The sequence below is a fragment of the Trachypithecus francoisi genome, unplaced genomic scaffold, assembly GCF_009764315.1.
Source record: "Trachypithecus francoisi isolate TF-2019V2 unplaced genomic scaffold, Tfra_2.0 Lachesis_group13, whole genome shotgun sequence".
Lineage (NCBI taxonomy): Eukaryota > Metazoa > Chordata > Mammalia > Primates > Cercopithecidae > Trachypithecus > Trachypithecus francoisi.
Window position 1 is genome coordinate 89,423,282 of NW_022681458.1, and position 72,089 is coordinate 89,495,370.

The 72,089-nt window shown below is 37.4% G+C and overlaps 1 protein-coding gene, 1 non-coding gene and 1 pseudogene across 2 annotated transcripts; all 3 read left to right on the forward strand.

The window, feature by feature from the left end:
* Positions 1-3,331: 3,331 nt before the first annotated feature.
* On the forward strand, positions 3,332-5,885 carry RPRM (reprimo, TP53 dependent G2 arrest mediator homolog). The gene has a single exon (XM_033231451.1). It carries the CDS (start codon positions 4,662-4,664, stop codon positions 4,989-4,991), a length of 330 nt encoding a protein of 109 aa, XP_033087342.1. The 5' UTR covers positions 3,332-4,661; the 3' UTR covers positions 4,992-5,885.
* Positions 5,166-54,647, forward strand: LOC117094212 (annotated as a pseudogene).
* LOC117095503 lies at positions 36,768-36,838 on the forward strand. Its single transcript, XR_004442038.1, has one exon. It is a non-coding gene; the product is annotated as a small nucleolar RNA SNORD56 (small nucleolar RNA).
* Positions 54,648-72,089: the final 17,442 nt, after the last annotated feature.

The following is a 72,089-nucleotide window of genomic DNA, read 5'->3' on the forward strand; positions in this document are numbered from 1 at the left end:
GGGGTATATACCTAGAAGTGGAATTGCTGGATTATGTGGTAATTTTGTTTAATTTTTTGAGGAACCACCATAATGTTTTTCATCATGGCCGTACCATTTTACATGCCCACTAGCAATGCACAAGGGTTCCAGTTTCTCCCTATCCTTAGCATTTTTTACTCACCAAGGTAAACCATTTTATACGGAAATCTTTCCAAAATGTTTCACTCACTTTCCAGTTTCTTAGAAGATTTAATGTCTTTTTTCATTTAATGACTTATGTATATCAATGTCCACCTCAGGAACTATTGCAATATATCTTTATTTGAGATCTTGCTATGTGTTAGGTACTGTTTTCCAGTTGTTTCCATAGACTAGATCAATCCTTTCAAAATTCTGTAAAGTATTATCCCCATTTAACAGATAAGTAAATGAGGTACATAGAGGTTTAAAAAACAAAACAAAACAAAAAGTTGGGCGCGGTGGCTACGCCTGTAATCCTAGCACTTTGGGAGGCCAAGGCAGGCTGATCACCTGAAGTTAGGGTTTTGAGACAGCCTGGCCAACATGGTGAAACCCTTCTCTACTAAAAATACAAAAAATTCCTCAGGTGTGGTGGTGTCAGCCTGTAAGCCCGGCTCCTCAGGAGGCTGAGGCAGGAGAATCGCTTGAACCTGGGAGGCGGAGGTTGCAATGAGCCGTGATCGCACCACTACACACCAGCCTGGGCAACAGAGCGAGACTCCATCTCAAAAAAACAAAAACAAAATCAAAAATCTTGCCCAAGATTACATGGTTGTAAGTAAAGACAACAGGATTGAAAGCCATGCCTTTATGTAGTCTACTTGCCATTTAGACTGCTTGTCTCTATATTAAATGTCTCCAAACTGTTACTTAATGCTCTTAGAAAATCTGTGTATGCTGTTCAACATTCTGTTTTTTCCTTCTGTTGTTACTCTTTGTGGTTGTAAAAGCACCTACCCCTAGCCATTTCCTCCTTTTCAGCCCACATGTTGATACTGATACCCTGTCATTAAGAAAAACAAAGGAGTTAAAACTGCGAAAAATGAAAGTGCGTAGGTTCTGAGAAAGAATATGGGGAGGGATAATCTAAGGGTGAAATATATGAGCTTAGGTATTTAGCTTTTATGACATTTATTTTGGTGGTTCAATTACCTATTTTGCTTAGTTCTGGCTTTTTTCTTATGTTTTGGCTATGGAATCTACTATTATGAATGGCTTCTGAATATGAGTTCTTACTCTTACTCCTACTTACATTGTGTAATGTAATGTAATTTATTTTTTAAAAAGCTTACCCCAAAGCAATAAATAACCTTTCAACATTTGATATTTCCTTTTTTAAAATATCTGCTTAATATTTTCATAATGTACAAAAAGAGAAAATAAAAAATATTTTGGCATTGAGTGTCTGGTCCTACTTCAAGGCTATTCAAACTATAAATTACAGCAACCATCCATATCAGCCTGGAATACCCTTACCGAATGCATTATAGGCCAAAGATATATTTTCCAGAAAGAGTAGGCAGTGTTTCTCTCCTTGTGTAACATGTATGTTATAAAATACTGAGTCTTTAACTTTCATAAAATCACACCTACCTATTTCCGATGAAGTAGAAGAAGACCCTAGTTAAATAAATACAGCAGTTAGTCTTTCTTAGTATCAAAAACTTCTGCTTTAAAGTGAATTACCAGTATGCTCCCTGCATACCATATGTCCATCCATTTTTCTGGAAATTAAGTTTTTCATTGTCAACATTTCTTCAAGATTTCTTTTTTCACACTTGTAAGATTCTCCTAAGAAACACGTGAATAAAAGGAGAAAAACTGAGAGGAAACTGTTCACTGAAAATACAAAAGGAAAAGATAAATAAAAGGGATTCTGTAAAAGATAAATAAAGGTTTCTCCAGCAACACAGATTAAGTCAATTAACGAATGAATAATAAATATGATTTTTGTATGACTAAGTTTATAATTAATTTCCATCTAAATGTGCTAAGTAATTTTATTAAACCAAATCAGAGTGGAGGGAAAATAAGCGAAACAATCCCAAGATTGTCTTGAACAAAACCAGAGAGCTGAACTAGCTGATGGGGGAAATACCTATTACCTTGTCAACAATTTTGTGACTGATTAGTCCTTAAACCTGAGAGAAAAGAAATGAAGTCATAGCGTTACTTTATGTCTTTTAGTAGTGTGCTTTCCCACCCAAAGATTTGATTAAATATAAAACCTCTCCTGGACTCCAAGGTTTGATCATTTTAACACTGACCTGACTAAAACAGCAATACTCTTAATAGCAATAAATATACTCAAATTCTGATAATGATTCAACTAACATTTTTAGCATCCTGCCATATTGGACCTTACAAATGTACTATAAACTAACTCTTGGTTTTTGTCACATAAAGAAGGGGCTAGTCCCTCTCCATTTGCTTATGCCTAACTTCAGTTGCACACACAATTCTGTACAACTTGATCCCTGGAGGTGGGCCTCTATTCTCTGACCTTTTACTTTTCTAAATTTCTATTACTTTTCTCTACCATTCATTTCAGGATTACGTTATATTGCCTTACGTTTGTTGTAATATTTTCCATGTATACATTATGTTTTATTATTCTTAAGGACTTCCCACATTAACTAAGATAGACTGATTGTATGATGAGATTTAAGTAAATTCTTACTGATCAATTATTAATAAATTTGTTCAAAGAAGAAATTGTTGAGAGTGAGGCAGTCTTCACTTCTAATTAAATTATGGGAAACTAGAACAATAAGCCAGTGAATTGTGGTAGAAGCCCAAGCCTGAGTTTTCAGCTGTTAAACACCCCCCTCAAAATAATAATAGCTATTCTAAACAATCAAACTTATTGCAGCTGATATACAATAAACATCAAAAAATTGAGAACTCAACCAGAAGGCATTTCATTCTATTTTATTATAGTCATGAAGCAGTGCAAAAACATTTAAGGAACACTGAAGATGGAATAAATAACGTTTTAAGAAACAGGAATAAGAGGATTTACCAAGCAAACAGAATGAAATTTAGAGTTGAAAATGGTAAGACAGCTACTTTTCAGTTTTATTTTATTTTTAATTGACAGACAATTGTACATATTTATGAGGTACAAAGATTGCGGAATGATCAAATCAGAGTAATTAGCGTACCCATTATCTCAAATTTTTATCAGTTCTTTGTGGTGAGAACATTTAATAGGAAGTAAATGTATTCTATTGAAAGCTCAAGTTACTGGTTTCCAGCTGTTACAGCTGAAAGAAAGAGGGAGGAAGGCAGGGAGTAATGGGGAAAAGGAGGGAGGGAAAAGAAAATAGAAAAGGGGGCGCGGGAACATGCAGTATTCTTTCAGAGTTAAGAAACTTAATCTACAGGTTTATAAAATTTCGTTGGAACCTACAGCAAAATCACAATGGCTGAAGCGTCAATCAGGCCCATACAAACATCTGTGTTTAGTTTAAATGACTAAGGGTGAAATGCATCAGCTTATGATAAATGGGGAGGGCTCCCAGCATTTGGCCAGCGTTCTAGGTGATGGATGTTGATGAGCAATTCCCTTAAACAACTGATTTACTGCCAATGGACAAAATGCTGGAAGCACATCCAAAAATTCATCTGCAATTAAAATTACAAGCAAGTGGTCACTCTGTTCACCTCCTTTACCAGAGAGGTGACCCTGCTCCCGGCAACCACCTCCAACCAAGGGCCACAGAAGAACTCCTCCTTCCTCTAACCCCCTTTCCTTGGCCTCAGACCTCATGATAAAACCTGCCTTGCTCTGTCTCCCAATCGCTTTTGTAAAGGAAGTTGGGTGTAGAGCTCTTTTTTCTCCCTCCCTTCCTTTTTTCTTTCTTTCCTTCCTTCCTTCCTTCTTCCATGCCTTTCTGTCTTTCCAAATTAATTACTTTGTAAGAAACATTCTCAGATCACCTCCACTCCACCAGAATCCAACGCAGGCGAGACGGAGTGAAGCACAGGGGGCGGGCGGGTGGCCTCAGCCGGCACCATCTGGCACCTGGGATTCATCGCCACTTTCCATCAGCCCAGAGGTCAGGGGGGCAGCCGGGAAAGGACACGCAGAGCTGGTGTGTCCCAGTTCCTCTGAAACTTTCAGCTGACCACACCGTCCCCCGACAAACTCTTTAATCATCCATCAAACTAGAAGAGTACGGTGACCTCTGCCTGGCCTTCGGAGTCTGCAAAAGAAGAAAGCAATGAAAAGCAAGACCAGGTTCGCCCCTTTGCTTCCTCCACCGCCCAAGAGTAGCGCGCAGAGCGGCGGTGCGGCCGGAAGGGGCCGCTGTTTGCTCAGTGCAGGCGCCCCGTCGCTGCAGCCGCGGCTGCCCGCACCTCCCACGGCCGGGCTGGTCCAGCCCCGCCAAGTTCCAACAGCCCCCAGTCGAGCGAGCGCCGGGAACGAGCACCGCCCGGGCTGGAGCGGACGGCTTTAGAAGAGCATAGCTGCTGCGCGCGTCGGAGAGGCTCCTGGGAAACTCCCACGGCCCAGGGACTTTCGAAAGCAGAGCGAGGAGCCCTCGCAAGCGCTAGACTGCGAGTGAGCGCTCAGCTCGGCACCTGTTCCTCCAGCGCCGCCGCCTTCCTACCCCTCTGACCCGCGCCGCTCGCGGCGCCCGCCCGCTCCTGCGATGAATCCGGCCCTGGGCAACCAGACCGACGTGGCGGGCCTGTTCCTGGCTAACAGCAGCGAGGCGCTGGAGCGAGCCGTGCGCTGCTGCACCCAGGCGTCCGTGGTGACCGACGACGGCTTCGCGGAGGGAGGCCCGGACGAGCGCAGCCTGTACATAATGCGCGTGGTGCAGATCGCGGTTATGTGCGTGCTCTCACTCACCGTGGTCTTCGGCATCTTCTTCCTCGGCTGCAATCTGCTCATCAAGTCCGAGGGCATGATCAACTTCCTCGTGAAGGACCGGAGACCGTCTAAGGAGGTGGAGGCGGTGGTCGTGGGGCCCTACTGACCCGCCCTCCGCCCCCGCGGCAACCGCTCCCACGCCTGCCCACTTTGCCAGCCCGGCTGTGCCCCTCACTGTCAGAGACTGGGCGAAGCAAACCTGTCGGAGTCAATTATTTCTCTCGACTTCGGCCTTTCGGAAAGGAGCGACCGGTTTCTCCCTCGCCCTCTAAAAGTCCTCATGCCTGGCAGTCGGAGGAGAGCGCCCAGACTTCTGGACTCAGCAGAAAGTGGCAAGAAGGCGGCGATTAGGGCGCAGAACTTTGGAAGCTGCTACTTACTTGGAATGCGGGGAGAACGACAGGGCGAAGGCCCTTCTCCACCCGCAGGTGGGCCAAGCTCTGGGGGCAAGTGGAGAGGGAGGGCAGGGGAGAGACCCAGCGGCACTGATCGCCTTGTGACCGGAAAAGTGACCTGTTAAAAGCCACGCAGCAGACATCATGGGGTCTCACAAATCCGTGTCCGGGTGCGCTCCCACTCTTCTCCTGCTCCCCACCAGCCCTGGAGGGGAGAGGCGATAAATACCTTTGACTGTAACGTGCCGTTTTAAGAGGTTTTGTGTTTGTTTGCAAATATTTGATAAGTCTTTTTCTGCCCCAGTGGCCTGTTTGCCTGCCTGAGGGGTTAAAGTTTTGTCATTTTGGGAGAAGGGGTGGGGGGAGGGGGAGCCTGCGAATTTGAGGGGGGTGAGTTGTTTCTTTTAGTGCATTTCCCACTGGGTCTTTTGGGAGGTGTCTAGCGTTCCTGCTGGCCCTGAGACAAAGACCCAGAATAGAACTCGTAGCTCGTGTCTGCACGGTTTACGCCACAAAAGTGCTCTTGACATCCGTGACACCGTTTTGACTTTTTGTTTTTTTTTCTTATTTAACATTTCCTTAATAAATGCAACATTTAAGCGTTTTGTTCCTGGCCTCCTGGTGGTCATTCTGCGCTCCCCAGCAGGGGGGGAACGGGGCGGCGGTGCGGAGTCTGGCACCCGGCCAGGGCAATTCACCCTGAAGAGCTGCGATTCAACTCGTGGATCCCCTGGAGGGGCGAGGGTGGGGCCAGACGTAGAGGCCCTGGGATGATTGAGACAGAGCCCAGCCTCAGGCACAGTAGCCGTCCTGGAGGCAGCATCCTTTGTTTCCTCTTATCGTGAATATTTTATATTTCATTTAGTCTCAGCTCTCAGGTAGGCGAGACTACAGGAAGGCCCCCGCGGGAAGATTACACTTCCGTGCCAGGCTCCGGCGGGAACACAGGATTACACCGCTAATGAAAGTAGAGAAGGCTTGGACACTCTTTAGGGAGAGCGTCTCTACCCTAACCAACGTCAGCGAGGCGGCTTTGCGATGCTGCCCATGGGCGGGGCCGGGGCGTGGGGAAGGGGAATTATAAAATGCAAGGAAAAGTAGCAGCTAAGGTACACAGTGACGTTAATGCTCCCTGGGGTAAACCATTGTTACTAAAACATGAGATGCATTACTGTCGTTGCTATATTACTTTTTCTGGCAAAAAAGACCAGGTTAAAATAAAGGTTCAGCCTGTTCTTTGTAATTTAGTCTGCCACAGACCAGGCAAAGGGTTGAGAGGAGTTAGCCGAGGTCCTGAATGTGGGAGATGAGTATTACAACCCCAACTGGGAAGGATATTTGGAGTAGAGCTACAGATGGTCATTGACATATTTAAGGCTCAGAAATTCAACAGTGTTAGAAAGAAATGCCTAAAAACCGTGCCTCTGAAAATAACCCAAAGGATACAATAGCTTCGAGCATAAACTTGACAAAAGGTTTTGAGCAGTTTATTTTTATGCCTGGGACGGGATCCTAAATATTTTCAAGACTATAAAGAATCCACTAAGATGCTATAGAGCAATTAAAATTTCAAAAACTTCACAATGGCAGCTATAAGAGTAACTAAAATCAAATAACAATAAAGTGTTCCATTTACTCAGAAAGCACAACTGGTGTAAACAATGTTAATGACTCAAAGATTGGGATCAAAAGTTTTGAGTGCCTTTAATGTCATATCCACTATTAAGTGTCCTTTTCACTCTCAAGTAAACCTTGTCAGAAATTACAACCTAGGATGGTTTTTTGAATTCTAGTGGATATCAGGATTGAGAAAAGAGGATTTTGAAGTTTTGCTTGTTGTTCCTGTCTTTTAAACAGGTAAGGGTTTGTTTGCTTGTTTGTTGTTTTGGTATCTGAGTGGGGCCGGGGTCAAGAGATAGTCAATAGGTAGTCAGCAGGAGTCTTGGAAGTCAATGTACTTTTACTAACCCACAGAACAAGAAATGGCAATGTTCTGTTTTGTAGACAGTTTCTGTGGCACTGAGTTAATCTGCTGCCTACATGTTTCAAAGGGAGAGACAAAGCAGAGCAATGGATTCTCTGGGACAAACCAGACACTTAAAATTTAACTCAGGCTCTTCTCAGGTCCCTTCCTCTGGAAGATTTGTTAGCTTACCTGTGAATTCAGTAGTCTGGTAGAACTCGATTTGGGATAAAAAACAAATCAGCTAGAGTGTAGGAATCTTGCATTGTACTCTGCTGCGTACCGGCGCATGCTTTGAGTTTCAAACACGCGGAGGCTGAAGGAGGGATCAAACCTACAGGTCAATTTTAAATTGTATAGAACACAGGTTTTCATTTTAAACCAAAGTCCTGAAAGTTGAGAGAGAGCCTTCCCAAGGCTGAAGACCTTTATCTTCTCTATCTTGTTCCTCTTAATATTTCTTCACACCTCTTTCCTCTTCCTTGCATCTCAAAAGCAAAATCTGCAGTTTTTCTTTATCTCAACTATCCATATTTATTCTCTCACCCCCAGAAATTGTGATCATGAAACAAACTAAAACCTGCAAAATGTAGTCCTTAGGTATAAAAGGCATGTGAACACAGCTTTGTAATCTGTGATCTATGCACTATAGGGAAATGCACAGTCTGCAATGCATATAGCCCTGGAGACTATTTCCTGCCAACAACACTTCTCTCCAGCCCTTAGATCCATTTGTTACTTAGAGAGATGCCAAGTAGTTCTGGGTTTTATAGATGAGGCAATGTGTGCAAGAAGCTTTTTACACTCTCTATTCCCCGACGGCCACAGAGCAACCACTTTCTGGGGCCACACCACTCCCTCTTTCACTCTGCCTTTGACTCTCTTTGTCCCTCATTCTAACAACTGCTTTAAATGAAACATTTCAATCCTGCTCAGAATTTATGGAGTGTCGGTCCTTTCCCAGAGACATTCTCTAAAAAAAAAAAAAAGGTTTTGAAAGCCACTCTCTGTTTCACCTAAGAAAACAATGTCAGCCTTAAGAGACCAGAAGTTTAGATAAATAAATAATCAAACAGGCAGGTTCTACCATGCTGCACTGAAGTCCACCATTTGGTCAGTAATTACTGGGAGGCCCTGAGAGAGAGAGACGGATTCCTGTAAAAGCTTGCTTGATCTGGCATGACCCAGGGGGACTTATCTGATATTTCCTGAAGCCCTTCTGGAAATACAGCAAATGCAGGGAGAAGTTTTCATGAGACACAGCTGGTGGATTAGTGGGATCTCAGGCTAGGCAGACAGCTAGTGATACCTCTTAGCTTAATTGGGTGGCCTTTGTATAACTAGCTTAACCCATTGTTGATAAGTGTTCTTTTTCTTAAGATTGTTGATACGAATCTCCCCACTCTCTCTGAAAATGTAGCAAGAGCGTGAGTGCTGGACAGCTTGAGGGAAGAGAAAGCAGAGGTCACACTGCTCTGTCAAGTCTGACATCACACTAGTTCCTGGTAGATGGTCCATGATTTCTGATTTCTGAGTCATGCTGGCTTCTCACTGGATCCAAGTCAATCCTGCTACTGTGTCTTCCTATACTAACTCTGAATTAGGAAAGGAAAGACACACTGGGCTGAGATTTTAGAAATTTTGGTTCTGGTCACTAAAAGCAGCTGAATGGCCTGATCCCTGAAATAAGGCAGATGGGTTCTAAAGAAACTTCCAATTCTATGATTCCATTGAATTAATTGGTTTAACATTTTCTCTCACTTAAGATGTTTCATAGATCTCTTAATTATGTGTCTTAAAAATATATTTTATCTTTCCAGTCTTGATCTTTTGTGTAGATGTTTTTCTCACAAAAGTCAAGTGCTCCTCTACTGGAGATAACTTATTTACAATAATCAAAGCAAAATTTCAAACATCTAGCCAGGCCAGAGTAGATGATAGTATTTAACCTGATAGATTATGCATGATCTCATCAGTGCCTTAAATTTCTAGATCTCTGCGCTCTCAAAGGATGAAGCCATGAAAGTAAAGCCCGTTGTACTGGGGAGTAAGCAATTCTTCTAAGTACACATTCAGACTAATAAGCACTGTTGTTTATAGAACTACTAGGGTATTTGAAGACTCATTAACATCTAGTTTTTCTCCCTAAAGCATTTTTGCTTTTGAGTTTCTGTAACAGCACACAGCACCTGTTCCACATGCAGTTTAGAGCCTTCCTTAACCCTGGCTTATCTTACTTGTCACTTTGGGGGGTTACAATGACAGGAAAGGATTCCAGGGTTCAGTTTGTTCTGTAAGACTGAAACCTAGTTTGACAAAAGCCTGTTGAAGCAGCAAGTCTGCAGTAATCCTCCAAACAGGAATCAATAAATATTTTTTCTACCTGTCAAATCCCATGTAGACCTGTGCACAATAGCTTAAATGGGATATGTTTTAAAAGCAGCTGCCTCAGTAGTAATTGTTTCCTAATGTCTGAATTTAAATGCTCAATAGTAAGTTGTTTCCATGGCCAATCTCACTTTGTTCTCTTTTCCTGATATTTTTGTGTTGTTTCAAATGTTTAAAAGACTTGAAAGTCCAGGATTAACTTTCAGAAAAATTAATTATATAATATTATTATCAATCATATATCATTTATGGTGATCATAGTAACATACTTTGAATTTATATGTATACATCTTATATTTTATTATTATATTTGAGAAGCTTAAAATATTCCAGAAAGAGCTCCTATAAGGACTGTTGTAAAGATAACTACATGTATTTTTTCTTTTTTAAATTATTTTATACTTTAAGTTTTGGGGTACATGTGCAGAACATGCATGTTTGTTACATTGGTATACACGTGCCATGGTGGTTTGCTGCAACCATCAATCCGTCATCGACATTAGGTATTTCTCCTAATGCTATCCCTCCCCTAGCCCCCCACCTCCCGACAAGCCCTGGTATGTGATGTTCCCCTCCCTGTGTCCATATGTTCTCATTGTTCAACTCCCACTTATGAGTGAGAACATGTGCTGTTTGGTTTTCTGTTCCTGTGTTAGTTTGCTGAGAATGACGGTTTCCAGCTTCATCCATGTCCTTGCATGTATTTTTAAATATTCCTCAGTCACATTGCAAACAGTGGCTTGCATCTGACCTAGATAACAATATACACTAAATGAGAATAAACAAAGCTTATTTTCATTTATTTAACTATGTATATTTTGAAGGGATAATAGATAGTTTTATTTTCTAAATATATTTAAGGGCATGCTTGCTGAAGTATTCTTGAGTAGGTAAATGCAGGTATAGAATGATCAATACTAAAAAGGTCAAGTGATCTGCAATAATGCTGGAACAAATGCTGCCCTGCCTAACCCCATTTTAAAACTGGTTTCCATTAGATAGTAATATTTTATAACCTCATAATTCAAAGAGTTACATAGTGTTTCTCAAGCACTCATGTATAGATGGTACATTACTACTTATTACTGAAAAGTATGAGATTATTCCTTTCCATTTGAACCATAAAACACTGGCACAGACAAACATATGTAAGGGAAGGTATATAATCTACCCACAAGAGTAAGAAATTGTTCCTATAATTTCTAGAATTCATAGTAATATAAATATACACATATAATTATGCCATAGCCTACATGTTGGCATATTTTATTACAGGGAGAGAAGGTTATAGTTTTTCTTATTTTTTAAATATTTGCTTTCTACCCTCACCAATTCCTCTTTCATTATGCACTCCTTCCCACACCCACATCTAAAGATATACTGCCCTGAAAGAGTCATTGATTTTTATCAGACCAAGACTCCAGATGTCTGATTGCTTTGGAAAAAGAATCCCTCTGGGATCCAGAGTGTCTCTTTTGCTTTATTTATTTTCCTATAAATTGAGCAGGATCATGTAGTTCATATACTAAGTAGTATTGATTAAGGCAGGTGCATGCGCACATATTCTCATACTCAGTGTTTCCTTTACTGTATACCCATGAAACATGTTTATTGTACTACAGACTAGAAATGAGCATCACACATTCCACATTCCCCAATTCTTTGTTTTACATTATTTATTTGCTTACAGTAAAACAATGCATAGGAAACATTGCAAGTAAATTGTCTCAAAATGTTCAGTAAAGAAGATTTATTTGAAGTGTCTGGAGTCTTACAATACATCTGTATCTCAAGATATATGCTTTAATCTTCATCTAAGAATTGTAAAGGAAAGACGCTGAAACCCTAAGAGACAGAAAAGTCAAAGATTATATATTGCATAGGCTTGAAAATCTTTAAAAGCTAAGTTAAGAGAAATGAGCTGGGACCCTAAATTTGAAGAAGGTCAATGAAAACAAAAAGAACCTATCAAGTAAAGTCTCTAGAAATTTACAGGCAGATTCTAAATTCTCAAAACGATGGTTAGAAACTTGTACAGTTAGAGGGCTTAATAAAAGGATCGAAGACTGCTGAGAGGAAGGACTAAACATTGTGAGAATGTGGAAAGTTGTAAATTCCTTCTCTATTTCTCTTTTCTTCTCTGTGGAGTCTTGGAATATTGCAAACATCCTGTCCGCTGGCTCAATTTTCTTATATCCAAAGGAGAAAGAGGCCTTGCCAGGCCTTCTTATCTTTATCATCAATAAATATTTATTATTTAGTATCTATTATAGTCATGACTCTGCACTAGGTACTAACTTAGACCTTGGAAGTTTGGTGCAAAGAATAATGGAATTTAAAGGGGCCTTCTGTGCTAATATCCTATCTTCTGCTTAATCTGTTTGCACATGTCCTTCGGGATCTATCTGTGTGAGCCACACACTATCCTGGCTTCTCCCCTTGAAAATGAAGTACTCTCTACCCTTCTCTATAATTAGCATGGGGCCTGAAATACTCAAACAATTTAATTTGACTTTTCCCCATGTCTTCAGGCAGCATACACAAAGCTGGCTCATCTTTACATATTCAAACTCAAGATGAACATGAATATGGAAGGCCTGAAGAAAGTGCTCCAAATGAATATCTCAAAGCTACTTATAATTTTCTACAAATTCAGCTCAGGAACAAGGGTTTTATTCATTTTCCCCACTGTGAATTTTCAAGGACTGAATAATTAAGAAGATCAAGTGTAAAACTTCCTCCCCTACATTCCATAGATGAGCTTTCTAAGAAAATGATACATTCTTCAAGTAACATTAATGTCTCCTAATATCATCAAAGTTCAAGCTAGAATGGACTTTATTAATTAAAAATCTTTGGGTTACAATCAACAAAAATCTAACTTAAGCTAATTTTAAATTAAGAACAATTTATTGATTCATGTGACTTGTAAGTTCCAGGATACAGGTGCATCACGCATGAAAGAAGCTGATGTCTGATGTCACTCAGACTCTTTCTCCATCTCTCAGAAAATCTCTCTCCACATGGTAAGAAAAGAAAAAACATGGATGACCCTGGGCCCACACTCATATCTCATCAGCTTAATAACCCCAGCAGAAAGCTACTTTTTTCTTGGGAGAACTCTGGCCCAGTTGGCATCTTGTATCAATTGCTGAACAAACCACTGTGACTGGGTGGCTGCAGGAAGAAGGGTGTACTCAATCAATGGCCAGTGACACCCTTCTGGTGAAAGGAGAGAGAACATGGGGGAGGAGAGTTGGTTCTATTAAAACCAATCTCCTGTAGCTCCTGTGAGGATACAAGGCCATGCAACCTCATAGAAGAAGGAATTCTAGTATCAAAAGAAGCGAGAGGCCTGCTGGAGGACCTATAACAACGGTCACCTAGCTCAGTGGATCCAAAGCCTAGAGAGGGAATGTCATTTCCCACGGTTCCACACAGCTAGTCCATGGTGGAGCTGGTAATGGGATCTATGTCTTCTGACTCTTAATATTTCTTTTAAAGCTATTTATTCTATCAACTGTATTTCGGCAAGGATGAAAAAAGAAAAAAAGACTTTTATAATTTCTTTCACGGTTCTCTTTGTTGAGTTGATGTGGCTCTAAGTGCCCTGGACAATGGCTCTGAATTTCTGGGGCAGGTATTGCCACCACCTTGCACCTGGTCATTTGGATCAGTCATTTGACATCTCTCTTTGCTCATGAGAATAACTCATCTGCCCTCCCTCCACCTAGTTAAGTATAAAAATCGATTTTATATGAAATGGTAAATTTTATGTTAAAAAGTTAAGCTCTGTGACACTCCATGAGATGGATAAAATACTAAGCATTACCCAAACTGATTTAACAAACTTATTTTGATGGAGCCTCTCTCATGACCCATCTTGCTTGGAAATGCTGCCCTGTAAGCACATGAAATACTTTTATTACTTTTCTTGGAAACATATTTAATTCTGTTTCTAAATTGCTCCTCATATGAACTCATCCTAACCTAGAGAGTTGGCTTAGCTTTCTCATGCACGTGGAAATTGAACCATCATTGTTCATTTCTTTGGGTTTCCAGCTGCTTTGCCTGTTCCACACTTCTGATGAGGAAAATTATCTTCCTAACTGTGACTGTCTGCTTTGCAAGTATCATCTCCCCCTCTGAGACTTGCATTAGTGGGCTTCTTGATTCTTATTAACAGGTGAGGGGACGGGGTTGCTGATGGTGTGGCTGGAAGACAAAATTTCTCAACCATAAAGACTGGTGTTTAGAGGTTGTTTTTCATACAGCTCATCACCACAGGTAAACTCATCTCCTCTACAAATTTCCAGCTGTGAGACCTGAATCTGAGGCTGGAAACACAGTGTTCTCAGTAAAGCATCTCTGTGTTTGCAACATACTTAATGGCCTCTAAGGCACACTTGTACACATATAAAAGAGCACTCTCATTTTTAGACAATATATCCTCTTTTCTTGGCATGATGGTCCTCCTATATTTGGATAATTTCTTTTTCAGGAATAACTTTACAAAAACAAATAACTTTCAATTGTTAATAACATAAGCCATTCTCCTCTAGACATGATTTACTTTGTGAGTAATTCTTGATTGCTTTATACCCAATAGCTAATTATCCAGTTATTACTCAGTGATAGTTTTTCTATACTACTAACTTCCTCAGTCAGTGTTTGGTAGTCTCAAGATTGGACCACTGTGGCAAAATTCATTTCACAGTGATTTATAACATTGTGTTCTTACTATGACACAGTAAACCGTGTGATACACTAGTCTATTTGAGGAGAAGTCTCCAAGCCTGCTTGGATTTTCTTTTTAAAAATTAAGTATTTAAGATTTTTGATATTTTCTCAATGAATAATGATTTATTTCAAAATGTTCTTTAAAATTCTCTAATATTTAGAATGTTTATAAATAGAAAAATTTAGAGATGCCAAAGCAAAAACTCTGGTAAATATCAGATGCATCATTTAAACAATAACAATACATAAAGAACCAAATTATAATACTTAAAACTTGAAAATTGATCATTGAAAAGTATTCTCCATTTCAAAGGAGAATGTGATGGAAGATTTCCTTAGATTTTCTGTAAACATTTGCTTCCAAATTAAATTCATATCTGTATTTTATATGAGATTGTATACCTCAATAATGTTGTACAGAAACTAAATTTGACTGAATTCTTTGCATTTGGTCAATGTACTTTAATTCTCCAAATTCATACTTCCATTCTACAAAGCAAACAAAGACTTCACTGACTATTGAGATAAAAAGCCATTCAAAGAATGAACCTTGGCAATTTAATGTTGCGTTCCATTTCATGCTTAATGTTCTGTGTAGAGAAAGAAAAAAAATGTTAACAGTGTTCCATGATTCAATGATTTTTGAGATAAGAGTATTTTCAATTTATGATTCCATGGTTCAGAAAGAGTGCTTAGATACTGAAAGAGTGCAGTGAGACACATTTCATGACCACCAAGGGCACTGTCTTCTTAGAGTCTGGGTTACCTGGCATGTGGCAGTCATTTAATAAAGATTGAGTAAAGTTACAGAGTTTTAATACTCCTGCGTTTCATTGAAATTATATGCTGGAATATTAGACTATTCTATAAACTCTTCTGACTTTCTTCTATCCTATGTTTTCAATTAATAAATGAAAAGTTTTTAAGATCTTACTTCCACACTGATTCCAAAGCACATAATCACCATATGATGTGGTCTTATTTTCTGATTCTCCTTTCACTGTTTTCTTCTAATTGGATTGTACTGTTGACATGGATAATTTTCAAATTCTATAGATGGAAACTTGGTCAGCATCAAATAAATTCTTGTTGATACGTATCATCATCCATTTAGATAAGTGATTAATTGCAGTTACTGCTAGTATAAATCATATTTGGTATTGTATGGGTGTTAGTTCAAAGTTTTCAGAGTGACGTAACTATAGAAGTTACATCATCCCACTCCCATGAAAGAGAAAATGGAGGGAATGAGGGGCTAGTAATTTTTCCAAGGTCATATAGGTAAAATGTTCTTATGCTAATCTAGATTAAAGATATAAATCTAGATCTGAGAATATTACAAACAAAAGCATTTTCCTCTCTGCCATTCTGCTAATTCTTTTGGTGGAGGATGGACAGTAAAGACAGTTTCAACTTTCTCACACACATGGTGCTTTGTCATTAACAACTTGGATCCACCAGTACAGCTTTGGGTAATGATTTCACATAGAGGAGATGCAGAGCAATTCATCATTTTGATAGATCTAGAGTTTGCTAGTAGCAAATGGTTCTAGGAGGTGGGGATGTCGATTTTAGGGGCAATTCAAAATGAGCTTCAACTTGTCCAATTATATAGCCCCTTACTTGGAAATGTATACAGGTTAAAACATATATATTTTCTTTTTGGACTCTAATTATAAAGGTTTCTAATGTTCACATATATCATGTTGCTTAAATCATTTTCATTAAACTTCACCAATAGTATGATTTTGACTAAAATATTTTATTCTAATATGTTGGAGCTTATTTCATGATATAAATGAATATGCCTCATAGTTAAAAGACTTTTTTTGTGGACTATCTGTGCTTGCAAAGTTATAATAATTTTTTATTGAGCACTTATTATATATTTACCCCATTCTGAGCACTTTCCATGTGCTGGATCACACACGTGGGAATGAGGTAGTCTCTATTCCCATTGCTGAGGAAATTGGAGCGCAGAGGGATAATATGTTTATTGACTAGTTTTAGATACAAAAAGACTCTGGGAGACCTGAGTATTGGTCTGATTTTAATATGCTAAAACTTCACCCAGAAAAATACAAGGTCCTGTATTTGAGTCTAAAACAGCTGCCCGAGTACATAATGAGAAAAATGTGTCTTATCAACTGACTATAAATATAAAAGATGCAGAACTTTTGCTGAAGAAGAAGCTCTAGAAAAGTCAATGAAATTTTGTGGATGCCAAAAATAGTGAACCTAACACTGAGGGAGGCACTGAACCTCGTTAGAGGAGAGCAAGAATCCAGCTCCCCTCTGTTTTTGGATTATTACAATCTTAGAATGGGTAATGGGCCTAATACTGCATTTTTAAAAACTTGTAAACAAACTCAGATATATTCAAAACAAAGCAGCTAGAAAGCAAGGGTTTCAACACTATGTTAGACGAAAAATGATCAAAAGAGTTGGCAGTATTTACCACCAAGGAAAACAATAAATAAAGCCTCAGAGATAATAGGATAGCTATCCACCAATATCTGAGGATCTGATACAATCAAGGGGGATTACATTTATTTAGTACTACCCCAAGTCGTAAAACTGGCAAGAGTGAGTAGAAGCAGCTATAAACAGAGGATTCAAGTCTTAACAAGCAAGATCTTTCTAATAGTTGGAGCTTTACAAATATGACATGAATTGCTTTGAGAGATAATAAACTCTCTGATACTGGATGACCATGCAGAAGAGATATTGCAACAGAGATACAAAAATTAGATGGGTGGTTAGACTGGATCTTTGAGTTTCAATCCTGTGATTTTTTTTTTTTTTTTTTTTTTTTATTCTAGGCTCTTTCCTTTTGAACAAGAAAGAACAGGCACCTGGCAGGTGGCTATGCTGTCTGACCCAAACAAGCTTAGGGTCTCTGGAGAAAGCCCACCCTGAGTTAGGAGATTTTGGCTGTTATTGAAGTAGCAAGACCTGTAGACTTTCTCACTCACTTGTGACTTTTTCTTGCATCTTCCTCATTGTGCAAAAATCATCTTTTATTACACCTTCTCCATGTATATCATAACCTTCTGATCTCACTTTGAAATAGGCCATTCCTAATTGGTTTGTCCAGAAGTTACACTCAAAATGGCTTTGCGATTATTTAACTGAAGCAGATGCAGACATAGCCTCTCAGCTTTCTATAAGCTCAAACACTAGTCCTTACATTAAGCGCCCTACCTCTAAAGGAAAATTAAACTGGCTCAGAGGCACCTATTTATCCAAAACAAAAGGATCCCTGAGGTACAGACTTATGGATTTAACAGGATTTTGTTTCCTTACTATATGAGTAAAAGGTGTTAAAGGATAAATCATTCTTTCTAATCCGGCACAAGATGTAGTCTCAGCCACACTAAATAATCAAATGAAAGAAACATTTTATTGTTACTCAGGAAGAAAACTTAATACCTTTATGTCAATCCAACTCTGTGATTTTAGCATTCTATTTCAGAATCTGCACAGAACTGCAAAGAACACAGACCATGCTCTGAAGGATATGAGGTTTTTGCTAGAGTGCTCTTGAAACTCCAAAATCTCTTTCAGCAATATTGTAATTGCATACTATGTCATACCTCCAAAGAAAAATAGAAAAAAATTTCCAACAAGAGTAATGTTTCAGGCTAGACTCCTCTCCAGATGGTAGAGGCATTCTTAGTAGACACAGACATGTGGAGACATGAAGACCACCGTTTTGAATGCTGATTGATCCTGTTCATCAAATTGGAAACAGAGGAGGTAATAGCCTTCACCACTGTGGAGGAGACCACTTACTAATTTTGAATCAAAATCAGTACTGTTAGAATTCATACTACTGTGTTGCCTATGTCTAATCCCTGGCATAAGAACTGTAGATATGCATCTTCTGGTATGTAACTATCTACTTCTTCTATAGTTTATATTATTCTCCATACATCACCTGCTTTTTATTATGTTTTATTTCAATAAAAAAAGTTACACTTGCATTTGTTAAATATTTTCTTAATGATATATTTTATATTTTGTAATAAAACAAGACCATGGAATCATAAGACCCGAGTTGTCTGTTTCTAGGTGATATCACCCTTAAACATAACTTATTATCAAAAATGTTCTGACCTAATTTTACAACATGGTGTGACCTTATAGTCCTGTATTCCAAAGTCACTGCAATCAGCATTGTCATCTTGATATCTTGCTTAAATACCGCTCGCTATAATATAATTTTATGTCCTGTCCTCAGAGTGGCCTTTATTTTGAAATTCTGCCAGGAACAACATTGTGAGTGCTAGAGTTTGATTAAACATAGCCCGGAAGAATGTCTTTCAAAGGATACATCTCACCCAGTTTCCATTTATAAAACACAAAGTAGCATATGCTTTGCAATGACAATAAATCATCTTCAAACTTAGACTTAAAAATAACAGATGATGTGGTCTTAAACTCTGATCAGAGAGAGAAATGCTTCCTAGAAGGAATCTGGTAGTTTATCCATGTCATACATCCCCTGGGCACCTGGAGGCACAGTGGTTGGGTGGGAGAAGATCTCAAACATGTGGCTAACATCCAAAATGGGTGCTCAGGACTTTCTCAGCTCTGCTGAGATCTTCAGCCCTGAGACCTCAACCTAATGGCTCATTTTTGTCCAGTTTCTGAGTCAATTTTGACTAAAGTAGAGCACATAACAGTAGCTTCCAGGTGACCAGCTAGTGGGATCTGATTGATCTTTAGGTACCTGGTGTGCTTAAGGTGATGCCTGGACAATCTTTTGTCCAGAGAACCACAGCTTTTCCACCTGAAGTCCACTTGTTTGTCTAGTCTACTCATATGTCCTGGCTTCTGCTGCACATTGGGCTAACACCAATACTGCTGAAACTTTCCTCTTCCAGGAAACTGGAATTTCATTTGGATATACACCTAATTGTTGCTTGGGAGAGTCTAGAGTTGTGATACCACCAGCTCCCTTCATAAACTACCGCTTTGGAACTACTACTGTTTTGTCTCAACTATTACAGTGCATGCTCTCGGGTATTTAGAACAGCCAGAATCAAGTTCAAGTTAACCATACCTCTGTGGATCCAAGGATAAGGATGGCCACTGACTCCCCTCATCTGTAACCATGATTACAGTTGAGTCAACTTCTCAGCACTGTTCATGTTCTCCATTCCTTTTCCATTCCTCTGATCTGCTAGAAGATCCTAGTATGCTTTTGAGCCTACGTTTCATATGCTACAACATGTTGAGTGCTATGAATGGAAAGCAAAAGATAGATAGAGTTGGAGGAGGGATTGAGGGGTTCTGCAAGCTTACTTAGTGACTTTGGTTATAGGTGTAAGGCTGAGAGATACATCTATTTAGTCAGCTATATATTTCTGCTTCTTCCTGTACTTACAAATCTAATTAGATCCTAGGCAACGAACAAAGTGTTCAGAGAGAGAGGCTACATGTTCGATTAGAGACTGAAGAGGTGACTTAAGATGCTATTTTTGTCTGGAATTTGAGAAAAACACTGAATATGGCCACTCCCTTAATACACACTTGGATTTGGGGTGGGTCAGCTAATAGAAGTCCTTAAAAACATTACTAAGATATCATTATATTTTTCTTCACTATGCAATTCTCCCACAACACTGCAGGGCAAGGTTGAATTACTTTTTAAATTATTTATCATTCTGTACTCTCTGGTTCACTCATCTTTCCCTTTACCTGGATTAAATAAAGAGTTGATTTTATGTGGAAGAGATTCCTAGAAGTGAAGAGGGTGAGGCTATAAATTACATTTTTAGAGAAATGTCTTTCCTCAGGATAAGAGTAAAAAGATAATATTCAGTTTACAAATGTTTCATTAAATCTTGTGTGAGACAGGGTAGTGAATCATAAGATCTGCAAAATCTTTCCAGAACCTATGAAAAGATACAGCTATGTTTATATGCCAGTGATTAGAAGTTATGGTTTCATGCAACAATATTCTGGCTTAGCCTATTTATGAGCCAGGACCATAGGAGATTCTCCATCACTTTCATATTTATAGACAAACCTTCATATTTTCTTATTGCAAGACAAGTCTTTTGAACAGTGACAAAGTTTCAATTCCTTTTGGAGTGGAGGCTGAATAGTATGGCGCGGCAAGTCTAATTTAGATTTCATTTCCTTTGATTCTAAACAATAGGGAAGGTGAGTGTGAAATGACTTTGGTTCCTGACACCAGTTGCATAGATTTATTTCAGTGATTGATTAAAAGATCACATGGTTTTGCTAAGCATTGCAAGGCTGCATCAATCTTCAAGAGAGATGAAACTGCCATTGATTTTGCCTTGCTGTCCTAGAAAGAAAATTCTGAAAGACTCCATCCAGCTATAAACAGGCATAAGCAGAGCTAATAGTTGCTTCAATTGCTGAGAAACAGTATGAAAAGAAGAGGTCCAACAAAAGCATTTGATGGTATTCTCTTTTTATTTAAAAAATGCCTTCATCTATTTCATTTGATCAAATAATTTTAAATTTAAATGCAGAAAATATGAATGATTACTGTAGTTAATAACAAAAGAGATATATTAGAAATATGTAACCTTCAAGAAGTAATTTAATATTTTTTAACTACTATTTACATGTATGGAGGGAAATACCAATTTTTATTTTGTTATTTTTAATTATAGAAGTGCATGCTGCTGTTAAAAATAAAGTTTGCCTTAACATACAAGCTTCTAGGAAAAAAAAAAAAGTGAAAATCTCTATCTGTTCCATAAAAGCTCCCTATGGGATGTGCAACAGTAAAATTTGGGATTTTAAGAAAGTGAAAGGAGAAAAAGATCCAGGTAGCCAGGTAGCGGCAGATACAAATTTTACTCTACAAACTCAAATATACAAATACTGTAATTTTATTTTTCTACAATTTATAGAAGGAGCTCTCATAATATCAGAACAGTTCTTCCCCTCCATCTCACCCACCTTCTTCCTCAGAGTTAAGTCTATAGTTGGGAGCTCACAAAATGCCAAGGCTTGGGGAGGAGCACACATGGCATCTTATTCTTGTTCTTATCTTTCCATTGTGGCATCTACTGAGGTGATTATTGTCTAATTGGTCTGGGTTGTGGATTTGTAGAGGTCCCTTCCCTGTGGAGCTTTGGCAGGTCAGATGACTCCCAGTATTAAGTTCATGTCATTCTTGAACGGATGAGATGTATTGTGATCTTCCCTTGGGAGTACAGGAATCCTTACACTGATCCAGCATGATCCTGGGTGTCCTGACTTTTGAAATTAACTCAGACTCATCTGCCTAGACATGACATACAACCATTTCTTCTCCGGAGAGGGGCCCCAGTCCTCACATCTTTTAGATATTCAAACCCATCTTTAGTCTGTCATTACCCTACCCTGGGCTTAACCTGGCATTGACCCAGGATGGCTGAAGGAAGGAATTGTAAGTATCTTTCTGGCTTACTCAATTCTATCAAAATCTTACTGCTCACTCTTTAACTCTTCTCTTCTTTTCTCTCTGGTGGGGAAATGGTCAGAGGAGCATCTTCTAACTTTCATGTGTTCTCCCAAATATATTCTCCATTTCTTGAGTTCTTTCCTTTTTTTTTTCCCCACATGTTAAACTTCTGAAATTCAAAACTCTAAAAACTGACTACATTTTTCCCCTCTTCTCTACTTTGCCAAATATTTGGTGAGACATGAAGGAAAAGAGACAAGCTGATTAAAGGAAGGATTAAGGCAAATAATAAAATACAGTGAAGGATATACAATTGATAAATCAAAAACATTAATGCAAATTATGAGTCAAATATTACTAAATATGGCAAAAAATTACAGAAAAGTGTATACACCACAACTCTGCCATGTAAACAGTGAATTTTTTGTTTCTTTCTATTTTTCACCAAAAAAAGTCATGTTAAATTTACAGATGGAAATCTGCAACTTACTTTACTTCCTTTGAACAGAATATTATGGACATTCTTCAAGTGTAATTCATACAAGTCAGTCCCAAATTTAAAAGCAGCTACCTAAAATGATGTATCTGTGGCTGAAATCAAACTACTAGACAGCAGTATTCTTGTGCCAATTGTGTACAATCCATGTCCACTCCGATTAATGCATTCTATTTAGTCAGCACCAGGGCTGCACTGTTGTTTATTTTTGTTATTGTTTACTATTTTTACTATCACCCCGGTGTGTATCTTATTGACCATATGGATACTCAGGTAGTTTCTAATTTGTTGCTCGTTAACCCCGCACTGAACATCTTTGTATATATAACTCATAATAATATTACTTCTTAGGTATAAATCCAATTTTAGGTTTAGAGAAATTCGCAGGTAAATAAGAAGATCGGAATAATGATGGTCTTCCTCGGTATTATCTGTAATCACAAACAACTGAAAACTATCTGAAGGTCTAATTGTAGGTAAATAGACTGAATAAACTGAATGAATTATATAGCAGATAAAATGAGTGAATGAGGTCTCTATACATTTATCAGTATGAGTTGATCCTGAAAACATAATGTGAAGGAAGAAAGCAAACTGAATTTTGTTACATAACATACAGGTTACTAAAAATAAAATTATACTATATGGTTTTTCATGCTATAAATAACTATTAAGAGTATTGAAATAAGTACTTCAAACACATTCAATTTGTGATACAGGGTGTTGGGCCTTAGAGGGAAGTGAGAAGAAATTCAACTTCAACTGAAATAATTTATCACAAAAAGATCCAAAGAAATATCACAAAATAGCAACATTAGTCCAAATACAGGCATATTTTATCTTATATGTATCTTACCTAAATGCATTTATTTTAATTTAAAAATCCTCATATACCATAAATTTTCTTTTGAGTACCACTTGGTTGCATTTAGTACAATTTGCTGATACCTTTCATACAGCTGTTTTGTGATTTCATTTTTAACTTAAGATTCATTGGAAAAATTAATGTATACAGTTTTCTAGTGATTAGATAACCTTTCATTATGCTCTCCTTATTTTGCTTTGTTTCCACACAATGTGGCTTTAGTGGTATCTAGTTTTAGCAAGTCAATGAAATTTTATTTGACCCAAACATATGCAAAACCTCCATAAATACCATGAGGGCATTAGCAAACAATGTGCGATCTCTACTTGTTGTCTTTAGTGTTGTGTATGTTCATATGTGTATTTAAGTGTGTTCCTATATGTTTGTTTGTGTTCATGACCATTTCTGAGAGTTTTAGATTAAAGCTTCATAGGATTTTGTTATTTCAGTTTCACTTTGTATTTCTGTCAGATTTTGCTCAGTCAATATTGATCCCATCTAATTCAGTGCGTATAGGTTTATAATGTGAAAGGTACTGGGTATATCTTTTGTTTGGTTGGTTGGTTGGTTTTGTTTTTTTTATTGTTGTTTGAGAGGTGGTTTTGCTATGTTGCCCAAGGTTTGAACTCCTGGGCTCAGTGGATCCTCCCTCTCAGCTTCGTAAGTAGCTGGGACTATAGGCATACACTACTGTGCCTGGCATATTGTTTTGTAATCAATATAAATGATTCCTTTTATTTTCTAAAACAGTTTTCTCTTAGGTTTCATGCCATGTGACTCTCATGTTTCTATCCTGAATTTTTTTGGCATTTGTCTGTTATGTTACGTTCCCTGTTTTTCTTTTCAACATATTTTATGTTTTGTCATACTATTTTTTTAAACACCAAGAGAAGTTATTCCTCTCACATTTTATCCATGAATTTCCTAATGAGTTTCATGAAACCTCACATCAGTTAGTATTTTTTTAGTTCCAAATCTAAACTAGTAGCATTTTATTTGTGGCACTAAGAAACAAGCATTGGAGGGAGGGAGACAGTGAAGGAAGGAGGGAGACAGTAAAGGAGGTAAATCAGCAGAAGTGCCCAGTTTGACCCTACATTTTAAGAGTCATATCTCCTAGAAACAGAGAAAGAACAAAGTAAAGGCCAATAGTGTGGAATTTATAATTGTTGTGATATTCAAAGAAGGAAGATACTACTCACTGAAATTGTTGGAGCAAACTTCACAGATCTTTTTAAAATAGTTACTGAATGAAAGGAAGACCATTTTTGATTTGCACAGGGGGAATAACATAAACAAAAAAATGATTCACTCATTCATTCATTTCAAGAAACATTAAGTAACTACTTTTTCCAAGAATTGAGATAGGTTTAGGGAATACAACAATGTACAAAAATGACTCCAAAATACGAAGCTTAGAATCTGTCCTCAGATTATATCACCCAAGTAGATGTAAAACTAAGTCCTGGGTCTAAGAAGTGAAGTGTTGCATTATCAATAGTGGGGAAAATCCGGCTAGGAAGGCTGGAAGAGGTTTCCCAAAGTATAAATATTAAACTGAGGGAAAAAGAAAGAGTGGGTAGTGACCCTGCAAGAGAAGTAGGAGGGAGTTTATTAGACACAAAAAGTGATGTGTGCAAAGACCCATCGGCAGGGGGAACTTGGCTTGTTCTACCTCTCTTTGAAGCTCAAATGAAAAGAGAAATGGGTTTTGTGGTATGAGAAGTCATAAGAGGTACACAGATGTCAGTTGAGTTAGGCATTTTAGATCTGGTTAAATATTTTGATCTCTGCATTTAAAATGACAAAAAAAAACACTACTTTTTTTTTTTTTTTTAAAGCAAGGATGTGAGAGTGGAATAGGGTGATTGACTTTTTGGTTTGATCAATATTTGCACAGAAATGATCTTCCTGGCTTTCCCTTCACGGAGAATAAAGTCAGCAGATCAAGAGAGGCCATAGAGGATAAGAACTACAGCAGAAGTGCAAGTTACAGCTTATAGTAGTTCTGTCTAGAATGGTAACCATTGAAACAAAAAGAGTCCTTTGTAATTGAACAATGTTTAGGAGGTAAAATCAGTAGGGCTTTAAGATGGATTGTATGGGGGATGAGGTACTCCAGGGTTTCTGGCCTCATCTACAGGATGGGGAGGGTATGGAACATGAGGTGATCATGAGGTTTGTTCTGAATATGACCAGAATCATTGACAATGGAGTATACATGCAGTAATGGCAAAGATAACAACTTAGAAACAGCTGAAAATGTCTAATGGAGAGTTATGCAATAAAGATGAAAATTAAAAGGGTCAGAACACAGAAAAAACCAGGAGAATTGAAATTCAGGCAGCGATGTTAGAATGACACACAACTAGGTTGAAATCCCCATGATTCTATTTATTCAGTGATTTTTTTTAAAGTACATAATTACCTTTCAGAGTCTTGGTTTTCTCATTTTAATGATGTGAAATTGTATCTACTCATAGGGTTTTTATGAGGATTAGATGAAATAATATGGATGAAGTGTCTGGTTCAATAAGTACTTAATAACATTTTTATTTTTAAAAGTCAGGGGGGAGAGAAGCAAAGTCCCATTTTCAATTTGAGCTGCAACCTTATATATTGCTCATATAATAGTCTCCATTTCTGATCTTTGAGAAAATAAAGAAGAAGAATGGATGATATATCCCTACTTAAATACTTTTATTAGCTATGTCTATTCTCTAAGTACTAGTCTGGCAGGTAGGCAGACATTTTCCTACATGCAACAATAACATATACAGTTTGAGACAGATTTAAAAAGTATTTACCTACCTTATGAAAGTTGTCAAAATTACCTCCACATAAAACACAAGTGAGTTGCTTATTTATTCTGACAATCCAGTTACACCAAAATATATGGAGCTCAGAATGCATGAAATCTTCAGGCTGAGACCAATGGGAAGGAAAGGACTGGCCAAGGAAACAGCCAGTCACCATACTTCTCTGTGTCAAAGGACTCAAGAAAATCAGCACTTGCCCAAAGTAGGAGAGGAAGGCCTGAACATACAGAAACAGCCATTTTGAGTCTTGACTTCCAGAAAATCAGGTGCTGTGACAGCACCAGATCTGCTCTAAGCTCTCTGGTTCACATAGTTCCCTCCACTTCCTGTTTGATGCCTTGCAACTGATCCTTTGCATTCACTTATATTATCCGCCTGGACCCTGCATTCATCCACATGTGTAATCCAGACATTTATTTCACTAACACTCGTAGTTAACAACCCAGGCTCTGAGACAAGATAGCCCAGAATCCTGGTTCTGATACTTACTATCTAACCACGACAAGTTACCTAACCTCTCTAAACTTAAGGTTTTTCTTCTGCACAATAGGAATATTAGTAATACTTAATTTACACGTTATGAGGATTAAAAACATATATAAATAAAGCCCATAGAACAGAACGTAGCAGCAGATTAGTGCTCATGGCTAGGTACTAAGGAGTAAATAAGTACTAGGTGTTTTTCTGAAGGTTTCAATACACACAAATGGATATCTTAGGGATCCAACTGTTCTCAGGAAGCCACTCCAAGTAAACATCACTCCCTCCCTTGAGCTTTCTTTAACCAGGCTTTATCAATGCGCAGCCACATATTAGCACATCCAGACTTCAGCATTTCCAATTCATGTTTTTTCTTTGGAGAATAGATCAAATCTAGGTTCTGTAAAAGCCTAGAAAGGGCCCATTAAGGAAGACTCTAGAAAAGAGACCAGCATTTTAATGCAATTTCAGTATCTCTGAGATGGTAGTACTGATGGGAACAGGGGCAGATAAATTCTAGGCAGAAAAAGGCGGGTGCCTGGAGAAAATCCACCCTCAAGCCAAAAAGCCTGAAATCGTGGCCCAAGTGAGAACTTAAATGCCTGTTTTCCCGCTTGAATGTTGCCTTTTCCTAAACCATCCATGACCCAGCCCTGCCCCCATCATGTGTCTATAAAAATTCCAGACTCTGCTGGTAGATGGAACTATGGCTGGGCGTCGCAGAGAGAAGTGGCTTGGCCTCAGAGGGACAGCTTGATGATGTAACTCCGGAGAAGAATTCGGCTGGAGACGCCGGACTTCAGGGGGCGGGTACCTTCCCTTTCAGTCCCCTTCTCAGCTTCCCTTCCTGCTGAGAGCCATTTTAATTGGCAATAAAATGCTCCGCATTAACCATCATTCAATTCACTTGTGCTATCTCATTTTTTCTGGACACCAGGCGAGAGCTCGGGAGCCACAAATGCAGATACAAAAGGCTGCCACACTGGCCCTTTGCCCTCGCTGCTGGAGGGCAGCTACCTCACGTGAAAAGGCAAAGAGTTCACTGAACTGTTAACACTTAAGCCGTCCGCGGACAGCAGAGCTAAAGGAGCACCATAACACGCCCTCTGGGCCTTCAGGAGTCTTGCGTACCCCTACCTAGATACTGCGGCGGGCCTGCACGGAGTTCACTCCTGCCGGTACTAAAGCACCCCTCTGGTTCCTGTACCCGCTCACCTATGTGCTCCCTCCCACGAGGGATGGAAGGCAGTGGGTCCGAGCGAATGGAGTTTGACCCTGCCGGCACCCAAGCGGCCAGGCGGTTCCAGCACTCATTCACTCCAGTTCCCGCACTCTTTCGCTCCTGTGCGCGCTTCAGCGAGGAGTTGAGATCCGTGGGCTGAGTAAACGAGGCACCCCTGGGGCAAGTCCCACAAAGCGGTCAGGGAAATATCCTACTTCAGTATTTCCCAGCTACCTTCTTATCTTATTCATCTTATTAAAGGATTTTACTCCTATACTTGTGTTCCTTGAGTTTAAATTTTATCCCGTATTTCTTAGGCCTGAGAAGTTATCATAATATAAAGAAGTTCACTGGAATTATAAAAATAGATTTTTAAAGAACTGAATAAGAAAAAATGCAAGCGTCACCTAAAACAAAGAAAAGAAACAGAAAATCCTTCTTCCTCACCCAACCCTTCCTTCCTATCCCGAATGTAAACACTTACTCACTTGCAGGTTATATTCTTCCCCCACTCAAAAAAAAATCAGGTTTACTCAAATATACATGTATATACATTATAAGTTATAAATGAAACCATACTACACACCTCTTTCTGCAGAATTTTACATGTAAAAATATATACATATCAATATTTTAATGTCTGCAAGTATTATGTTGTATGGAGTATTATCCATGAATGATTTATATAACTAATCCTCTATTGTTACACTATTACAAAGAATGTTGGTGTGTGTACACTAATGTGTGCCTGCACATACACACATACATACATTCATAGGTCTTGACATACTTTTCATTCAAGACATGTTGAAAACCTGAACTAAGTAGCAATGGAGAGGAGATATGGAAGGTATATAAAACTGAACATATGGGGGACCAAGAATGTCTAGGACAATTCCCAGGTTTCTTTCTTTCTCGGACAAATGCAATGTATAATGTAATGTAATGTGAATGTATTGTAGGATCACATTCACTGAACTAAGGAATGCTGGAGTAGAAACTGGTTTTCTTTTTTTTTTTTTTTTTTTGAGGCGGAGTCTCGCTCTGTCGCCCAGGCTGGAGTGCAGTGGCCGGATCTCGGCTCACTGCAAGCTCCGCCTCCCGGGTTTACGCCATTCTCCTGCCTCAGCCTCCCGAGTAGCTGGGACTACAGGCGCCCGCCACCTCGCCCGGCTAGTTTTTGTATTTTTAGTAGAGACGGGGTTTCACCGTGTTAGCCAGGATGGTCTCGATCTCCTGACCACGTGATCTGCCCGTCTCGGCCTCCCAAAGTGCTGGGATTACAAGCTTGAGCCACCGCGCCCGGCCGAAACTGGTTTTCATAGGGGAAATAATGACTTCAGTTTTTTACAGGTTGTTTCAGTTGTCCAAGGAGCATTCAAAAAGAGCTTTCTAGCAAGTAATTAGATACAACTGCTTGAAATTCAAAGAAGAGGTCTCAGCTGCCAAGTTTATTCTGCAGCAGGCTGTGAAAATGGACAGCCTCAGAGTTTACTAGCAGGTCTAGATATTACATAAAGTAGGAACTGGATGAGTTGGTAAAGAAGCTAAAGTTAAGACTATAAGACTATAGTTCTTTATATATGTACATAATTTCAACTTTCATTTTAGATTCAAGTTACCTGGGTATATTTTGTGATGCTGAGATTTGGGATACAACTGATCTTGTCACCCAAGTACTGAGAATAGTACTGAATAGTTAGGGTTTCAGGACTTGCCCTTCTCCATCCTTCCCTACTAGACCCCTCCAATAGTGTATACTGTTGCCAGCTTTATGGTCATGAGTATCCATTGTTTAGCTCCCACTCATAAGTGAGAACATGCGGTATTTTTTATTATTATTTCTGCATTAACTTGCTTAGGATAATGGTCTCCAGCTGCATTTGTGTTGCTGCAAAGGATGTGATTTCATTCTTATTTATGGATGCATAGTATTCCATGTTGTATATGTACTACATTTTCTTCATCCAATCCACTGTTGATGGGCACCTACTTTGATTCTATGTCTTTGTTATCATGGATAGTGCTGTGATGAACATACGAGTGCATGTATCTTTTTGGTAGAATAATTTATTTTATTTTGGCTATATGCCCAGTAATGGGATTGCTAGATTGAATAGCAGTCCTGTTGTAAGTTCTTTATGAAATCTCCAAACTGCTTTCCACAGTGACTGAACTAATTTACATTCCCTCCAACAGTGTAAAACTATTCTCTTTTCTCTGCAGCCTTGCCAGCATCTGCTGTTGTTTGACTTTTTAATAATAGCAATTTCTGACTGGTGTGAGATGGTAACTCACTGTAGTTTTGATCTGCATTACTCTGAAGATTAGCGATGTTGAGCATTTTTTAATGTTTGTTGGCTGCTCATATGTCTTCTTTTGATAAATGTCTGTTCATACCTTTTGCCAGTTTTTAATGGGGTTATATATTTTTTATTGTTCAATTGTTTAAGTTCCTTATGGATTCCAGGTATTTGGCTTCTATGGAATGCACAGTTTGTAAATATTTTCTTCCATTCTGTGGGTTGTCTGCTTACTCTGTTGATAGTTTCTTTTGGTGTGCAGAAGCTCTTTAGGTTAATTAGATTCCACTTGTAATTTTTGTTTTTGTAGCAATTGCTTTGGAGGACTTACTCATAAATTCCTTCCCAAGGCCAACATCCAGAATTGTATTTCCTAGGTTTTTTTGGGGGGGGATTCTTATAGTTTGATGTCTTACATTTAAATATTTAATCCATCTTGAGTTAATTTTTGAATATGGTGAAAGGTAGTGGTCCAGTTTCATTGTTCTGCATATGGCTAGCCAGCTATTCCAGCACCATTTATTGAATAAGGTGTCATTTTCCCACTTATTAATTTTGATGGCTATAGATCAGATGGCTGTAGCTGTGCGACTTTGTATCAGGGTTCTCTATTCTGTGCCATTTATCTATATGACTGTTTTTGTGCCAGTACCATACTATTTTGGTTATAGCCTTATAACATAGTTTGAAGTCAGGTATGAAATGCCTCCAGCTTTGTTCTTTTTGCTTAGGATTGCTTTGCTTATTCTGGGTCTTTTCTGGTTTCATATAAATTTTAGGATATTTTTTTCTGGTTCTATGAAAAACGATGTTGGTTGCTTAATAGGAATAGCTTGAATCTGTAGATTTCTTGGGGGCAGTATGAACATCTTAACAGTATTGATTCTTGCAATCCATGGGCATGGAATGTTTTTTCCATTTGTTTGTGTCATCTAGGATTTCTAAGACTATCATTCTATTGTGATTTAAATGATAATACTAGATAAAAGGAAATACTTTTGTATTGAAATGCTGTATAATAATAATTTATTTCACTGCTGTATAATATTTTCACTTAACCCTAAATTCATATCCTTTGATACTCATATTCTTTTTTTTTTTTTTTTTTTTGAGATGGAGTCTCACTCTGTCACCTAGGCTGGAGTGCAGTGGCACAATCTTGGCTCATTGCAACCCCCGCCTCGCGGGTTCAAGTGATTCTTCCATCTCAGCCTCCTGAGTAGCTGGGACTTCAGGTGCCTGCCACCACGGCCAGCTAATTTTTGTATTTTTTAGTAGAGATGGAGTTTGATACTCATATTCTTTTATTTTTAAATTGAGAAAAGATCATACTTTTAATCCTGCAATTTGTGATTTGGTCAGAAAATCACATATATATTTCAGGAAAATGAGCATATTCTTATGCCATATGTTTTGTTGTTTGGGCCACAGCATCAGTCGGAAGGAAGCTCTCTAAGCAGGCAAAAAGCGCATCAAGTGCTGAAAGTGTAAACACTAAGTTATAAAATTCTCATGAAAACTTGTTAACCAAAACCAAACCAATGTCAGTTATAGAAGCTGTACAAGCGATGCTGGCTGTTTAGGAGGTTGTCCTGCAGATTCTAACCTATATGAAAGAGAATGCACATTTTTGTTTAGTCAGGAATCCAGGGCTTCCAAAACCAGCCTTGAAGGTAAAGAATCCTCCAGTGAGTCCCAGGAATCCCCCATCTAGCTGCTTCATGAACCTGCCAATCAAAAGCAAGTCACCTGTGTCTGCACCTATCTGCCGCCTGGGGCTAGAACTCTAATTGCAGTGAGAAGGGAAAGCAGCAGTCATTCTGACACTGCCTGGGGACACTATTTCCCATTTCTTTCACAGTAAGTTTACAGTGTCAAAAATGAAATTTCCTCCCAAGTTCAGTTTTAGTTCAGAACAAAAACATACAGTACACTTGAATTACTGTAGAACGCTAGTTTTGGTGGAGCACATCAGAGTGCATTGTCTGGATGTGATATTTAACCCTCTCTTTCTATACTGCATACACTTGGGCAAATTTCTCTTGCTAAAATGGAGCAGAAAGAGTTTAATGCAATTTACTAGTCTCCAGCAGCCTCATGCACTTGGGGAGAGCAGTATTATTTGATAATGATGGGGCGATGAAGGCACTCGTAATTTGGGAATTTCTTACCAAGTTTGAGAAGAGAAAAATTCTGTACATTTACAAATTATAATAGAGTTAAGCTAAGAAGGTCTTTGTGACAATAAATGGTGTTACATATGGGTTGGAAGAGGTTACTGGGAACAGGTTAAAACTAATGCCTGTATTGAGTGAGAAAAGAATCTTATTTACTAGATTAAAATGTATAAAGGAACACACAATTTACTAATGAATGGTGATAATTTTAGGTCACAATATATTTTCTGAGGTTATAAATTAGATTATTTTTATAGTTTCAATTAAATTATTGGTATATTATACTTATTTAATTATAATACTTTTTGATGGAGGCTGAAAATATACAGCAATTGGGAGGAAAGCACATCATGGCTCCCTGGGGTGTTTGATAAATATCAAAGTATGACAATGAATCATGTACATAACATGCTTTATTTGTATTTACAGTTGAACTCTATAGAAAGTCTTCTCTGTGAGACATTAGATAGGTCCTAACTAAAATGTTGTATCATGTTTACTTTCATCCCTCTTTTGAAACATGCTATGGAAAACTGAAGGTACTATGGAAAGAAATAAAAATAAAGAACATATTTGCACAAGTTTCCAAGTGAAAGCCCATCAAAGTTTCTTTTGGTCAATTGCAACTGGCTACTATTACATAAGAGGGACATTTTAATGGCCTGATAAGTGTGCTACTGTATTACAAGGTCAGCTACACTCCATTATAAAATGTTTTGGAAGACTGAACTGATATGTGTTCATTGGAATATAATAGATATCTGCAATCAAATTCTATCCAGAGAATTTTCTGGGCACAATTCAAAGTGTGAACCAAAAAAAAAAAAAAAAAAAATCAAACCTATGGGTATAGAACTCAATTATCTGTGGGAATCAGAACTCATCATCCAATACATCATCTAAAGAACCATTAAAGATTTTACTGAAGCAATCAGTGACAAAATCGGCGTTGGAGTTCATGATTTCTCTGAGTCTCCTAGTGTTAAATTTGATCATGGATCATTTTGCTTCAATCATTTTTTTCATTCAAACTGAAAAATCTTTATAACAAAAACTAAGTTGTTGAGTAAGATAGGGGAGGAAAAAAGAAACATGAGTAAAAATAAAAAGTGAATGCAGCAACATATAATATGCTGGAAGAAACTTTTAACGTGCAGTTTTGCTGTTTAAATGCATTATGAGTTATGAGAATAAAAGAGGAAGACTTTAGTAGAAAAGGATGGTAAAATAGGTTTCACATTACTAATTTGACAAGTCAGAGTGGTTACACAAACTCTCCAACAATTATTACCTGAAAGATTCATTCTAAACCCTGAAAGACTGTTAAGCCTTGTTAAAATGCCTCTGTAGCAGTCAAGTCTATCCAAGAAAGCTGAAATCATGCTCTGAGTTTTTCAACCAGACAGATTTACTATAGAAAACTGTTTTCCAGGTTATATGGTTTGAATATGTCCCCTCCAAAATTCTGGCATTGAAACTCGGTCAATGTGATGTTATTAAGAGGTGTGGCCTTTAAGAGGTGATTAGGTCATAAGGACTTCTCCCTTCATGAATGGAATTCTGACCCCTATAAAAAAAAGATGATGCAAGTAACATTTATCCCACTTACTCTTCCACCTTGTGTCATGTGGGGACACAGTGTTTCTCCCCTCTGGAGGATGTAGCAACAAGGCACCATTTGAAAGCATAGAGCAGCCCTTACAAGACAACTGAATCAGCTGCCACCTTGATCTTGGACTTCCAGCCTCCAGAACTGTGAGAAAATAAATTTCTCTTCTTTATAAATTACCCAGTCTCAGGTATTTTTGTTATAGCAACACAAAACAGACTAAGACAATAGATAATGCAATTGTTGAGAAACAAACAGAGGTGAGTAGTGCAAATATAGATTGGCAACAGCAAGAAGCCATTACTATCTCTAGGACAGGAGGGACAACGGAAGGGAGCGCTTTCCACTGTATGGGAGCCAGAGCCATGGTGGAAACATCTTGGTCAGAAGTGGGATCTCAGGGTGCATGGCTTCTTTGAGGGACTGGAGTTATGAAAGAGAAGCACTTGCAGAGACAACACAGGATGCAGAAGGAAATGGTGAGAAGAAAGCAGACCTCCGCCTCCTCCTGTCCTCAAACTGTTGGCCACCACCTTCCAGTATTCGGCTTGGGCTTCCGTAAAAAAATACCATAGACTGGGTAACTTAAAAAGCACAGAAATATTTTTTTACAGTTCTAGGGGTTAGAGTCCAAGATCAAGTTTCTGGCCAATTCAGTTTTTGGCGAGGGCTCTCTTCCTGGCTTATAGACAGCCACCTTCTCCGTATGTCCTCACATGGCCTTTCCTTGGTACATGCATAGGGGAGAGAGAGACAGAGCGATAGAAAGACACACAAAGAGATAAAGAGAGACAGGGAGAGAGAGACAGAGATGGAGACAGAAAGACAAAGTGCACACACGCGCTCTCTGGTGTCTCTTACGAGGATATTAATCCTATTGGATCAGGGTCCCACCCTTATTACCTTATTTAACCTTAATTACTTCTTAGGAGGTCCCATCTCCAAATACAGTTAAATTTAGGGTCAGAGCTTCAATATATGAGTTTAAGGGGACACAGATATTCAGTCCATGGCACTGTCTTTGACTGAATCTACTGTGATGCCTTTGGCTGAGTCCCTGAGATAGCAAGGGGTCCTGAAAAGTATCCTGAGATGCAGAAAAGGGAGAGAGGTAGAATAGGTTAACTTGCACATTCTCTCATGGCATTCTTTTAATCTGATTTTCAATGGAACCAGGAGAGAAAAAAAAAAAAAGAAGAATTGAGTGAACTTAATATAACTTGGTGAAATATGTGGTTCTTAATTACCATCATGGCAAATCAATATATGCTGGCATATTTGATAGTTGTGATCAAATGCTAGGCTACAGAAAATGTCTAATTTATTACCAGAAATATCTCCTCCTATATCAGAAGATCTATCATAACTGGAGCATTATTTAAATTTTGTTCCTAGACAACAAAGATTTGTCTGCTTGAGGAGAAAAAATAAACTGTTAGAGGAATAGAATGAAAATAGGATTCTATTCTAATAAACTAGGAAACACATAAAAATAGGTTGCCTTCAAGGTTTCTTTATTAATCCTCCATTCCACCCACTCACATTGTGGGCAGTGTTGATAAATACAGAAAAGCAACATGCTTCACTACATACAACCAAAAAATAAAGACAGTATATTATTATCATTTGAACAAAGGATAAGTCTTTTATCCACATCAGTACCCTAAATCTGAGACGTCATATACAATCCAAACATAGATGCACAAACCTCATTTACAGTTAAAATTCTGGCTTTGCAAACATTCGTAAGGGAAATGGTAATTGCTCTGCAGGCCAATTGAGATTTTTTACATTAAACTCAATAGATACTTTCAGATAACAAAAGAGGAAATGCATATGGGTAATTAAAATCACCAAAAATCAATCCATATGAAAAATACAATGGCCCTTTAAGTGGGGTGTCCTAGGACAGAGTGCCTTGCCATTTAAAATTTGATCACAACGAGTGATCCAAGACCTCATAATATATATCAAGAGCCTTTAAAAGTCCATTTTTTATCAATTTATTTCATTTTTGAGAATCTAAGGAAATAAAAAGTCAGGAAATTTTTACATAAAGCTGTTAGTTAAGCCATTATTTATAATATTACAAATTGGAAACAATCTAACATGTTTGACAGTAAGAGAATGCTTGAATAAGCTGTGAAACAGAGCTAGAATTAGCTATTATATAACCAATGAAACTATAATTATGAAGAGAATTTATTATATGGTAAGGCACATGCATAGGGTACTATCAGAGTAATACTACAGGAAAGACAGGAGAAAGATGTAGCAAATGTTAATGGGCTGTAAATGTTATAAATAATCGTGGTTATCTTTCAGTTTTAGGATTATGGGTGTATTTTTCCCCTTTCTTCCTTTCTTTGTAGTGAGTATTTTCCACATTGATCATGAGGGAAAAAAACAAGCCATATAAAATAATCAGTGCTCCTATCTGACACCTTGCATCTTGCTGTTTGGTGTCTCTCAGTTCTGCCTTGGTCTAGCAGTTTTGGAGGCCAGAGCTACAAGAGCTTAGCTACGGATTTGGCCAGCTGCCCACTGCTCCCCAGTGCTATCCTGGCCTCTTCACCTACATTTACAATTATTATAATATTTGTTGAGAACCTGTTATGTACCAAGCATCAGGTTAGGTGCAATAATAAACTTAGAGATGTATGCCATTTTACCTTTACGCTTGCAATTAGGTTTATATTTATTAGGGAGACAGGACTTACTTGAAATAAAAATCAGGAAATAAAATAGCACTTAATCTGAAGCCACGATATTCTATAGACCAGTGCCTTTTAAACCTTTCAATGTAAAGAATAGATTTTACATAGAAATCCATACATAATGGTGTGTGTGTGTGTGTGTGTGTGTGTGTGTGTCTATGTATATCTGGAAATAATGTCTCGCAGAATATTTGTCACCATTATGTTTAATAAACTCTGATATTTTCTATTTATCCCTATATTCCTATTCTGCATTATTACATTTAAAATACACTATTAGGATGACAATATTTTTTGTCAGCAGCAGCTCACCTAATGAGTGTTGATGCTTTGGGTCTGAATGAAGAAAAAAGAAGAAAAAATATGCTAATCACAACCACTAGATTGATTCCATGACCCATTACTGGTTTGAATCCAGAGTTTGAAAAAAACGCACTTATAGGCAAAAAATTCTGAAAAATGCTTTAAAAAATCAATGTAGTTCCTGTAAATTACTGGGAAAATCTGAGTTTGAAAGCAGCATTCAAAATAGTGATGGTGTCCATGTGGGAAAGATAAACCAACAGAATTAATCTGATGGATTTGCCTGAAGTTCAGAGCTGCTGCTTGAGAAACATCCAAATAAGTAGAAGTATACTTTAGTAGTTAAGAGTGTAGTCTTTAGAGTTAGACTGACATGGGTTCAAGTGCAAGCCTTCCTAGATTACTTAATTTATCTCTATATTTCCCCAGTATAAAATAAAGATGACTAGTTCTACCTTTTAAGAAAATTTATAGAATTAGTCAGCCAAAATAAGTTGTGCCTGATACATAGGAAGTACTTTCTATACCCTTCCTTTGTTCAAAGCCTGGTGGACTACGATGACTCCTGAATCTTAATGATTTATTTCACCTGGTTCCAAATTCCACAACAATATTGACCAAAACTAATGTCTGCCTCTCATCCTAAAATCTCCAACCTGGCTTATTTCTACTTTCACCTAACTCCTACCCCTGAATCTACAATCTTCTACTCTCAATAGTCCAGAGTAACAGAATTTAGCAAGTTTGAGAAGTGAGTCAGACTCTAATTCTTTTTTAATATAGACCATGCTATGTAATGTAAACTTTATACATAGAGATGTCTGTTTGTAGTGATAGTGTTTTTATTTTTTAAAAGTAATAAATATAAACAACATATAAAGGAATAAAGCAAAAAAGCAAAAAAAAAAAAAAAAAAGCATTGTCTCTCCACCACCTAATCTTTTCAATCCCACTCCTTAACAGTAATTTCAAAACAATGTTAAAAGATACTGATGAGAATGGGCATCCTGACATTTTTTCCTGACTTTAATGTACATGCTCATTATTCACTCTCAAGTATAATGCTGATTTGGGAGTGAGAAATACATAAGGAGAAATACCCCTGAATCTCCATGATTGATATATATGAGAAAATAGAGATTATTTTTAAATGAATTTGTACATTAAAAAATCATTATAGGCCAGGCATGGTGGCTCACACCTGTAGTCCCAGCACTGTGGGATGCCAAGGCAGGCAGATTGTTTGAGCCCAGGAGTTTGAGACCAGCCTGAGCAACATAGCAAAACCCTGTCTCTACTAAAAACACAAAAAATTAGTCAGGAATTCTGGCGTGCATCTCTAGTCCCAGCTCCCCAGAGGCTACCCAGCCTGGGTAGCTGCAGGAGTTTTTTTTTCATACCCCAGTGGTACCTGGAACTCCAGCCAGACAGAACCATTCACTCCCCTGGAAAGGGGGCTGAAGCCAGGGAGCCAAGTAGTCTAGCTCAGTGGATCCCATCCCCAAGGAGCCCAGCAAGCTAAGATCCACTGGCTTGAAATTCTTGCTGCAAGGACAGCAGTCTGAAGTTAACCAGGGACCCTGGAGCTTGGTAGGGGGATGGCCGTCCACCATTACTGAGGCTTGAGTAGGCGGTTTTCCCCTCACAAAGCCATCTGGGAAGTTCGAACTGGGCTGAGCTCTCTGCAGCTCAGCAAAGCTGCTGCAGCCAGACTGCCTCTCTAGATTCCTCCTCTCTGGGTGGGGCATCTCCGAAAGAAAGGCAGCAGCCCTGGTCAGGGGCTTAGATAAAACTCCCATCTCCTTGGGACAGAGCACCTGGGGGAAGGGCCAGCTGTAGACGCAGCTTCAGCAGACATGAATGTTTGAAATTGAGGCAGTAACTTACCAACCAAGAAAAGTCCAGGACCAGATGGATTCACAGCCGAATTCTACCAGAGGTACAAAGAGAAGCTGGTACCATTCCTTCTGAAACTATTCCAAACAATAGAAAAAGAGGGAATCCTCCCTAACTCATTTTATGAGGCAAGCATCACCCTAATCCTAAAACCTGGCAGAGACACAACAAAAAAAGAAAATTTCAGGCCAATATCCCTGATGTACATCAATGCAAAAATCCTCAATAAAACACTGGCAAACCAAATCCGGCAGCACATCAAAAAGCTTATCCACTATGATCAAGTTGGCTTCATCCCTGGGATGCAAGGCTGGCTCAATATACACAAATCAATAAACATAATCCATCACCTAAATAGAACCAATGACAAAAACCAAATGATTATCTCAATAGATGCAGAAAAGGCCTTCAATAAAATTCAACTCCCCATCATGCTAAAAACTTTCAATAAACTAGGTATTAATGGAACTTATCTCAAAATAATAAGAGCAATTTGTGACAAACCCACAGCCAATATCATACTGAATGGGCAAAAGCTGGAAGCATTCCCTTTGAAAACTGGCACAAGACAAGATGCCTTCTCTCACCACTCCTATACAACATAGTATTGGAAGTTCTGGCTAGGGCAATCAGGCAAGAGAAAGAAATAAAGGGTATTCAAATAGGAAGAGAGGAAGTCAAACTGTCTCTGTTTGCAGATGACATGATTGTATACTTAGGAAACCCCATCGTCTCAGCCCCAAATCTCCTTAAGCTGATAAGCAACTTCAGCAAAGTCTCAGGATACGAAATCAACGTGCAAAAATCACAAGCATTCCTATATATCAATGACAGACAAACAGAGAGCCAAGTCATGAGTGAAATCCCATTTACAATTGCTACAAAGATAATAAAATACCTAGGAATACAACTTACAAGGGATGTGAAGTACCTCTTCAAGGAGAACTACAAACTACTGCTCAAGGAAATAAGAGAGGACACAAACAAATGGAAAAATATTCCATACTGCCCAAAGTAATTTATGGATTCAATGTTTTCCCCATCAAGCTACCACTGACTTTCCTCACAGAATTAGAAAACACTATTTTAAATTTCATATGGAGCCAAATAATAGTGCATATAGCCAAGACAATCATAAGTAAAAAGAACAAAGCTGGAGGCATCATGCTACCTGACTTCAAACTATACTACAAGGCAACAGTAACCAAAACAGCATGGTACTGGTACCAAAACAGATATATAGACCAATGGAACAGAATAGAGGCCTCAGTATTAATGCCACACATATACAATCATCTGTTCTTTGACAAACCTGACACAAACAAGCAATGGGGAGAGGATTCCCTATTTAATAAATTGCACTGGAAAAACTGGCTAGCCATATGCAGAAATCTGAAACTGGACCCCTTCCTTACACCTTATACAAAAATTAATTCAAGATAGATTAAAGACTTCAATGTAAGACCTAAAACCATAAAAACCCTAGAAGAAAACCTAAGCAATACCATTCCAGACATGGCCATGGGCAAAGACTTCATGACTAAAACACCAAAAGCAATGTCAACAGAAGCCAAAATTGACAAATGGGATCTAATTAAATTAAGTGCTTCCGCACAGCAAAAGAAACTATCATCAGAGTGAACAGGCAACCCACAGAATGGGAAAATGTTTTGCATTCTATTCATCTGACAAAGGGCTAATATCCAGAATCTACAAAGAACTTAAACAAATGTACAAGAAAAAAACAACCCCTTCAAAAAGTGGGCAAAGGATATGAACAGTCACTTCTCAAAAGAAGACATTTATGTGGCCAACAAATATGAATAAAAGCTCATTGTCACTGGTCATTAGAGAAATGCAAATCAAAACCACAATGAGATACCATCTCACGCCAGTTAGAATGGCAATCATTACACAGTCAGGAAACACAGATGCTGATGAGGCTGTGGAGAAATAGGAATGCTTTTACAGTGTTGGTGGGAGTGTAAATTAGTTCAACCACTGTGGAAGTTAAACCAGTGTGGCGATTTCTCAAGGATCTGGAACCAGAAATATCATTTGACCCAGCAATCCCATTACTGGGTATATATCCAAAGGATTATAATTCCTTCTACTATAAAGACACATGCACACATGTTTATTGCAGCACTGTTCACAATAGCAAAGACTTGGGACCAACCCAAATGCCCATCAATGATAGACTGGATAAAAAAAATGTGGCACATATACACAATGGAATACTATGCAGCAATAAAAAAGAAGGAGTTCACGTCCTTTGCAGGAACATGGATGAAGCTGAAAATCATCATTCTTAGCAAACTAACACAGGAACCGAAAACCAAACACTGCATGTTCTCACTCATAAGTGGGAGTTGAACAATGAGAACACATGGACACAGGGAGGGAAACATTACCCACTGTGGCCTGTTGGGGGTAGGGGACTAGGGGAGGGATAGCATTTGGAGAAATACCTATGTAGATGAGCATTAGGAGAAATACCTATGTAGATGACGGATTGATGGGTTCAGCAAACCACCATGGCATGTTTATACTATGTAACAAACCTACACATTCTGCACATGTATCCCAGAACTTAAAAGTATTTTTTAAAAAGTATAAGTAACTATCTGATAAGGCCATTATTTCTAATTTTTTCAAATGTATGTTTGGATTTAACCATATTAAAATCTTCTCTTTTGAGGGTAGAAAGTTGTTGAAGTACACACAGAGTTGATTCAATTTTTTAATTTAAAAAATGAAGAAAAGTCCTGCTCTGCTAAACTCTAACTTCTCTAGGTATTTGCTAAGGATTTTTTTTGCAAAGGATATGCTGACCCTGTAATAAAAAACTTATTATTAAAATCTGAAACTTAGAAGTTATGTGGAATAGTTAATATTTATTTGAAAAAAACAAGCATTAATAGAGAAAGAGAAAAGAAAACAAAGTTAACGTGCACATTATTCTACAAGAATAATGACACCAGACTAAGAGAAGGATTGCCAAAGCCTAATTTGGTGTGGAAAATTAATTATCAAAGGTATTGCATATAATTGTCCACTAAATTATACTTGACATTAAATCAAGGGGAAATAAAAACACCTTAAATCATCCCATTGCCACTTCATGTGAACTATGAAAAAATGTAGTGGATCAGAACCTTCTAAGACCACAATTTCTTATTTTTTAAATGAGGGTAGGAAGACTGAATCCTGTTTCAAGTTATCCTTTGAAATCAACGATACTTTTTATTTTTGCAATTTCCTATCTTCTTAGAATAAACAGTGAATCTTTTTCCTTACTCTCACACAAAATTGCTCTAATTATTTCAATACTCACTTACAGTTAGACTTGACCCCCAACCTTGTATTACTAAAGATAATATAGAGGAGAGTCTCCAAATGCTTGGCATGTCTATGTGTGTGCCTGTGTGTGTGTGCACGCACATGAGTGCGTGTTATGTGTGTTTAGCTCCCAAGAAGAAAAAAATAAAAGACATTGCAAAAAATTAGATAGATCATTAAATCAAGTGGGATTTTATGAAACTATTTTATAAATCATTCTGTTTGATGGACATTTATTATCTTTAAGAGGATAAGTTTAATCTAGGTAGTCATTTTCTGTCTTATTTTTAAATCATAATGTTATGATTCAATCTTGAATAAAACAAGTAAAATGAAACATTGCACTGATTGCAATGCCCCCCAACCCCCTGACCCCCTCAAAAAAAAAACTCTGCAAAGGGTTTCTGTCAGAAAAATGGTCCAGAGAAAAAGGTGACAACTAGATGAGGTGGATGATAAGCAGCACTGGGGGTGGGGGATAGGGCAGAAGCTCCTGCCAAGCAATATGTGAAACTTGAAACCCAGGTGTGTATTAATCTGAATCACTTGTCAACTTGTAGGGTCACTGACCTCAAAGAAATGAATTTATTTCCTGGTCAAGTACTTTCTGAATAGGTGCTCACACTTTAATCAATTTTCAGGCCCTCATTAAAGTCCAGATTAATTTGTGCAGCTCGAAAGTTAATTAAACCCCTTCTTCCAACAAAACAGATTCATTCCAAACCATTTGATTCCTGCTTATGACCATTTCTTAAAAATGATTTTCAAAAAAATCCAGTGGTGGTAATAGCAACTGAGGATCCCGGGGAGCCCTGGAGTTGTTGTTCACAGTCTTTGGAATACTATCCTGTGGCATTTAGATAGGAGTGCTAACAATTTTCAACAACACACAAGTATACCATTGACCTCTGTAAGAATCCACTCTAGAAAGCAAGGTTGTTGATTTTATGGAAACTGAAAAATCACAAATTCCTTCTCCTTTTTTTTTCCATTCCCAGTTATCTTAATATTTCCCAAACCAGAACACTAAAAAAGAAACAAAAGAAATAATTAATTATTTAAAGATGTTATACAAGAAGAAAAAGTAGTTTGAAGTCTGAGTGTTCCTGGAGGTTTAAAATGTTCTTGCGTATTTTTAAAGCTTCCTAGGAGCTATTACAGCTGCAGTGCTTGAGGGAGAAATAAATGAAGTATGAATATATGGTTCAATATAATGTGATTGTCTTCTGGCTGTAAATCCAACTGTCTTCACTGATTGTTGAGAAAGCAATAGTGTTATACATGTAACTGGTTACTTTTTATAGCCATTCTGTTTGAAATATATTAGATGTTTAAAAGAAATGGGTGATCCCTTTCAGAAAGATCTGAAAAAGGCAAACCCTCTCCATCATTTGGCAGATGCAGAAAGCTGGAGAATGGCCTCCAATCCCATGCTAATTTCCTGTCCAGTGGAGCTCTGCTGTAAGGCAAAATGAGGGGCTAGAAGCCTAGAAAGGGAGCAGGAGGATGGCCGGAACTTGCTGTGTCTTTTGTAATCAGTTGAACACGGTCTCAAGAATCAAGGGGCAAGACTACTGCTAACTTCTTTGCTGTTTTTGTGCAATTGTAATTTAAATCAAGCCAAGTGTACACCTAGGTAAGGTTCTGTCCCTGCTCTCATCTGAAAAGCCACTATTGACAAGCTCAGTTTGAGGATGGTCATTTATTAGCTGAAAGACATCTACACATGGCATGCCTCATGATCACCTCTATCATACTGAGCTTCAAAGCCAAAAGAATGGTGAGCCCAGCAGAAAAAATCTGGAAAGATGCTCAAGACCTAAGACAAAAAGAAAGAGTAAAATTAGGTTATTAACTTAAACTAGGCAACCATAAAACTTGTCCTAGTAAAATAGAGTATACCCAATTATGTCAACTTTTTTTTTTTTTTTTGGACAGTGTCTCACTCTGTTGCCCAGGCTGGAGTGCAGTGGCAAAATCTCAGCTCACTGAAACCTCTGCCTCCCAGGTTCAAGTGATTCTTCTGCCTCAGCCTCTAGAGTAGCTGGAATTACAGGCATGTGCCACCATGTCTGGCTAATTTTTGTATTATTAGTAGAGAAGGGGTTTCACCATGTTGGCCAAGCTGATCTTGAACTCCTAACCTCGTGATCCGCCCACTTCAGCCTCCCAAAGTGCTGAGATTACAGGCATGAGCCACCACGTCTGGCTATGTCAACTTTTAAATCTCATCCCTCCTTATAATCCTAAATAGTTTAAACCCTATATAGAAATGTAAGAGCTGGTGAGGATTTCAATTTAAGTAGTTTATTTCATTTATAAAATTTTAAATGAGTAGCTCAAGCAGGGGTCTTATATCAAAATAACATAACTATCCTCAGGTGAGTTCTCTATATCCAGAATCTAAGCAGTTTATTGACATATTCAAATATATGAAATAACTGTCATAGGAGAGCATCTGAGATCAATGGATACTTAAAGACTCAAGAGATCTGAGATCTCCCTGAAATTATAAGCTAGACCTAGTCTCTTTCTCTCCCCCCCGCCCCCACCTACCTATCTACCTACCTATTAATACCTATCATTTGCATTTTAGGGGACAGGAAGCCATTAGTATTAATGAGAATCTCAAAAGAATACACCACATGTAAATACAATCACTTTATAAATCACATATGTAAAGGGTCACTTGTCACAAAATTAAAAGTTATTTTAAAAATATCTAATTATGCTACAACAGCAGATGGTATCATAAAAACTCACAACCTATAACATTTTAGCAAACTTTCACTAATTTGTGTTTCCCCCACAGAAAAACACAAATTAAAATTGGCTATTTATTTTGAAAATTATGCCTCTAGTTGTTTCTTGGAAGTCATGTGCTCTAGGGTTCAAAGTATGTACAAATCTTCTCAAACCTTGATAGTCCATGTTGCTATCTCTGTATATAATTACACATTTAGTAAGTCCAATCTAAAACTCTCATCACTTACAGTTGAGGCCAGGCATCTCATACTGTGAAACATAATGATTCACACAGTTCCCGTGATTGTAGTTCCCACTTGCAGTCTAAATGCATACAAAGCAATCCCTGTAAAATGTATTATAAATACAACATATTCTTACGTCTATTAGTGACTCACTCTCCTGGTGAGGATAAAATTTACATTTTTGATGAATTAAAAATGATATAAATATTAAGTGCTTACTGCCCTTTTTATATTTAAAATCTTGGTCAAACATTTTGTCAAAAATAGATGATGGTGGGGGCAAAATTAAGGAGCATATGTAAAAACATTTGGATGAAGAAGGCAAATGTATAATATTTTATAAATGCTAGATGTCATTATTTTAGCAATATAAGGTAAATACATTTTATACTTCAAAATACCAGCAGAGGGTACATTTTGAAAATTAAATATTTTTATTTTGAAGTCTGACATTAATTTTGCTCTGGAATTTTTAATTAATGCTGCTGCTTTATCTCTGGAAGATGTTTGAGATTGTAGAATAACACTGCCAAGATGATATAACTATCTCTACCAAGTTAAGGTAAAATTAACCATGCTCTATTAAAAGTTACTTTTCTGATTATTTAGCACAATTTCACACATGGCAGTCATTTTTTTGTCAAATGAACTCCCAACTCATAAATATAAAAATTCTTTAAAGTTAATTACACATATGTTTAATAATAGACAAAAATCATATTAAAAGCTATTCAATTCACTAAGTTCATAGTAAATCACAGAAACTGTTTGTATGACATACCAACAAATAAAGTGGGAACTTCAGGACATTTAAAGGAAGTAGATATGCTCTGATTTCCTAAAATGAACATTATGCCAACAAATATTTTGACTGAGTCTTCTTCAATATGTTTCAACAAGGAAACTATATAGTAATGATTTAAACCTTTTGTCAGATTGAAATCCTTATAATAATTAAAAAAATCCTTAAAGACTCAAGAGATCTGAGATTCCCCTGAAATTATAAGCTAGACTTAGTCTCTCTCTCTCTCTCTCTCTCTCTCTCTCTCTCTCTCTCTCTCTCTCTCCCCCCTCCCCCTGCTACCTACTTACCTACCTATCTATTAATACCTATCATTTGCAGGTATTTTTTACCCTTTTACCCTTTTAATTGGTGATACATGGATGCCAGGAGGTATTGCATGAAAGAGAGAGAGAGAGAGAAAAAAAGAAAGACATAATATGTATGGACACTTAATGGAGTAAGAAAGGGCTTACTAGAATTTAAAAAGAAATGCACATAAACCAGGATAGGAAGAAGAGGGTATTTGGTGACTGGACAAGAATGTTGGCTACTTCGATAGGGCCTAGTTTCTTAAAACCCAGGCAGTGTTCTTTCAGAGTAAAGGAGATGCATACTATTTCTCTACTTATGAAGAAGATTCAACCCAGAAATTCCATTCGATCACCATCCCCTCTATATTAAACTTCGTATTTCCCCTTTACAAACATAATTTCCCACTTCTCCAGACCCGCTAAGGTGTTTTTCCTTGCTAGGGTCAATTGTCAACTGATGGCTACTATCTTTATTAGCCTCATGGCTATGCTGGAAAACCTCACCTGGACTCTGCTTGTTTCTTACACGAATCAATTCCTTTCTCTAGTAATTATCTCCAATTCAATTTTTTGTCCACCACTGGAATTCTATAAGGAGCACTTTATAATATAGTATTTTAAAAACAGCATATAATATAGTTTGGATGTTGGTTCCCTCCAAATCTCATGTTAAAATGTGACCCCAGTGTTGAAGGTGGGGCCTGATGGGAAGAAAGCATTTGTGACATGGTAGCAGATCCCTCATGAATGGCTTGGTGCCCTCCCTGCAGTAATGAGTAGAATGAGTTCCCAAGATACCTGGTTGCTGAAAGCATGTGGCACTCCCCCCACCAACTCCTTGCTTTCTCTCTCTTGCCATGTGATACACTTGCTCCCCCTTTGACTTCTGTGGTGAGTAAAAACTTCCTAGGCCTCACCAGAAGCCAAGCAGATGCTGGTGCCATGCTAGTACAGCCTGCAGAACTGTGAGCCAAATAAACCTCAGCCATTCCTTTATAGAAAGAAATGCAAATGGACTAACATAGCATTCATCCTAGAAATACAGCGATCTTGCCCACTGCACATTCATGCTACCTGGTTTCAGTTGGGCCCTCTTTGGAAGCAGCATTGCTTTTGATCATCCTTGATTCTGTATTGAATGTATGTCTTACTTTTTGATAATTCCAAAAATCATCTTTAATTAGAAAGCAAGGAAAAATAATGAAGAGCAAAAACAAAAAGTATAAACAAGCTTATTTATTCACTTAACAGTATCAAACACCATTCCTACAAGTTCTCATTGCAATGGCTTTTCAATAACAATAACATCAGAAAAATTCCTGTCTTCCTAAAATAATTTTCTAACTGGGAAAGGAAATAAAAAACTATTTGATATGTGAGACTATGATAAAAACCTCACATATTAGAGAAAAAGAAAGCAAGATATGAAGACTAGAAGTAGGAAGTAGCTGATTGAGTATGTTAAACCATATGAATGTGCTGGTGTATAAATTAAAAAATAGTCTAATACCTTTAACTTCATATGATGCAAACAATATGTCAAATAGAGTCTTTAAAAAAAATTTTAAGTTCCAAACATCTCGAACTTTTACCTGTCTTTTCCTTTCTATATTTATCAGTGAATACATGCCTATCTTTTTTCCCAAGGCTAATGTCTAACTCAACCTCCCCCATCTTTCTTTTCTCCCCCATCTTTCTTTGATCTTGTCTTCTTAGCTAAATCTTTATTAATTTTTCCCCTTCCTTTTATTCTCAGTTTCCCTAGCCTATTTAATGTGCTTTTCTAAAAGTTTCATCTTAAAATTTTTCTTACATCCTAAACTTCTACAGCTCAAACTCCGATAGATTTTCTCAACACTCCAACCCATTGTGTGGCCTCTTATCTTCTGGAATTAATATTCTTAGTGAAGGGTAATCTTCATTACTCTTGCTGTAATTTAGCCTTATTTTTCAACTTTTCCTATATATGTTCCTGGTCATCCTGATTACACTATAGCTTCCATGATAGCAACGCAAGAGTCATTTATTATTTAATAAATGGGACCTAATTAGTCATTCATTGGATAGGTACTCAAAAAAAAGACAAATACATTTCCAAATGAATTCAAATTTAAAATGTTTTCCTGGTGTTCTAGGAAAATACATTTTAATTTTTATTTATCCTAGTAGTCTGCTGCTTGAGACACCTTTAAATTCTGCAAAAATGAGCAATACTCCAATGTTTGGTTATCAACAGAAAAGTCAAAAATCTGTATGAAAACAAGAATTTCCAATAAAATTTATTTTTACTGATTTATTCAAAGCGTTTGCTATCTTGAAACATAAAAATACTTTCACAATATCTTCACAACGTAGCCTACTATAAACATTTCAAAGGCATGCACTGAGACAATAAGAGCACTAATTGCTCTGAATTGTCCAATTCTATACTTACGATCAAAAAGAGTTTTGTTTCAATCTCATAAGATGAAACAGGCTTACCTCAAGTTGGGCATGCCAACAAAACAGGTAAAATATCTAAGAAGGAAACAAAACGTACACTAGATTTGGGTTTTCTGGAAAAAGTTTAGCAATAAACATAATTTTGAAGATTGTAGCACAGAGTATATGCACATGAACGTGATGTAAATAAAATGACTACCACTGCAGTTTCTTTTGATGATAGCTCTCTTCTTGAGACTGTAAAGAAGAAGAAAGACTTACAAGACTAGTTTAATCTGTAGTACTGGATTTCCTACACATTAAGCTTCTGGACCCAGGATAGCCTTTCCTGAAAGCTCTCCACATTACCTTAGTACAAAGCCTTAATCTGCACTTGGTAGTAATCATTTAGCAAAATAAAGATATGTGCAAATTAGTGCCCTCTGCTTGATGGAAATCCTGTGCCCTATGGTCTTGATCTTTAGATATCTCAGTTTTATGTGTTTTCAAGACACGTAAAGGAGGCTATGAAATTGAGCAAGTACCAATTTTAAAAACAATGATCTAAAACTCTCAGTCTCCAATGCTGATTAATGGCAACAAAGACTAGATGGAGCTAATAAGAGGTGGCTGTGTTTATAGAGCTTTCCATTTTAATAGAGTAATGTAATGGCCAAATTATTTTCACTCTCACTATCAATATTAAATCATAAACTCAGCTAATATAGAATTAGATCTTGTATGACCTAATAAACAAAATTGGTGAAATCCAAGAAAATTTAGGGCATCAAGAAGAGCTTAGAGGTTTTTTTTATGTTTTTTGGATTTTTGCTGTAACACCATGACAAATTGGAATAATTACTGCTGAAGGAAAATGAGATAGTAAAGCAGAATGACTCCAGAAGAAAAAGTTAATCTCATATTATTAAACTCAAATAGAAAGTAATATGAGAAATATTGATTATAATTGTTAATTATGCCTTTGTAACATTTTAAATAATGAAAAATTTTAGACCATGGCATAGGGCAGTATTTATCAGGCATAATAGACTGTATTTTCAAGAACAACTATTTACTTTTTGCACGTGGAGCATTACTGAAAACTTACACAGAGATGGTATCTGTGCTTCATACCATTTTCTCATAGACATAATATATGATTTCAGATACTTGTTTCTCTATCTGAGTAGGAGGGAAGGAAATGGGACAACAAGATTTCATAAGTAAAAATTTTAATATTTATTTCTATAAAAATCATACATTTATCAGTTTCCTGTGTATTGAATTTATTTCTCCCTAAATGCAGTATATCAGTGACACCAAATCCAAATGCATTTCACACATTCACTGAAACCAAATAATTTGGTTTTCATATGTAGTTTTCAGTGATCCTATAGAACCTGAATGTTAAAGCAGTCACAATACTTCATGTATTCTTGTTATAATTTTTAATAACAAAATATTGCAAGGAATAACTGAAAACTATAGGTCCTATTGATGCCTAGGAGATATTAATATTTTCCTACATTTGGCTCAATTTCCTCTATTTTTAAAAAAAATCTACAACTAAGACAAAAGCCCTTCCTGCTCCCACTTCTTCTTTCCCACTCACACCTCATAAATACAATTCTTTAGTTTGTGTTTCTATTCACCTATGTTGTTTTTGTACTTTTAGTATATGTAAATATATCTACTGCAATATACAATATTATTTTCATGTATAAAATTTTACATAAATGGTATCAAATGTTAAGCATTTTAGTGTCATTTTGCTTTAGTCAGCATTGTATTTTTTTGAGAATTATACCTGTTGACGTAGGTAGATATAATTCATTCATTTTTATATTTCTCACTTTTGTCTGATATCTTTTCCAGTGAATAAACAATGGTTTGTTATCCATCCCCTTACTTACGTTGTTTCAATTATTAGGCTATTTCCGTGTGTTTGTTTTTACAAACAGTGCTGAAATTAGCACACCTTTCTATGTTTTCTTGTGCACATATGCAGGAGTTTATGAAAGACTTCTGGAAATGCAGCTACAAGTTTTAATATGCATGACAAATTCTTCCAAACCACTCTACCAAATTTCTATTCAATTCAAATATCTCTACCAATTTATGCTACCACAGACAACAGGAGACCTGGTTTCCCAACAGTTGAACTTATCAGACATTATTTTTGCCAATCTGATGGATATAAAATGTTATTTTATTGCAGTTTTAGTTTGTATATCCTTAATGGAATATAACATTCTTTCAATGTTAATTTGCAGTTTATGGTCTCTTCTATCAATGATCTCTTGCTAAACATTTTCAATAACTAGCTTCTCTTTTTCTTGATTGGAAGAAATTATTTGCATATTCCATACACTAATAAATTTTGGTTTTCTGAACTGAAAATATCTTCTCTATATCCAGATTGATTTTTCATCCTTTTCAGGGTAATTTGCTTAAGAAATATAGGAACAGCAACATTTTTTAAATACTTTTTTTCTCCTAAATATCTTCTAGTTTTGCTTTTCATTTCATACCTCTAATGCAATTAGAAAAATGTGTGTTTATATAAAGTAGGGATATATTTGATCTTAGTTATTTCTGTATGTATAGCCAATTACCCCAGAACCATTTACTGAACAGATCGAACCATGTATATGTGGTCCTACCCATGTGTGTGTGGGTAGAACCTTGATTTGTTCAGTAAATGGATTTTTCTATCTATTACTTTTTCAGTTAAACTTTTGTTTACTATAGTTTCATAATGTATTTTGAATGAGTAGACCATTATCATTTTTGTTTCTTGAAAAGTCTCAACGATTTTAGGCATTTTATAGTCTAATACAAATTTTAAGATGAGTTTATCATGCTCCATAAAAATGATAAAATATTGGGGCTTTTTGAAATTATAGATAAATAGGAGGAAGAACTCATATATTTGTTATAGTAAGTCTTATTTATAAGTAATATATCTCTACATTTAATTAGGTCTTTTATAACTTTCAATAAAGGTTTACAACTTTCTCATTAAAGTCTTGCCTCTGTGAAGTTACATCTATTTCTAGTACTCTCATTGCTTCTGTGATTGCTATGTTTTGAAATTATATTTTTAATTGTTTGCTGTTTGTATATATGAATCTCTTTAATTTTTAAATAATCATTCTCTGTAACTTCTCTTGGACTTTCATATATGTAATCATAACCTTTACAAATGATGACAGTTTTATATTTTTCTAACCCTTGCAAATTTATTTTGCATACCTTTTTCATTTAGCAGGCACTCCAATACAATGATGAATAGAAGAAGGCATTGGGGCCTTGTTCTCGATTTAAAGGCATGTTTTTAATATTTTATTATAAGGTATCTCGGTTAATATGGGTATTATTTGGTAGCTAACTTTTTATCACATTAAATAAGGTCTCTTACTCCTATTTGTTAAGAGTTTATATTATAAAGGAGTCCTGAGTTATTGAATGATTTTACCGCATGTATTGAAATAATCATGTATTTTAAAAACTGTTAATTTGTTATTGTGATAAATTACACTAATACATGTTTTAACATTGTTATGCTTGCATTCTTAAGAAAAAATTCATCATTCTTTGTCATGATTTCAATGTGCATGTTTTTCTTTGTTATATTTGGTAATGTTTAAGCTATTATTTTTATATCCATTTTTATAAAAGACAATGGTCTGAAATTTTCTTTCATTAACATCCCTGACAGATTTTATCAAAGTATAGTTTACCAAAATATAAAATTGTTGAGGAACTGTCTTACTTTTTCTTTTTCTTTAGAACAGTGTGAATAAAATAGATACTATCAAACCCTTGTTTACTGAAATTATCTTGTAAATATATTTAGATTACTTGTTTTTGCCTGTTTCAGTCATTGTTGGTTTGGCTTTGTTATTGTCATTTTTGTTGTGTTTTCCACCAACGCTTAAATTGTTGACTACTACTAATTTAATTGCATTTATTTTAATAGGATTACTCAGACTTTTATTTATTCTTGAATCTATTCCATAAAGTGTATTATGTTCTAAAAAATATATTTTCGAAATAATTGGCAAAGTGTTATTTTGTGATTGTGTGGTCCAGTTTTCATTAAAGTTTCTCTCTCTTATTAATCTGCTAGTGATTTGTCTATTGTGTTAGTTTATTGTAAAGAATTAACTTTGAGCACTTTTTACTCTATTGTTTCTATTTTTTTTATTGTGATAAGAACACTTAGCCTACGATTTACTCTCGTGACAAATTTTTAAGTGTACAATGCAGTATTTTTAAGTACAACTGTACAGCAGCTCTCTAGAAGTTATTCATCTTTTGTAAATAAACCATGTACCCCTTGAACAAAATGTCTCCATTTTTGCTTCCCTCCAGCCCCTGATGAGGTTAGCTATTGGTTACTTTCCATTTAAATTTCTATTCTCATCTTTATTTTTTTCCTTCTTTCTACTTTCTTTGGATGACTTCATTACTCTTTTTCTACCTCTGTAAACTGGAAGTTGTGCTGATTTTTGGTTTTTCTTCTTTCCTAATAGACACAATTAAGGCTTTTGCCTTACAATTGTGGTTTTAGCCAAATCCTACACATTTTGATTTATAGTATTTGCATTATCATTCATATAGAACTATTTTCTAATTTCCATTATCATTTCTTCTTAAAGTGTTTCATGAGTTATTTATGCCCTTTTTTTAAAACAATTTCCAAATACAATGTGTTACCTACTTGACTCTTAACATGTCAGGGATGGTAACAGAGACCCGGTGTCTTCTGACTTTTGCTTTTCTAACCTGTAGCCACTAAGTGTGAGTGCATCTTCATCCACCTTGGTGAGGCTGGTGTCCAGAGTGGCAACACCTGCTGGGAGCTCTACTACCTGGAACACAGCATCCAACTCAATAACGCAATGCCAAATGACAAGACCACTGGGTAAGGAGATGATTGATTCTACGCCTCTTCAGTGGGCAGGCAAGTTTGTGTCCAGAGCAGTGTTTATAAACCTGGAGCCCATAGTCATCGATGAATTTTGCACTGGCACCTACCACCAGCTCTTCCACCCTGAGCAGCTCATCACAGACAAGGAAGATGCTGCCAATAACTATGCCTGTGGAGATCACGACATTGGCAAGACATTGGTCTTGTCTTGGACCAAAGTCGCAAGCTGGTTCACCAGTGCGCAGGTCTTCAGGGCTTCTTGGTTTTTCCACAGCTTTGGTGGAGAAACTGGTTCTGGGTTCACTTCTCTCTGTTGATTATGCCACAAAGTCTAAACTGAAATTCTCCATTTACCCAGCCCTGCAGGTTTCCACAGCTGCCGTTGAGCTCTACCACTCCATTCCACCACCAGCACCACCCTGCAGCACTTTGATTGTGCCTTCATGGTAGACAATGAGGCCATCTATGGCATCTGTTGTAGAAACCCCAATATTGAGCACCCAAACTACCCTAATCTTAACTGCTTTCTTAGCCAGATTGTCCTCCATCACTGCTTCTCTCAGATTTCATGGAGTCTGACAGAACTCCGGACTGACCTGGTACCCTCTTCCTGCATCCTCTTCTCTTTGGTCACATATGTCCTGTCATCTCTGCTGGGTAAGACTACCATGCATAGCAGAGGTCACCAGTGCTTATTTTGAGCCAGGCAACCAGATTGTGAAATGAGCCAGGCAACCAGATTGTGAATCACTATGGTAAATACATGGCTTACTGCCTATTACACTGTGGTAATGTGGTTCCCAAATATGTCAATACTGCTGTTCCACTAACAAGACCAAATGCAACATCCAGTTTGAGGATTGGTGTTTCACTGGCCTCAAAGTTGGCATTAATTGCCAGCTTCCCACTGTGGTACCTGCTGGAAATCTGGCCAACATAAAGAGAGCTGCGTGCATGCTGAGCAACATCATAGCCATTGCTGAGGCCTGGGTTTGCCTAGGCCGCAAGTTTGACTTGAGTTATGCCAACTGTTCCTTTGTTCACTGGGAAGTGGGTGAGGGGATAGGAGAAGAAGCATTTTCTGAGGGCTGTGAGGACATGGCTGCCATTGAAAAGGATTGTGAGGAGGTTGGTGTGGATTCTGTTGAAGAAAAAGAAGAGGAACGCTAATTTTCCATTCCTTTCAGCCTTGCAGCATGTCATAATTCCAGAATTTCAGCTTTGACATTAGCTGACAGGCATTAAAACTTTCCAGTTAGATCATTTTCACTCAGCAGTAATCATGCCTTTCCCTGTGTGCCTACAAGATTTTTCCATCATGTCTCAAATTAAAGGCTTGAAGTAAATAAAATAAAAATTCCATATATATGGAGATAATATTTGCTATGTTTTTTCAATTTAAACTACCAGCAGAAGCATGATCTGTATGACTCATTTTATGCCAAAATATGTTATTTCTTAATAGTTTCATACTTGTTTAAAAAATGAAAATGCTTTAATTCTTGAGTACAGATTTCTAACATACATTCTAACATTCATAATGTTAAGAAATATATTTTAATTTTAATTAATTTTATTTTTTATTTTAAAGCCAAAGCATTAGTAGGAAAAAAGAAGGTTACAGAAAAATAATAAAAGAAGCCATTCACCAGTCCACATAAACATTTAGTACATATAAGGACTGTAAAGAGCAGGTACACAGGACATTATGAGTGTTTTTAATACCACTGGATCTTATGCTTAAAAATGGTTAAGATGTTTGGTTTTCTCTTCTTGTGATAGTTTGCTAAGAATGATGGTTTCCAGCTGCATCCATGTCCCTACAAAGGACGCAAACTCATCCTTTTTGATGGCTGCATAGTATTCCATGGTGTATATGTGCCACATTTTCTTAATCCAGTCTGTCACAGATGGACATTTGGGAAAACCAAACACCGCATGTTCTCACTCATAGGTGGGAACTGAACAATGAGATCACTTGGACTCGGGAAGGGGAACATCACACACTGGGGCCTATCATGGGGAGGGGGGAGGAGGGAGGGATTGCATTGGGGAGTTATACATGATATAAACGTTATGCACATGTACCCTAGAACTTAAAGTATAATAAAAAATAAAAAATAAATAAAAAATAAATTAAAAAATAAAAATAAAAATAAAAAAAAAAATGGTTAAGATGGTAATTTTATGTTATATGTATTTTTACCACAATGAAAAGAGCAATGATAAGGTTGATACGTTAGAAATCTGTACAAGGTCCCTCCTGGTATATATTCATCCTGGACTTTTCTACTGAGCTCCAACTGCATGTGTGACAATCTTACTTCATATATCCAATGGACATCTCAAATTCAATATACTCCAAGTGGAACTTCTCATTTGTCTTGTATCCAAAAGCTTATTCTCTAAAAGAATTTCTCATTTCAGTAAACTTAAAGTTTCATATTTACTTAGAAGAAAACCCATAGACTCTCCTTTTTTACAACCTATATCCATTTTACCAGAAAATCCTAATGGTTCCATCTTCAAGACATATTAAAAAACAAATCATATTTTCTCACATCCCCCAGGCAGACTCATTCAAGCCACCATGATCTCTTGCCTGGATTATGGCAATAGCCTCCTTATCCATCTCCGTATTTGCATTCTTTCTCCCTATGATATATTCTTAAGCTATCAATCAAAGTGAAAGCATAAGTTAAATCATTTCACCTCTAGTGACTTCCTCTCACTCTCGGAGAGAGAAAATCAAGAAAACTGACTGGGCCTGCAAGGCCCTACACCATCTGCTCCCTGTCTCCCACAATTTCATTTGGTACCTCTATGACTCATCCTCTATTATTTTTCTCTGGCTTTCTTTGTTTCAGCCCTACCCACCTCCTTTCCTTTCCTGGAACATTACAGGCATCCCCTCCCTGTGGAGATTTAGCACTGTCTCTTTTCTTCTTCTACCGTGTTCTTTCCCAGATATCCTCTTTGTGTGCTTCTGTCCCTCCTCTGGGTCTTTGTTCAAATTTGACATTCTTAGTGTGGCTTCTCTGAAAAACGTGTGATCCCTACTTCTGACCTAGCACTTCCTATCTTTCTCCTCCACTTTATTTGTCTCCATAGCACTCATTTCCATGTGATATGCTCAGAAGCCCTTCACTTCCATGGTCCTTTTCCAAGGTCCTGTATTCTTTTTCTTAAAGATAGCCCCTAACTGACTCAGGATTCAGGTGCTACAAAAGTTGGATGTACTTTAATTGCTAATTGTCTGTCTCCTTCTGTAAGAGTGTGCAAGCTCCATGAGGGCAAGAGTACTTGGTGTTTTGGATCACTGTTGTATCATATCACATAGAGGAGTATCTGGCACACAGTATGTAGTAAATATTTGTTGAATCAACTAATACAGTCAGTAGAATTCACAAAGAAAAACACCAATAGATATAACCCTCTAAAAAACTAGCTTCTGTATTTTACAAAAATACCACAAACAGAATGGTAATCAGCAGTCTAGGAAAATATTTTCCACAACTTTGATAGACAAAAGTTGAACATCTTTAACATACAAAATAACAAGAACAAACCAAAACAACACAAACCACACAAATGAACAAGACAAAATTTAAGTATTCAGTAGGAAAATATGTAAACAGTTATTCATCAACTTTAGGGAAATGATGCCTTTGTGTCACTGGGATAAAGATTCATGTAGTTTAGATGGAAGAAGTCAACAAATGATAATTAAATTATTTGGCTCAGCACTTGCTCTTTGTTAATATTCTTACATTGGCGTTATTCCAGTGTATCTGGAAGAGACCTATGAGACACTACGGGTTTCTCTCATAAAACAGAAGCAGTCACATGGCTTTGGACATTGCCTTTTTCAAAGATAACACAAGTACATTTTCTTTTTCTTAAGACAATAGTAATTTTCAGGGTATTTCTTAATATTGAATAAAAAGAAGATTATGAATCATAAACCACAAAACCAGAGGGCTGCTTTTGTGCCACTGTAATTACTAACAACATTCATATACTTACTCTAATACAGGGCCTAATTTCAGTAGATTTAGTGGTAGGCTTGTTTATTTACAGGAAATGTTCTTTAAACAATTACCTAGAATGATTAAACACTTTTAAATGGGTTGTGTCTGCTGCTATGGCAGAACTTTTTTCTTTTCACTTCATCTTGTAAACAACATTTACTTAATACTTTTCTGATTATAGAAATAATTTCTGTTCATTTTAAAAATAGATTACAATGACAATAGACACAGAAATATAAGAAAAATAGAGAAAGTTTTCCCTATTCTTACCGCAGAAACAGCAGTACAGAAAGGTTTCTATTTTTGTGGATTTAGTTTACAGTAAATTTTAAAGTACATTTTAGCAAAACAGATCTTACACTCTATATTATTTCTCTTCTTGCTTTTGTAATTCAATTTCATGTGGTGAACATTGTTTCATATCATTGCGTGTTTTTCAAAAATTTGAAAATTTGGTTTTAATTTTATAAATGCATTATATTTGATTTATGTGATAAAACTGACCATGTACTCATACTTTTATATAGACTTAAATGGTATCAAGTAAGGTTTAACACAATAGTTTGTGAATAACCCTCAGAATCAAGGTTTCATCCCAATGAACGCAAACCATTTTCATAATTGCTTTCTTTGTTGCAACACAAGGAGTTAGGCCACCTAAAATGCATTTACTCCTGGCTCTCCTAGGTGATCCTGGTTCAGGCTTGGATGACGGTTTATCAGAGGTTGTGAACTAGTCAGCCTCCCAAATCCAGCTACCGTGGCTCCACCAATTGGCATCCTTTAAACGGTGGAGTCATACACTTCTGCCCTGGCCTTGCAGGGCCCATGTCAATATACAAGACTATGTGTGGCTTTTGTAGCACCTGGAAGATATTAAAAAGCCAGCAGTCTTTCTGATGTCTTCTGGATCTTACAGTCTTTTTTATTGTTTAATATGTAGCTACACTTATGGGAAGGCCAAATTGACATAGTAAGAAACCAAGACTAAGTAATAAGTAATACCATGTCAGTGATTTTTATAAAATTCTGTAATTCCTACTACCTGGGAGAGCAAAGCAATTATAGTAGCTGATGCCCTTAAAACTCCCTCCTTGTTCCCAAGTAGAACACTCTTCTTACCAGAGTTCTGCTCCCTGATTGGTCTGAAACATTTTTAAAATATACTTTTATTTGTAAATATAAAGAGTTGGTCTGAGGAAAACACCACATTGTAACCTTTCAATGGTACAGAGTCAAAGCTTGAGAATAGGAGTATATTTTCAGAGTTAAGAAGGACTCCTAGGGTAAAGTGGAAAAACTGACAAGAGTATTTTTTTAAGCTGTAAAATCTAGTGATTAGATCATAAGATTTTAATCTCTTACTTGTTAAAGTCTCATTTTAGTACCTTTGCATATATGGTTCCATTCCTTTGTATACAAACCAGGTCCTAGGACCATTAGCTAATGATAGTTTTCATTTTGAATGACTTGCATGCATTTCATTTAGTGGTTCTTGTCATAACTTCACCTTTCAGTTTTGTGGCAGCTGTATAAATCAATTACCAAAAACAAAAACAAAAACAAAAACATTTTATCCTGTGTTTCTAACACAGATGCTCACCATTTCATTAAATCTAATTTAAAAGGACACTGTAACTTTTTTTTTTCTTTTTGTGACAGAGTCTCGCTCTGTCGCCCAGGCTGGAGTACAATGGCATGATCTTGGCTCACCGCAACCTCCACCTCCCAGCTTCAAGCAATTCTCCTGCCTCAGCCTCCTGAATAGCTGGGATTACAAAAGCACGCCACTACTTCCAGATAGTTTTTTTTTATTTTTTAGTAGAGATGGGGTTTCACCATGTTGGTCAGGCTGGTCTTGAACTCCTGACCTCGTGATCTGCCTGCCTCAGCCTCCCAAAGTACTGGGATTACAGGTGTGAGCCACTGTGCCCGGCCATCATTTTTAAATAAAACAAAGAAAAAGGGTTGTTTAAAATTTCTCGTAAAGCTTATTTCAAAAGATAAAACACTTTAAAATTTTCTGGCATTTTGTCTTCCATTCTCTCTTACAAATTCATTACTTTTAGAATAGTCATAGAATGTACAGATATTTTCCACACATATAATAAAGTTTATACTTTTATACATTCTGAATCAATTGTAGGTAATGCTTAGATGCTAAATTATGAGAGATTGGAATTCTAAAAAATGTCTGTACTGAAACTCTGAATAAAATACTAAGCACTTACGTAAGTTATGTTAGCCAAATATAATAAAATTGCCCAGGAAAATGACCTGTTTCTACAAATGTTTGTCTTAATGTACTTGTCTTTAAAGACAAATCTTGCCTACCCAATTTTTCAACAAGTCTATCTATTGATATTTTGAACAGTAGGGATCTGAAAGAATTAGGATCTATTTTACATGGACTCTATGGACTCAATAAAACCATGGCAGTTATATAACTGAAACTTACATCACTCATTCCTAAAAACAACAACAAAAAAGGAATTTATTGTCTAGAAATCAATGGATGAAATTAGTCAATGTTAAATAGGAAATATGGATATGGATATGGATGTAGCTGTATGCCGCTTAAGGACAGACATACAGCTTCTCCATGGTGGAGAGCTGTATGGGTGCACTGGGGTGCAAGGCAAGGGTGTTTGGCTCAGAGAGCTGCGGGACAGATCCAGTAGTAAGTGTCCACTTACCTTTGCTTGTACCCCAGTGCACTCTCCATCTCCACTCTGCAGTATGCCCAAGGAAGCTGACCTGTATAGACAGTATCGATACAATCCTGTGCCTTTGGTGAGTTTTGGCCAATGGAGAGGTCAGATAGGATATGGGAGGGAAAGTATGGGGTCAGGATGTATATTTCCCAGTTCCCTCCCTTGGGCTGCCTGTGTCCTTAAACAGAAGGTCACTATTCCTCTAAAGATAGCCTGATCTTTCCAACTCTCTCCCCTTTTGGGCGCTGGTAAATTCTCCCTCGCCTCATCATTAACAGTCTCTAGTTGCTGCTAGCCCTAGGTCTGTGTAATTCTTCATGGTTTTCCTATAATTTACCTACATTTTAATAATTAGTCATTTTTTATAGAGCCATTCTTAAATTATCCTAATTTGTGTGGGCCGTGTGATTTCTGCTTAGGCCCTGACTGTTATGTCTCCTTTTAAGAAAGTATTGTTCTCCTGAGAAATATCTCCAACCCATCTGAGTGCAAACACTCACCCACTGCCACAGTTAATTGGGTGCAGAACAAATACCAGAGAGCAAAGGAGAATCTCTCCCTAGAAATTCAGAAATGAAACTAAGAAATTACAACTCAGTCTGGGTGTTCTTTGAACAAAAGAAATGACAGCCCCAAGGTTTTGGATGGCCAAAAAACAAACACTCAGCCCTTAGGGAATGAGAAGAAAGTCAATGTGTAGAGGAGTGAAGCAGGATCTTGACAGTTTTCAAATTCCTGATTCAGTTGTTCCTGAGACCAAGCTTCAGTCTTGCCACTGGCTTCTGAGAGACATGCCAGTGCGCTCTTACAATTCCTTCTCTTTGACTTCATCTATTTTGAGATGAGCTGCTGCTTCTTGAAACAAAACAGTCCACATACAGTCAGCATATTAAACTCTCACTTGTAATGCCACAAAGGCCCTGAAGAGAAGACAAAAGTATTTTCACGTTTTTCTTTTAACAAGACAGAAACTGAGCCTCAAAGAGGCTAAGTGACATATTCGAATCACACAGCTAGTAAGTGATGGAGGTGAGATTTGAACCCCAAATTACAAAACCCAAACTTTTTTTTTGCAAAACCCAAGCTACATGGTTGTATTAAACAGGGTTCCCTAGAGGGAAAGAACTAATAGGATAAATATAGATAGATATAGGTCTCACAATAGGCTGTCTGCAAGTTTGAGGAGCAAGAAGAGCCAATCTGAGTCTCAAAATTGAAGAACTTGGAGACTGATGGATGTTACAGGGCAGAAACCATCCAGCACGGGAGACAAGATACAGGCTAGGAGGCTAGGCCAGCCTCACCTTTTCACGTTTTATATTTGCCGGCAGCTGATTAGATTGTGCCCACCAGATTAAGGGTGGGTCTGCCTTCCCCAGCCCACTGACTCAAATGTTAATCTCCTTTGGCGACACCCTCACAGACACACCAAGAATCAATACTTTGCATCTTTCAATCCAATCAAGTTGACACTCAGTATTAACCATCACAATTGGATACATTCTTGGTTTTGGAGAGGCAAAAGTATTTCTACCATGCTTATGCAGAACCTGAGTTAATTTTCCAATATGCAAACCTATCGAACCACCCTTCCTTCCTTCATAAGCGGCTTTCAAGGGCTATTATCATTGCTCCAATATCAGTCGACGGCCCAGCATGATCTAGTACCTGTTTGTCCCTCCAGCTTCATCTCGTGCTACTACACCAGTGAACTTTATACTCCAACCCAACTGAAGTGTTTTAGTTCTTTCAAAGTACGTGGTCTCTCTCAGTGTCATGCATACATTCTCACATCTTCCCCCACCACCTACCCCCGATTTTATTTGAGTCATTTCCTAAAGAAATTAGTTGCCTCTCCTACCTCTCATCAAGCCTGGGTCAGGCACATTCCTGTGTGGCCCCACAGTACCCTGAGCTTCCCATGTCAGATTCCTAATTCACTGAAATGTATTCTAAACTCCTTATGGGTAGGGCCACATCTCCCTGTTGGATCCCCTATACTGAATCCAGTGCCTGGCATGGAACAGGTATTCGATAAGTACTTGATGAATTAATGAATGAATTTACTATATTACTGTTTGAATGTATCACTCTTCAGTTTAGAAAAAAAAAAAAAAAACATATGTATAGGCGATGCGCAGTGGCTCACACTTGTAATTCCAGCACTTCGGGAGGCTGAAGTGGGCAAATGGCTTGAGGTCAGGAGTCTGAGACCAGCCTGAGCAACATAGCGAAACTTCATCTCTACAAAAATTAGTTGGGCCTGGTGGTGAGTGCCTGCAGTCCCAACTACTCAGGGAGGTGAGAGGACGGTTTGAGACCAGCAGACAGAGTTTGCAGTGATCATGCCATTACACCCCAGCCTGGCCAACTCTCCTCTCTCCTCTCCTCTCTTCTTCTCTCTCTCTCTCTCTCTCTCTATATATATACATACACACACACACACATATATGTGTGTGTATAAATATTTTTCAAATTCTAGAATTCAAAGTATGTCTAGTGCTAACACTATATAATCAATACATGATATATAGCTTATTTTTCTCTATTTCCCTGCTTCACTCTTCTTATTCAAACTGTCTAGAATTTTAATTGAGATTATTATTACATTTTTTACATTATATCTCTACATCTTTAGAAAAACTTTTTTAAGAAGAGAATTACCTTCACACCAAAAATGAGTTAATCTAGTTATTGAACTACAGGCTTTACATATTTTGTTTCCTGTTTTTCTCTTTCCTCCCTTCTCTGATGAGTGTCTGTTGATTGTTGGTAAATGATTAACTGAGTGATTTGGGCTTGGAAAACAAAATTTTTCAAAGCTCATTGCTTGTTGAAAGCTCTCTCTTGTACTCTTACTTTGAATATTACATGGTATAGAATTCTAGGTTCAAAAGCATTTCCAGCTGGGTGCAGTGACTAATGTCAGCATTTTGGGAAGCAGAGGCAGGAGGATCGCTTAAGCCCAGGAGTTCTAGATAAGTCTGGGCAACACAGTGAGACTCCTATCTCTTCCCCTAAACACCCCCTCGAAAAAATAGCTGAGTGTGGTGTTGTACCTGTAGTCTCAGCCACTAGGTAGGGGCTGAGGTGGGAGGATCACTTGAGCCCAGGAGGTAGAGACTGCAGTGAGCCTGATAGTGCCACTGCACTCCAACCTAGGTGACAGAGTGACACCCTGTCTCAATAACAACAAAGCATTTTCATTTAGGACTTTGAAGACTTTGTCCTATTTTGTTTCCTAGTATTCTAATCTGTATATAAGGCTGACACTGGTCTGATTCTCAATTTTGTAAATAATCTATCACTCTCTCCTAGAAACTTTTAAGATATTTTTTCTTTCTCCTTCAAGTTCACAACTTTTACCAAGATATATCCAGGTCTGGAACATTTTTCTTGGCACATTGTATGACCTTCATATCTGAATGTGTGTGTGTGTGTGTGTGTGTGTGTGTGTGTGTTCAGTTCAAGAAAATGTTTTTCTATTATTTGCATTTTCCATTTTTATTCTTAATTATACTTTTGTAGTTTTATTCTTTTTACATCAATATCCTGGGAAATTTCCTTTTTTCTTTCTGGTCATTAATACTCTTCAGTTCTATTTATTTCATGGTTTAGCTTTTCTCACATTTTATTTCAGTAATTATGTATGTAGCTTTCTGTATTCTTCTTGCCCTCTGATTACCTAATTTTCATGGCATTGATTCTTGGGACTATGAACACAGTGTCTTCTCAAATTTCTCTGAATTTACTAATTTTTGAAAATTATCTTTTTTTAGATAGCCACTTTTCGTGGCTTTATTACAGTCTTTCTCTTCCAGGCTGTTAGTTTTTTTCCAGATATTTTATGATATGGGGTACCAAAATCTGCATTAGTCAGGGTTCTCTAGAGGGACAGAACTACTAGGATATATGTATGTAGGAAAGGGAGTTTATTAAGGAAAATTGACTCACATGATCACAAAGTGACGTCCCATGATAGGCTGTCTGAAAGCTGAGAAGCGAGGAAGCCAGCAGTGGTTCAGTCCGAGTCCCAACACCTCAAAAGTAGGCAAGCAGGCAATGGACAAAGCAGCCTTCAGTCTGTGGCCGAAAGCCCAAGAGCCCCTGGTAAACCACTAGTCTAAGTCCAAGAGCCCAAAAGCCAAAGAACTTGGAGTCTGATGTTTGAGGGCAGGAAACACCTAGCATGGGAGAAAGATGGAGGCCAGAAGACTCAGCAAGTCTGCTCACTCCACCTTCTTCTGCCTGCTGTTTCTAGCTGCACTGGCAGCCAAGGGGATGGTGCCCACCCAGATTAAGGGTGCATCTGCCTCTGATTCATTGAGTCCGCTGACTCAGATATTAAGCTCCTTTGGCAACACCCTCTCAGACACACGCAGGAACAGTACTTTGCATCCTTCAACCCAATTAAGTTAACACTCAATATTAGCTATCACAGTAGGCTAATTAGTTTAGCTAATCAGTATGAGTTTCCCAAGCATTTGTCTTCACCGTTTTTGCAAAAGGGCCATCCTTAGTTAAAAAACAAAACAAACAAACGAAAAAACACCAATTGTGGCCTCTGGGCTCTGTGAGTAAATCGGCTGGGCAAGGCACAATCGTGTAGAATGATCTCAGTGTTAGTGGTGGGAGCAAGCCAGTGAGCCAGGGTCCCTTTTGATTGCCAAAGTAAGAAAGTCTTTGTTGAAGGTTATATAACTATTTTTGCTATTTATTTTCTCTTTCATTCCTTCTTCCTTCCCTTACTCTCTTCCTTCTATACTTCTTCGTGGGTTTTGCTTATTTTTTTTTGTTTTATTTCCCACAACTTGGTGGTGGTGTAGCTTGAGCATACGCTGGTCATTTTCTCCAGATGTATCTCATCTTGTCAGCTCTTCTGCACAGGTGTTACTCAGTATGAAAGCAACCCCTCCACTCTTCCTCTATTGACAACCAGAAATCAGCTCCCTGGCCTAGAACCCTGAGACGAGCCATAGTCTCTTTCTAATCCCACAGCTCACGGTCTACCCCTCTGCTTCTGTAACATTGTCACCTTCTTCTGGTAACCTATATTCTATAGTTGCTCTCTCAGCTAATTCTAACACCCACTGGGGGCTCATTAAGAGCGAAGGGAAATTTGAAATCTCCTATCCACTCCCACTCAGATGTAGAGCTGCTTTGTTGCACTACTCTGGGGGTTACCATTCTTATTATTTTTTACTGTAAATCATGTGTTTGAATGCTATGACACCAGCTCTACTGCTAGTGACCCTTCCGTTCTTGTGGTATGAGTAACCACAGCAAGACCCCACTTTAAATTTTAGATAAAGTGGCACACAAGCCTACCCTACCCCCCATAATGTTGAATCTTCCTGCTATTAGCATGATTTTTATGCTGAGTCCAGAAAGACACAACTTTAGAGATAGACAGAATCAAAGTGGATATTATATAAAAATTAAAGTTGACAGCACTTACGAACCTCTAAAAATTGTAGCTCTGCCAGGGAAGAAAGTACATAAAAAAAAATCAGACTAGGATCAGGCAAGAAACAAGTTATCTAAATCTAATCAAGTAGTGATGCTGCTCAGGTGAGAGCTGCAGCCTTAGATTTGGTTAATAAATTGCATATGATTTGAGTCTAGCAGATGTGAGCTATACAGTAACTATGTTTGGGAATCATAGACTATTTTACATGAGGTCTCTAAGTATTATCACAAGAAAGATCACCTGAGATGTCTAATGCCCCAAATTTCCTGCCTGGCCAAAAATCTCATATTAATATGCAACTTCAACCAGTTGAGCATTTAACCCCAAAGCTATTTGAGAAGGCAACCTCAAATGTGTAGGATCATTTATTTTTATGTCACTAATGCCTTACCCTTGAAGTGCTTTAGAATTAAACATGTAATAGTTATTAGACTTAAGCATCATCAGAATCATCTGTAGGTCTTATTAAAATACAAATTGCTGGGCCCCATCCTGAGTTTCTGTTTCTGGAAGCCTGGGGTAGGGCCTGAGAATTTACATTTAATAACAATTTCTCACGTGATGTTGATACTGCAAGTTATGAGACCACATTTTGAGAAATTAAAAACTAGAAATAGAAATGAAAATAACACTGATAATAGAGATATTTTGTTAGCTTTTGGAATAATCTTTATATATTTTTGTTTTAATTGCTCTTAATATTTAAGATCATTTAGAATATTAGAACATCTAAAAGATCAGCCTTATGTTTCAATTTAAATATCTGAATTATTGATTTAGACTTACAGTTTTAAGTTGAAAAGGATAAGAATGTTCAACCACATGTGAAAACTGTTTAGAATGTTTAAGAGATTTAAATATTATTATAATTAATTACTAAGTTTAATTCATTAGATTTACCAGATGTATTTTGGTACTTTGAGAAAATTTACTTGTTGGACAAACTACTTAAAGAGAAAATTAAATATGCTAAATTTGTAAATGCTGTTTACAATGCTTAAGAGAATTTATAGCCCAGCGTGGTGGCTCACTCCTGTAATCCCAGGGCTTTGGGAGGCCAAGGCAGGCAGATCACTTGAGGCCAGGAGTTCAAGACCAGTCTGGCCAATATGGCAAACCCCCTTTCTACCAAAAGTACAAAAATTAGCCTGGTGTGCTGGTGCACACCTATAATCCCAGCTACTCAGGTGGCTGAGCTACGAGAATCACTTGAACCCAGAAGGCCAAGGTTGTAGTGAGCCGAGATCGCACCACTGAACTCCAGATTGGGCAACAGAGTGAGACTCAGTCTCAAAAAAAAAAAAAAAAAGAATTTAAACAAATTGTAAAATCTCTCTTAAGAGTGATGTTAGAATTTGAGATATTAATAAACATATAAATAAATAAGATTTTTAATTTGAACTTCAAAGTTTAAGGAAGAACTAGGACTTAATTTGAAATATCAATGAAATAAGTAATAATTTTAAAATAGAAAGAAGCCTCCAAGTTATATTTGCTGTGCACAAAAGCCACCCTCAAAAACGTCAAAGTTGCATGGAAATTCCCCAAATTACAGGGGAAATTTTTTTGTGTTCCTCTCTATTCCAATACTATTTGTGGTGTTAGGGAAGATGTCATGCAAGGACGCCTGGTTCACATGCTTCTTGTACCAGTTTGTTTTTAACAACTTTCTCTTTTCTCTAGTTCAGGGATCAGGGAGGGAAGTACTACTTCTGCTTATTTAGCTCACCTGTCAATCCTATTTTCCTCACACCTGAAACCCTACGAAGCACTCTCTAACTCTGGTAAGTGAATCTTTGCTTGCCAGTCTGTATCTAACATTCTATTAGCTCCTGGGGTAAGTTTTAAGGACTGAGTTGGGGGAAAGTTCTAGGCAGGGCAGTTAATATATGCCACCTTGTCCTGTAAGCATAATTAGCATGTCCTGGGTTTTATCAGCTTATAATAACAATATGATATTTACATTAGTCCTTCAAAATCTTATGTTTCTGTCATCCTGACTAGCAGAAATTCTAATATGTTCTTACAGTTTCAATTTGTAACTGTTTCTGAGACTCCAAACCTATAAATCATTTCTGGTCACCCTTAGTACTCATTGGTAGAGTAGAAATTTAAACTCCCTGAGGCTGGGCTCTAAAACAGTTGCCTCAATGATAATTGCATGGAGAATAGTTCAGCTCTAGCTGACAACTGAGGATACCTGTAGAGCCTTTCCCCTGCTAAGCTCAAAGAGTATTCTTCACCAAGCTGCACAGGCCCCAAAGTGTTATAGGTTACCTATGGATGCAAAAGCATGAAGACACACATGCACACACACTTGTGCATGCTTGTGCACGCATTGCCCCTAAGGTGTATTCTTGCAGTCAGACTGACTAAATTTAGTCCTGGTGCCAGTTTTACATGGAATAGGGAACCACAGTTCCTTTCCAAACCTTAGGCTTTGCCTCCAAATCTTCACATAGCTTCAGACTCCTTATTTAGAAACTCTATTGTCTTTCTTGCAATATGTAAACAGTCAGCTGCTACTCTCATCCAGCAAATGTATATTTATATATGAAACTTATGGGGAGGGAGGTTGAGTTTCCTGTCCTTTTTTACTTCTGGAGAAACTTACCAGTCTTATGTGTAACCTTCTGGATACAAAACAGCATTTAAAAGGAAGGACACAACAAGCTCGGCCTAGCAGTAGTACGTAAGCACCCAAATTCAACTGGATATCTGCAGGAAATGTGACACCCATCCCACCCAGAGCCAACAGAGGCTTTGCCCTGAAGCCTCTCCCACAGCTAAAATGAGCATCATACATATGTGGGAATATTTTAATACAATATTTCATTTCATTTTTCCATGGGAAAATTCATTCTCATATTTACAACTATAGACTAGAAATGTTGAATACCTTAGCGTTTAGCCAGTTTTGTTTACTGAATTTACTTTCAATATGCATACTTCTATATATTTATTAACCCATAATTTATTATTTCATAGTCATTAATACCAAAGACATAAGAGTTGAAGATATTGATCCTGAAGTGGCATCCATCACATAATTGCAAAAAATTGATTGTTCTTTCCTGGATTCCAATGTGTTATCAGAGAGAAATGAGGTAGACTAATAGCTTAGAATAATTTTACTTTATAATAGCCGAAAATTGGAAAATACTTTTCCTAGGTTTTTTTTCTAAAGTAAAAAAAAAATCTTTGGAAAAAAATCACACTTAGGTGAAATTAGAAAGCTTCTAACAGCAAAGAAGAGGAAATACTTGCTTAACAAATAAGAAAACCACTTGTCACATAATAAAAGTCCAGGGGCAGTACAGGATTTGGAGTTAGTTGATTGATGGCTCATTCTGGTATTAAGATTTCTGGTTCATTTTCTTTTTCTGCTCTCACAAACACACGCTTTCTTCATCCTAAAGTTAATTCTCCTCACTTTCACAACATGGCTGACACCAATAACTGGGGCTGTAAACGTGTCTTCTTTCAGGAAAAACAGTAGGAAGAAAATCCTCTCTCAAAAACCCTGAACTATAAGACTTTGCCATCAGTCAGCTTGGACAAATTTAAGTTACTAGCCCACTCCTGGACTGATGCAAGCTGCTATGGTTTGCCACGCATCAATGAGCCTACATCAGTATTTATTACAACTTCCCTAATGAAAGGAGAGATTTGCAGTATTTGGTAGAAACACAGATTTCTGAGACCCAAACTTGGACCTAGTTTATGGATTAGAATTTCAGAATAAAAATCTGTTCACCTATGTATTCAGCAAGCTTCTCAGGTAAGTCTTATAATCAGTGGCAATTTCAAAAACCTATAGATGAATCAGAATCCAAAACCAAAATTCTCTGAGTCATATGGAGGAAGTGTGGAAACGTCAGTAAATTGGATTTCTGTTAGGATGGAGGACCGAATAGACACTGGATACCGACCAGCAGTTAACAACTAGAGCAGCAGATGTTGTCTGCTTTTCTTAGTTCTCCACTTCGAGCCCTCCCCCTTGGTGATACTTTTTCTGTTTTGCCTTCATAGACATTCCTTCCCTCCCAACAACAAAGCTTGAAGCTCTCATACCTAGTTCCAAATATGGATGCAAGACTGGTAATATCTAGTTAAAATATTGGAGCCTAAAAATTAGTGAGTGAGAGAAATCTTTCTCTAGACTTTCCCTACACTCTGAAAATATCAGCTCATACATTGTGGTCTCGTTGGTTTTCATGAAAAGTCAGTGCATCAGTGAATACAATCCTGCTGTGGAGACTCTTACTGATTTATAGTCGTTCTTCCCATGGTCTGCATTAAGGCATAGAACATAGCACATTATCATTAGTAAAATAATAATATGTGAACTCTCCTTAGGTTGAACATCTATCGTATGTAAAAGGCATAGATTTGAGCATACACCCTGGAGACACAGGAAGAATAAAGTTCCCACAACCAGAAATAAACGTCCTTTTACTCTCTGACACTAACAATTTTAAAGGCATTTGTCATTAGAGCAGATGCTGGTTACAGTGCCATTGGTTAAATGTTGTAAATATAACTAACTACATACTTACAGAAGAAACAATCATTAAGCCTGTGATTGCTTTCTAAATGTAGTTTAGGAGATGAAAATGGTGGCAAAACCAACTCCCAATTCACTGTTCCATCATAGCTTGCCATCATTTCACATCATCATTTTTTGTCATACTCAGACCCCACCCATGTCCTTGTTGGAAACAAACTTCCTTTGCATCACTTGCTGGGAGAAGCCTCTCCTGGCTGCCTGAACGTGCAGCCAGACAAACACAAACGGCTGGCAAAGGTCAACAAGAAAGAGGGAATCAAATGTTCCTAATAAACTGAAATTCTCCTCATATTTTCCATAAAAGGACAAAAAAATCATTCAGCTTTTCTGTGAAAATTGCAACTTGACCCAGAGGAACGGTTTCATGTTTAATATCTATGATGGGAGCATCGTTTTATTATCCTTTGATATGTAACTCTGGTACAAGTCACTGTACGGTCACAGTATTCATCCTGTACAAAATTATGTCTCTGGCTGGGGCTCCAGACTACTCACATAGAAATATTATGTGTGCTTATATATGCTGATTATTTGATACACATTACATTGCGCAGAAAACACATTGTAACATGTTTATAGACCAAAAAAAAAAAAAAAAATGAGTCAATTTGTAATTCAGGAAGTGCTCTCTAATTAATCTCATATTTTATTCACAATCCTTGACCAGCACTTGCCCACAAAGAATTTTTGTGAAAATACATATTTTCTATTCACCTTCCCATCCCAAAGTATTTGTCTCCTTTTCCCATTTAATAGATAAATTTTGTATTTTAAATTTTCCTAGAATGAAAACTCCGTTTGGGCAAAAATTTTTGTCTCTTTTACTCACCACATATCCCCTGTGTCTAGCAGAGCACCTGGTACAATGTAAGTCAAAACATGTATAATTAAGCCAATCAATTTTATCTCCTATCCAACCCCACTATCATTGCTTTAGTACAGTAATGGTCTATCATAGGGGTTGCCTAACTACAAACAGTGATCCAAATTTAGCCTGCTGCCTGATTTTGTAAACAAAGTTATATTGAAACAGAGCCACACCCATTTATTTACATACCATCCATGGCAACTTTCACAATATAATATCAGAATTGAATAGTTGTGACAAAGACCATCCGGACCACAAAGCTTAAAATATTTACCATCGATTCTTTATAGAAAATGTTTGCTGACCCCTGGTCAATTGCGATAGTTTGTGAGTAATCTCCCTTAACCCAGTAACACTATCTGCCTTCTTACACACACTCCCACCCTAGTCCGTTCTTCACTGGGCCCAGAGAAATTCTCAATGCAAATATGATCTTGTTAATTCCTTGACTTCTTCCCTGAAATATTCATCAGCTGATCCTTTTCTGAAATGCATATATGAGGTTTTCCAAATGTTTAAATAAGACAAAAATTTCACAATGAAGATTCAAGCCTACTTGTCTCATATGCCTAGAAACATTCATCTACAACCACATTATAATTACACATTTTTTCTATATAGAAACTCTTAAGCTGGTACTGCTAAGAAGAGAAAAGGATTAAAAGAATAAAAAGGAAAGTGCTACAAGAGTGAGTTTCTGGAAATGAGATGCAAGAAACAGAGTGGGAAGGGTGTCCAAATGGAATATCCCTGGAGGTCCAGGTATCAAGGTCTTAAGCATTCATTTGAAAGGATCACAACAGCTAGATTAGAAACGTCACGTGATCTGTTACCTCAACTTCCTCTATCTATTCTGTACAACCATGACTCCATGTGGTAGCCAGAATTCTAAGCTGACCCTCAAAATACTCATTCTCTGGTATCCACTCCTGGTACAATTCTTTGCCTTTGATTGCCAG

Excerpts from the sequence above, each read along its gene's own strand:
- RPRM (XM_033231451.1), top strand. The coding sequence starts at position 4,662 with ATGAATCCGGCCCTGGGCAACCAGACCGACGTGGCGGGCCTGTTCCTG.